Source organism: Mustela erminea, chromosome 7, assembly GCF_009829155.1.
Source record: "Mustela erminea isolate mMusErm1 chromosome 7, mMusErm1.Pri, whole genome shotgun sequence".
Taxonomy (NCBI): domain Eukaryota; kingdom Metazoa; phylum Chordata; class Mammalia; order Carnivora; family Mustelidae; genus Mustela; species Mustela erminea.
This window is the reverse complement of record NC_045620.1, coordinates 89,101,199-89,157,982: the sequence shown is the minus strand read 5'-3', so window position 1 is coordinate 89,157,982 and position 56,784 is coordinate 89,101,199. Positions and strand designations below refer to the sequence as shown.

Sequence of the window (56,784 nt, the reverse complement as noted above, 5' to 3'; positions counted from 1 at the left end):
CTAATTTTCACAAGGGTGCTGCTTGCGTTAGAGGTGGACCTGCCTTTGAGCCACAAGGGAGAAGAGAGTGCCCAGGGCTCCCTGGCCTTAGGCTCACTAAGGAAACTGTCCAGTGGAGAGTCCCCAGGACCTTTCTCTCGCCAGCCATCTCTTCCTGAATAGGACATGTTTTCCTTGCCAGCAGTCTCTCAGGGCTCTGCAGCCCCTTTAGGGAGATCCTACTCCATGTCCCTTTGGGCTGAGCCTGAGTGGGGCTGTGCAGTGAACAGAAGAGTAGAATTTTCACAGGCTGCAGGTTGAGGTAAGGGCTGAGATTCCAGCTGTGTTTTGGGGAGAGAGTTGAGTTGGGCTAATCATATATCCCAACTTCAGGCAGGAACTAGAAAGAGGTGGTGTTCCCGCCTCTTCTTTTCCGATCTACAGCCTCAGTGATAGACACAAGCACAAATAAGAGTCAGGCAGAGTCTGAGACACAGAGTGGATGGAGACTCAGACAAAACACTCTGGGGAGGACTAAACACCCCCTGAGGGCTAGGTGGACCAGGGGGCTTCAGGGAGGGAGCAGCCCATCCTTCCACAAAGCAGAGAGGTTAGGCTGCTAGGACACAGCAAAGCCCTTGGGTTCCATGGGGCTGGAGTCTTCGGATCTTAGCAAATGATTTGGACTGAGATCTGAGCAGGGGCTCTTGTAGGACCCCGTGTGGACCCTCAGCACCTTGGCTTCTCCCTGGCTCCCTGAGCAGGTTTTCTTTTCTTTTCTTTCTTTCTCTTTCTTTCTTTCTTTCTTTCTTTCTTTCTTTCTTTCTTTCTTTCTTTCTTTCTTTCTTTCTTTCTTTCTTTCTTTCTTTCTTTCTTTCTTTCTTTCTTTCTTTCTTTCTTTCTTTCTTTCTTTCTTTCTTTCTTTCTTTCTTTCTTTCATTCTTTCTTTCTTTCTTTCTTTCTTTCTTTCTTTCTTTCTTTCTTTCTTTCTTTCTTTCTTTCTTTCTTTCTTTCTTTCTTTCTTTCTTTCTTTCTTTCTTTCTTTCTTTCTTTCTTTCTTTCTTTCTTTCTTTCTTTCTTTCTTTCTTTCTTTCTTTCTTTCTTTCTTTCTTTCTTTCTTTCTTTCTTTCTTTCTTTCTTTCTTTCTTTCTTTCTTTCTTTCTTTCTTTCTTTCTTTCTTTCTTTCTTTCTTTCTTTCTCTTTCTCTTTCTTTCTTTCTTTCTTTCTTTCTTTCTTTCTTTCTTTCTTTCTTTCTTTCTTTCTTTCTTTCTTTCTTTCTTTCTTTCTTTCTTCTTTCTTTCTTTCTTTCTTTCTTTCTTTCTTTCTTTCTTTCTTTCTTTCTTTCTTTCTTCTTTCTTTCTTTCTTTCTTTCTTTCTTTCTTCTTTCTTTCTTTCTTTCTTTCTTTCTTTCTTTCTTTCTTTCTTTCTTTCTTTCTTTCTTTCTTTCTTTCTTTCTTTCTTTCTTTCTTTCTTTCTTTCTTTCTTTCTTTCTTTCTTTCTTTCTTTCTTTCTTTCTTTCTTTCTTTCTTTCTTTCTTTCTTTCTTTCTTTCTTTCTTTCTTTCTTTCTTTCTTTCTTTCTTTCTTTCTTTCTTTCTTTCTTTCTTTCTTTCTTTCTTTCTTTCTTTCTTTCTTTCTTTCTTTCTTTCTTTCTTTCTTTCTTTCTTTCTTTCTTTCCTTCTCTTTCTTTCTTTCTTTCTTTCTTTCTTTCTTTCTTTCTTTCTTTCTTTCTTTCTTTCTTTCTTTCTTTCTTTCTTTCTTTCTTTTTTTCTTTCTTTCACCAGGGCCGGTGCTGTGCATGGTAATACCAAGTTGACTGACCCACACTATGTACCCAGGGGAGCTCACCGAGTCAGGCCATGTGGTGGGTCGGGGTGGGGGTTCCTGGGGGAGGACAGAGATGCACAGACAGGCAACAGTGTTGTACGAAGAAAAGCGCTGATAAGGGTTAACATTTATTACGCACTTACTTGTGTGCTTGCGAGCTCCATAATGACCCAGTGAAGTGGGGTCTACTACCCCCATTTAATAGGTAGGAAAGCCAGGGCTCAGGCCAGATAAGGTGCCTAAAATCAGAGTAAACGGTGAGGCTGAAAGTCTTTCAGTCTCAGGCTGAAGCCTGTTTCCTCAGCCACTGCACCTCTCAACCCCTTGCCACACCACGCTGACGGTGGGGGGGAGCATGTAAGCGCTCGCTCCGGGGTGGCGGGGACGGCGGGGGTCGCGCCAGCATGCTCTCTACTGCCACGTCCTATCCTTCCGCTAATTTTACCCGGAGAAGCTGGGCGCTTCTCTTCTCTTCCTCGCCGTCCCCAGCGAGGTGCCAGCCCACCCTCCAGCCACGACGTCTTCCGCTCCCGTCTACAAGCAGGGAGGCGTCCTCGTGTCGCCCCCTGCTGGTTGCGAGCTTAAGAGACTAGGGGGTTTCGCCCCGCGCCGACCACCCTGCGCATGCGCGCTGGGCGAGGGCGCAGGCCCTCCTGGTTCTCCCAGCCTCCCTGAGCCGGGTGCAAAACCCGGTGAAGTCGGCGGGAACGCCTGGAACAGAGGCCAGGAGCGGGTCTCATTTCTCTGGTTTATCTGTCTGCGCTAAGTGCTGGAGTCCGCTCTCCCTAAACCCCGGCACCTCGTCAGGGGGTGGCAAGGGGGCGGGACCTTACCACCCGGAGCCCAGAGAGCTGCGCGGCGGCCCAAGAGCATCCTGTATTGGTTTCTGAAGCCCTTCCTGAGTTCTGAGGGTACCAGGATGATGAAAACACCCACCTTGTGGTAGTGAACAATGACAACCCCCACCCCAGGCCGCCCTGTGGCCTGACATCACCATCCTTCTCCCTTCAGCGTCGTCATTTTCAGTGTCTGGTAGAGGAAACAGATACAGGAGCAAATAGCACAGATACAGGAGCAAATAGCACAGACTGATGATATGAGAATAACTGTGAGTATAAAGAACAAGTCTGGTACCAGTTATGAGAATAACTGTGAGTATAAAGAACAAGTCTGGTACCAGGAGGGTCAGGGGTCACCATAAAGTTACACTTGAACAAGCACGGTAGACTCTGTAAGAGCCCACCGGGTGGAACTTTCTTGTGCAGAAGGGCCCAGGAGGACAGATGGGGGTGGGGCAGTTCTGATGTGTGCATTTGTGTCTGCTTTGTTCCAGGCCTCACCTGGCTCTTTCCTGAGCTTCCTGTCACACATCTTGGGCAGGTGGCTGGAGATTAGATCCTTCAAGACCATGGGGCAACAGTTCTTAATTGTGTTTGCCAACTTAACAAGAGGACAACTGCTGTCTTTAGTTGAACAGGTAACATATGGCAACAAAAATACTGAAAATGTTGGGGAAGTTGGGTCCTCGGAAAGATCAGGAGGACAGGATTTTTCTAGCCTGCTCTTCTGTCCTGTGAGAAGGCCTTCCCTGACTGAGTACTCTTCTCCAGGAAAACAATCACAGAAGAGAGTCAGAGGCTGTTGCTGTCATCTCTAAATCTGGTCACTTTGGACTGTTGGTTTCTGTGGCTCCATTTTGTCGTGTATGTAAAGTTGAAGGAAATGGTCTATGGCCATTAATTCATTGACCTGTCAGCACGTGAGATCCTGGTGCTCCTCACGTCACTGCCCTGGATGTGGTGGACCAGTGTTCAGGACAGTGGCTGGGGGCCATTCAGAAGGGCAAATATGTGGCTTCTGTGCATGAGAATCATCTAAAGTGAGCCTGGAGGATGCCACTGGGAATTTGTGGGTGTTTTGAATACTGGGCCTGTTTCAGCAAAGTAATATTCCTCGAGGCCAAATGAATGAGCAGAGGAGATGTGATAGATATACAAATAATGAAATTGTGTGGTAGAAAGCCATCAGGACCTATAAAGGCTGTTGCCAATGTGGGCTGAGTTCAGAGAGGAGAGGACCTTCTTGCCGTGGTGCTCAGAGAAGGCTTAATGAAGGAAGTGGCATTTTTTGGTGGGCTGTAAAAACGGGGAGGATTTCAACATGGACAGTGTTGTAGCCACCTAGACATTAGGCTGGGAGAGGACCCTGGAATCTGATGATAAGACACTGTGTGTGTATGTGTGTCTGTGTGTATTTGAGATACTTATTAACTTAAAAAGCCGCAAAGAGATGAAAGTGTCTGTTTAATTTGGGGCAGAATATTATTTTAATTTTGATTTGGCCTGTCCCTACTCTTTTGCTTTTGGGAAAACATCATGTCCTCCCTCACTCTGTGAAAATGACCCATTAAGCTTGGTTAGGTGTCATTAGGGTACTATTTGGACAGAGAACAGATCTTGTTGGGGTAACTGGGAAAGTCACTGGGAGCTGACTGGCCTCCTGCATTTATTCTCTACTTTTCCTCTTCTACACTCCCAGGGCCAGGGGGTCACCCAAGAGACCACCCATTCCATGGGATCCGAAGTAGAAAAGTGGGGTAAGAGCACACAGGTGTGATTACCTGTGGTTCTGGTGCTCATCTCAGGCTCATCTTCTCCCTTCCATTTATGCTCACATGGCTGACAAGGACCAGAGTTTGAACTTCGGTTCTTTCCCTGAACTGTATGTGAGCAATACAGTAGTTGAAATAACACAACAGATGGATAAATAATAGAATGGGCACAATTAATATTACAAGATCAGATGTCTTACAGAAGGAAGCAGTGAAGAATAAATAATTAGGAAATTTTGAATTGAAGTTAAGAGGTATAGCAGTAGAAGTACAAATGCCAGAGTCCAGATAACAGAAGTCATAGAAAGAGAGAAAATTAAATATGCAGAAGAGGTATTCTGAACAAAAGATTCACAACAGCTGTGTTTTGGTTTCGACAAGGAAAGAAAACTTCATTATTATTATAGAAACCTAATAGAAACGGAAGAGAAAAGGAAGCTACACTTAGATGAAGGTAATAGTAGGCAATAAATGAGAATAAGGCAAAGTTACATCAAATTGGGTACTTATTGAGAGGCTAAGGGATGTTATTTGTGAGTCTCATGCTGTATGAATAACCTTGAAATCCTAGTTTTAAAAATATATTATGTGGCCTCCAGGTCAAAACTGTCCCTTCTGTTCTGGATGCCAAGAGCTACAATCATGCCTCATGTCCCCTCCTGCTCCAGGCTGGTCTGCCCCCCACCCCCCACTCCTCGTGGAATCTGGGGGAGGAGGCAAGCGCACATGGCCCAGGCTCCTTAAAAATATAAAAACATGAAAACATGGAAATGCAGCTTGCTCCAAACTGCACATAGGCAAACAAACGTTTGACTTCAAACCCTGTTGTATGCCCGATAAATCTGGTCCTTATGTGTATGGTCATTTGGAAGTCTCCAGCTCCTCCCAGACCTCTATCCATTTCATTGCCTTGAAAATATGTCTCCTGGACTGGTCAGATGCCCCAGAGAAGTTCCTCCCAGTTTCATGCTAGGAGGGAAAGGCGAAGTTGACAGCAGGTTGGGAGCCAGTGGGAGAAGAGGGCTGGGTATGAGAGTGCAGGTCTTAGCATTTAGTAAGCGAACCCAACTTCCCCTGGTCCCTCTGATTACCTCTGAAGGAAGTTGGAATTTTCATAAAAGAATTTTACCAAAGATTGAGGGAGAAAAGTAGTAACAACGAAAAGACACAGACACACACATGCACAAAGAAGGAAAGCAAGTAAGCAAGCATTCTCTAAAAATAGCCAGGTTCTAAGGATCAGATTTCTGACCCTATCCGAACAGACTCACCTTTAAGACCACTGGGTTCTTTCCTGGTTCACAGCCTCTTTGCCAGGATTACCATGCCCCAGCCCAGAGCTGAGCAGAGAAGGCTGCTCCATCATCTCGGTTCTGATGGGTTGACTGTGGCTGCCTGGGGCACTTTGCTAAGAAATTCTCTCTCTCTTTAGCCTTTTATTATGTATTTATTATTTATTATGTATTTTATTATGTATTAAGCAAATACGTAAGCAGAGAGACTGGTATAATGACTGCCATATACCAATTACCCAGCTTCAACAACTGACTGATCTTATTTGATCTCCACCCCTATTGTTCTCCCTCAAATTGTCTTAAAGCATATCTCACATATGATATCATTTTGCTACAAAAACTCCAGTATGTCTTTCTAAGAAGTAAGAACTCTCAAAAAAAAAAAAAAGGAAATAAGAACTCTTTAGAATAACCACAATAATGCAATAATGATAGCTATAAATTAGTACTAATTCTTACATTGCCAAATATCTAGTCATTGTCTATATTTTCTATATTATCTCCTATGTCTTTTTACAAGTAGCTTATTTCAGTCAGTATCTCCCCAAAAAGAAAAACCCATATATATTGTATCTGTCTGACACACTCTTTTGAGCATTTATTTATTTATTTATTTGACAGAGAGAGAGAGAGAGACAGTGAGAGGGGAAAATAAGCAGGGACAGAGGGAGAGGGAGAAGCAGGCTTCCTGCTGATCAGGGAGCCCAAGGCGAGGCGCTCCATCCCAGGATCCCGGGATCATGACCTGAGCTGAAGGCAGATGCTTAATAACTGAGCCACCCAGATGCCCCTCTTTTAGACTTTTAAAATCTGTAACTGTTCAACTTTGTGTGTGCATGCACACACATGTAAAAACTAGACAATAAATCCTTCAAATTTTTGATGCTGGCTTTTGCTGGCCCCTCTGGTGTCTTTAACCATGTTGCTCTGTTCTCTGGCAGTTTGATTTGGAGGATTTATCAGATTCAGGTTTGATTTTTCTTTTTTTTTTTTTTCCGGTTTTGGACAATAGAGTAGTACTTGGAGGCACTTGCCGTCCAGGTGTCTTTCTTTTTTGGTGGAGGTCTTCTTGCCCTTGGCAAGAACAGCTTTGGTGGAGCAGGCAAACATGGAGTCTCCCTGCTGCCTGTCTCCCTTTTTGCAGGGGCTCTTCTCCCAACAGGGACCTGGCATTTCTAAATGTTCTAGACTGTTGGGACTGATCCCATCAGGGCTTATTGTATTGAACAATCACAGCTGGTGGGAGAGAGGCCACCTCCATTCTGGCTGGTTTCTGAAGGCCAAGACTGTTCATGTCTGCTCTTTGGGGATAAGACCATTCCATAAAGCCATCACCTGTCTCTGTTCAAAGAATCCCCCTACTTTATGCATTTACAGAAGCCTCATGGGTCCTGGCCTGGGAATGAGGGATAGGGACGGGATTACTAGTATTGCTTGCTACATTTATTAAGGGGGTCTGGAATTCTTGGAAGATCAGGATTCCATTATAACTATCATGCCATCCTACAAAATTTTAAGGAGGACCAGATTCACACACATTGGGAAAACAGTATTCTAAGTGGTAGCCTTGAGTAATTCTGTGTCCTGGCAAAGGTAATGGCGCCATCTATGGGCCTCTGATGGAGAAAGCATGGTGGAATTGTGATAAGGAGAGGCAGAGGCAGGACAGTAGGGAATAGGATTCCACACTCTTCCTACTAATTTTTTTTAGTATTATGTTCAGTTATCCAACATATAGTACATCACTAGTACTTGATGTAGTGTTCAACATATTGATTAATGAAGTGTGATCTCTACAGATCTTTGTTTAATGACCAGACGCGTGGCCAGTACTCTCCCAGACACTCAAGGACAACCTCAGCAGCTCTCTGGAGTTGAGCATCTGTGCAGCTCTCTCTTCTTGGGAGCTCTGTGCTGTGCTCTGTAGTGGCCTCCGTCTTCTTGGACTCTCAGTTCTGTCCCGTCAACTGAGGGAGTATGCTGGGCTCTGCCTGTTCTTTCCTTGTACACTGTGGAAGCTCTCAAGATACAGCAGGGGCAACTGTAGGGCTCCCCTCACTTGTTTCCTACATCTCAGGGTTCCCGTCTTTTATTGCCTATTGTCCAGTGTCTTTTTTTTTTTTAAGATTTTATTTATCTATTAGTGAGGGAGAAAAAGAGTGTGTGCAAGCGCACAAGTAGGGAGAGAAAGAAGCAGGCTCCCCACAGAGCAGGAAGCTCAATGCAGAGCTTGATCCCAGGACCCCGGGATCATGACCTGAGCTGAAGGCAGATGCTTAACTGACTGAGCTACCCAGGCATCCTGATGATGTCCAGTGTCTTACAGATCATGGTTTCTTGAATGTTGTTTCTTCTTCCACTGTTATTCCTTCTTGGCCAGAAGTAGAAGTCTTCATTTAGTCACTTTAGTTTTGAACTAGCTCAACCCAAGTTCCTGGTTGGCTTTTAAGACACCACTAGCGGAGTCTCCGGGCATCTCGGGAGACTGGGGCCCAACCTCTGCTCTCAGCGTTCACATAGTAAAGATATCATCCCTCCCCACAATAGGTAGGTGTGGTTGGTGTCCCAGATGTGTGACATGTCTGGTTCTGTGGTCCCAGGTTACACACTGAGTGCCAGTCCTGGCAGGAAACAATCTTTTCGCTTTGTGGGGCATCTTTTTAGTCTTGGTCAGTGGTCCCTGTGACACAGCTTTCTGGATACAGTTGCTTCCTGGTTGGTTTGTTTCTCCTCCTCCTCCTCCTCCTCCTCCTCCTCCTCCTCCTTCTCCTCCTCCTCCTCCTTCTTCTTAAGTAAGCTCTATGCCCATGTGGGGCTCGAATCTATGATCCCAAGATCAAGAGTTGTACACTCTCCCAACCAAGCCAGCCAGGTGTCCTACTTCTTGGTTTCTTTGTCCTCCATTAAGACATGTTTGCCCCAGGGGTTCAGATATTGCTGTCAGAAAACAACAGATCCTTGGCTCCATGGCCCTTAGCTGAAAAATTCCTCACTACTGTTCCAGCTTAGAAGGACTCAAGACCTGAGCAGCATCAGGACGGTGGATCCCAGGGGACACCTGGAGGCCAGGCTCAGCCACAGTTGGTGCACACCTGCTGGGTCCCCAGTTCAGTCACCACCCAGCACCCTACCTGTGAGGGGCTGTTGAGCTGCACAGTGTTTTAAAAAGAAAATCGTAAGTTGAGTGTAATCATGAAGAAGCAATTAGGCAAAACCAGAACTGGGGACATTCTACAAGCAACTGGTCTGGACTCTCCAAAATGTCAGTGTCATGAATGATAAAAAGAGGTGTGTGTGTGTGTGTGTGTGTGTGTGTGTGTGTGTGTGTATGCAAACGTGTGAGGATGAGGCAGTGAGCCTGGTCCAGGTTATAGGAAACTCCAGGACCATGACAATCAAATGCAATGATGCACAAACTTTAGTTGGATCCTAGAGTCAGGACCTTCTCCCCATCCCCAGGTATAAGGGACTTATTTTTTAGACATTTATATATAGTTTAGATATTGCAGCCACATTAAATTCCTTGAGTGTGGTAATGATTATGGAGGAGAATATCCTTGTTTTTAGAATAAATGCAGAAATATCAAATAATGCTACCGTGCTGCAATTCACTTTCAAATGATTCAGCAAGAGGAAGTTTGTATATGTACATACATATATATACATACATACATTTGCAAGTGCAAAGGACCTGGGGAAGAAACAAGCTTGGAATATTTCCAAATGTGAAGAAAGTCAGTGAGAAGGAGTGGTGGGAGATAGGAACATGGAGGTAGACAGATACCAGATCCTGAAGTGTTTTGTTGAAGATGATAGATATTTAGTTTTCTTTCCAGGGTAATGAGAATCCTTTGAAGCAAGGGACTGCCTAATCCCATTATGCATCTCATTTCTTCCCATACCTGGGAAATGTCCCAAGGTACCTGGAGCTACTATATCCATGGGAAGAGTTTTTGTTCTTTGTAGACAGATAGCTACCCCCCACCCCCACCCCATTTCTGCAGTGGCTAAACACTGGGCATGGTTCTCACTTCAGGGAAAGTACTCAGAAACCAGGGGATTCCCTTGTCAAGTCACACACTCCCAAGAAGGTAATTGGAAGCCCCAGCCAGGAAAGGGAGCTGTGCCCTCATCAGGGAGTTGTGGTCGTGGGGGACAGCCAGGCCTCCTGTGGCCAGGGAAGAGGAACAGTTCCTTCTGGAATTTACAGACAGAACTTAAAACAAACAATAGCACACTTTTGGTGGAAATGGACAAATAAATGCTCAGAATGGAGGACCCCCAAGAGGGCTGGGCACTCATTCCTTCTATTTTATGCTGGGTCTTTGAATCTTTTCCCCTCTCTGGGTCTCCCTGATAGCATTTAACAGTACCCCTGTCCTTCTGTCGCCAACCTACAGCTGCATCTCCTCCTCTCCTTCCTGGAGTGCAAGGTTGGAGAAAATCCACGTAACTGGATAGATTGGGGCACAGGAAGAAAACATTACTTATCTCTTAGTGGTATGCTAGAATTAGCCCTTACAGGCTGTGAAGAGCCTATCATATGCATCTTTTCTCAACTCTGCTTTCAGTGACACCGTGTTGGTTACTTAATAGCCATGGTGGAAATGTTTACACAATGACAATTGGCAAATATTACAAATCGGGGTTTCTCCTCTAGATCTAGAGAGCCAGTTGTTAAACGTCTTTGAGCATACTACTGCATATTTCATTTGTTTAAAATTTTCTTCTACCTCCCCCCACCCCCCATATTAAAGTTTCCCAGGACTTTCCTCCTGGACTAAAGGACTTAATCTTGAGAGTAGGTTTAACCTTAAGCGTGCTCGCTGGTGAAAAAGATCTTAGAAACTATAGCAGAAAGCACATAACTGTTTCCCACATAACTGTAGGGAAACAGACCTATTTATTTATTTATTTTTTTTTTAGAGATTTTTATTTATTTATTTGACAGACAGAGAGGCAGGAAGAGAGAGAGGAAAGGAAGCAGGCTGTCTGCTGAGCAGAGAGCCTGATGTGAGACTCAATCCCAGGATAGGACTCGATCCCAGAACCCTGGGATCATAACCTGAGCCAAAGGCAGAGGCTTTAACCCACTGAGCCACCCAGGTGCCACGAAACAGACCTATTTAAAGTGAGTTCTGGGCGCCTGGGTGGCTCAGTGGGTTAAGCCGCTGCCTTCGGCTCAGGTCATGATCTCAGGGTCCTGGGATCGAGTCCCGCATCGGGCTCTCTGCTCAGCAGGGAGCCTGCTTCCTTCTCTCTCTCTCTCTGCCTGCCTCTCAGTATACTTGTAATTTCTCTCTGTCAAATAAATAAATAAAATCTTTAAAAAAAAATTTATAAAAAAAAAAATAAAGTGAGTTCTGATGAACAGGTGTATTGAGAAAATCTACAAAGAACACCAAATTTACTCTCCTTGCCAGTGAGAAGACTTGTTGAACAGGTGTAATCCTGTTCTGTTTTCATATAACAAAGGAATCTTTTAGGATGTCTGGAGTTCGGAGGTTGTTAAGTGCTGTGAATGTAACCTTTAATTCTTGAAAGCCTGTAATTCTGATTGCTTGTCACTCAACAAGTCAGTGTCCTGATAACAATATTTACATTGATATATTTTTTCCTGAAGGTATAACTTGCGAGGTTTGGAATTAGTCCAGAAAAGGAACGTTGTCATTTCCCTTGCCAACCTCCATGCATGGTAGATTCCTTTTTCAAAGGATCTGAGAGCCTTTGAAATGTACAAGGCCACTGTATGAATACATCCTCTCAGGGCTGTCTGTCTATTTCCTTATCCCCAGGGAGCTTCTTCTTCCATTCTTCTTTACTGCTATTCTAAATCTGCATTCTTCTTTTCAGTTTCCCAGTGCAACTCTAGAGGATCATCTCCTCCTGCTTCATCAGACAATCAGGCAAGAGCGAGAGGGAAATAGTCACAGAGAGGCTTACAGGCAGATTTCTGAGAAAAATGGTGGGGTGGGAGCTGACCAGCTAACCAAACCACTTCCGCCTAATGGAATGAAAAGAACGAGATGAGGAAATGTAGCAAAGACCTCACTAGCAGCGCTGAAGCTAGGAAGGCCAAAAATTTTGAAAAGTGTCCTTTAGACATAAAATTTGGACTCTAAAATTGAAATGATATTGTATAATCCAATATGGTTCTTTCTGGAGAGTGATTGTGGGGCAGAAGGGGGCCCACAGATGACACCAATCCCATTACCAGATCCTGTTAATTCTGCCCCTAAATATATCTGGGATCTCCCCTATATCTCTATGTAGTTGTAGTTTTAATGGGTTGTTTTGTGTACCCAGGAAAGTTATTCATGTGGATTATTTTGTCCGTATGATTATTGAACTCTCTTATCAATTCAAATTACTATTCCAGACGGTTCTTTCAGATTCTTAGGGAAAACATCATTTCACCTACAAATAATAATAGCCTTGTCTTCTTCCCTTGAAAAGAAAAATCCTGGGACCTGCCTGAAGGAAACTCAAAAATGTAGACTGACAGATATAACAGAAGCAGATACCATATCCCTCTAGATGTGAAGACTACTTTAAGGATGTCAGGTCTTCCTAAATTATTTTACAGCTTTACTAAAATTACTAAATTTACTAAAATTAACCTTTGCATAAAATTGCATTGGACTTTGTTTTTGTATCTCACCAAAAGGTAATTTGAAAGAACAAGAATGGCTAAGAAAATTTTATTTCAAAAATGGTTAACAAGGGGGAATCTGCTGTGTTTTCAGATTTGGTAAAGCAATTATTAGTCATTCTAAGGTTAATAAAGCTACATAGAGAGGCCTTTGACAGACCTGAGAAGAAAATAATTAATGCCAGAGAAAACTATGTGAAATTAAGGGGGAAGGTACATATTATTCAACAGACTGGGGCTGATATTCTATGGATAGTTTCTTTGGAAGGGGGTGATGACTCTTTGTGTGATTCAGCTGGGGAAGTGGCAAGACCTCATAGAGCAAACAAACTGGAACTTAGAAATTGGAGGGAACTGCAGTCTCTCTCTGAATCTTCCTTTTTTTGGCTCCAGGACAGTGTTTCTCAGAGTGAGAAGTGTCATCAATTAAGTGTAAAAGAAAAATGGCAATGGAAACCCTGTTATAAACAATGTTAAACAGATTTTCTTAACACAGAACTTCTCAGAACCTTTAATATGCTCGCAGCTACCATGACTCTTCAAGAAAGGCATACAGCATGGACTGTTTACCAAACTTATTTAACCTCTGAACCCATTTTGAGCATACTTCTGGACTAGTCTTCCATTTAACACACTGCAGGGAAAACTGGATCAATCTTAATAGGAAGGAGACCTGTCTGTGGGTGTATCAGTTAGGGTTCTTGATCAAAACAACAAGCCCGCGTCTGCATAGTTTAAGCATATAAGAAGTTTATTGAGAAGGTAACCACTTGTTCTCAGACTCAGTGTGAAGGCTTGGAAAATGGGGCAGGACCAAGGAAAGGAGGACATCAGAGAAGACTCCCTTCAAGAATTCCCTTGAATTCCCTTGAAGACTCGGGTATCTTTGAGGTAGTGTATTATTGTCTTGGTCATGCAGATGGTGACATCTGATTGCTTGTGCCTGAGTACTATTTGAGGGAGCTTGAAAGAAGTAATGTCTGATCCTTTTTGTCTTCTCAGAGTTGTGGTCCTATTTACCACTGATTTTGAGATTTTTCATTATTAAGAAGGGTACTGCCATCCTGGACAAAGAGACAAGTATCTCTACAGCCCAGTACGCGTATACACACTCTCCCTCATCCTGGCACTTCCCCAAGCTGCTCTTGCCTGACCTAGTGCAGCTGTAAGCTGTCCAGACACATCTTCTTTCCAAGAGTGGACAGCCCACTGTCTTCTGAGTTACTGCAGCCAGCTCCAAGTCCAGCATCACTGAGTGATCGTGTTGTTCTCTTTAGTTCTGTCATGACCCTATCTCGGTATCCAATGATAAGTGAGAGGAAAAAGAAAGAAAAATGAAATTAAATAAAAAAGATACATGACACAGCAAGAAGGAAATACAGGTATAGTGGCTTTAGACCTTGTTTCTGCTAAGTTCACAAGGCCATGTGACCACCTTCCATAACCATTTATTCTGTTTTCCTTTGCTCTTCAGTCAGCATGCCGACTGCCTGTGTTCTTGACTTGGAGGGATGAGTGTGACTTTTGTTTCTGAGCTGTCTTATTCCTCTGTTGGTCAGCCCATTTGTTAAGGATGCCAAACTTGACAGGTTGACCTAGAAGATGCCCCAGGGTATCTATTGCTTGAGTTCCAGTCAAAATCCTCCCTGCCCCCTGTATTAGACATCTATGGCTGACTAACAAATTACCCCCAAACTCAGTGGTTTTAACAACAGACACTCTTTACCTCAGTGTGTGTGGGCTAGGAATCTAGGTGTGGCTTATCTGGGCACCTCTGCCTCAGTGTCTCTCATGAGATTACGTTCAGGCTGTTGGGCACCAGCGACTGTGGTCTCATCTGAAGACATGACGAGTGGGGGAGGGTCATTCTTTCAAGATCCTCAGGGCATGACTACCAGGAGGCAGAGATCATTAGGGACCATCTTAGAGGATGCCACCACATCCCATTTGTGTGTCAGCGAACCTTCTTCCCTTGACTGTCAGACCAACCATTCTACATGGTAGACATGGAGATATATTTCCCAGATCCCCCTTCAAAGAAGAGCTTGTTGCCTGAACTGGTTGTTGGGGCTGTGAGCAGATGGTCTCCAGCTGTCAGCTCCTTCAGGGCTGTACTTCTGTGGGTGGCCTACACTCAACGAATGATTAATGCAGGGTTCATCAGGTAGGGACATTTTAGTCTAACATGGGACAAGTCTGGTGAGTCATTGATGCTCTGGAGCTCCTCATGGAGCTGACTCAGGTTTGTTGGTCCTGTACTGAAGTTCCACAGTTTTGCTTCTCTCTCTGCCTAATTTTGCCTTTGCCCACTCCCTTCTGCAGATATTGCTCCATCATAGAAAATCCTATACACCAAATGCCATCTCAGTGTCTGCTTTTAGAAAATCAAGTCTGAGACATTGCCAAAAGTATGATTTTTTTTCTTAAACCTGTTTTTCCAGTGGCATGAGGTGTTGAAATAGCCTGATAGCAGCCACAGCTCCTAAGTCAGGGGAACCATTGTTGTGTTCTCTGGTAGAAATATCTCTCCTCTGGGTACCCCCAGTCAGCAGATCTAGACTTTCAGAAAGGAAGTAAGACCATTGAGGATGGGTCATTTTATGTCAAGGTGAGAGATACTACCTAATTATACTCCTTAGTATAAATACTCTAGATCCATGTACTTTGGGGGAAGAAACAGCCCTATTTTATTATTATTTTTTAAAGCTTTTATTTATTTGACACAGAGAGAGAAAGACTGTGAGAGAGGGAACACAAGCAGGGGGAGTGGGAGAGGGAAAAATAGGCTTCCCGCCGAGCAGGGAGCCCGATGTGGGGCTCAATCCCAGGACCCTGGGCTGAAGGCAGACACTTAATAACTGAGCTACCCAGGTGCCCTGAGATAGTCGTATTTTATTTTATTTTAAAGATTTTATTTATTTATTTGAGGTAGAGCAAGATTGAGAGAGACAGAGGGAACACAAGCAGGGGGAGTAGCAGGCAGAAGGAGAAGCAGGTTATCTACTGAGCAGGGAGCCCAACACGGGGCTCAAGCCCAAGACTCTGGGATCATGACCTGAGCCGAAGGCAGATGTTCAACCAACTGAGCCACCCAGGCACCCCCAAACAGCCCTATTTTAAAGCAGATCCTATATGCTGTTGAGTACCTCCAGTGTTTCAAGGCATTGTCTCCTAGCTGGGACTGCAACAGACTCTTCAGGGCCCAAGTCTGTCGTTCTACAAGGCCAGCTCTGACAATGTCTTCCGTTCACATGCTCTGAGTGCTCCTTGTCCTTTTCTTGCATGTCACTTAACACAGCATGTGATATACTTATTTGGGCTATATTTATTGTAAGCTCCTATGTTTATTGCTGACCACCCAGTGCAGTCTGACACCCAGAAGGTGACTTTTGCTGAATGCCTTTGGTGAGAGTTTTGGGGCATGTTCTTGATTCTCTGTGAATACATTTGTGTTTTATGTGAGTGATTGCCAGGTCTGTGGGTTACTGTTTTTCAAGGCCCAGAGCAATGAAGCTGTAGAGTCTTGAGGTTTGGGTTTCTTGGCCACAACATGGCTCTCTCCTTTTTTCCCTTTCCAGTTCAAGATCATTAACTCTGGACAAGTGCTGCCTGGCATTTTCATCCACCAGTCATCTGACAGAGCAAATCTTGTTATGCAGCACTAAGGTGTTTCCATAGAAAGTTGTCTCATTGCTCTTGAACTTACACAGGTGACATATGCTCCCCTAAATAACTCATCCACGCAGCACTGTATGGAAGAGCCAAGATCCCATGCCAGAACTCAGGTTTTCCCACTAGATTGAAGGTTTTCAACCTTGACTACATGTAGGACTCACTCAAGGGTTATTAAAGATGTTGATGCCTAAGCTCCAACCCACACCAAATAAGTCAGAAATGGGGGGGGGCGTGGCCTTGGCTCTTTTTTTTACAAACGTGTTCCAGGAGTTGAGGACCCCTGTACTGGGTCCTAGACACGTAACTCTCATGCTCTACCACCCCACCCAGGGAAGGGAGCTCTGTGAGCATATAGTTTTTATGTGGTTGAAAGTCAGATATATTAGGAGAAAAGTTTATTTGCAGGAAATGAAAGCATGGACCTATATTTCTTTCTTTCTTTCTTTTAAAGATTTTTTATTTATTTAATTGACATACAGAGATCAGAAGTAGGCAGAGAGGCAGGCAGAGAGAGAGAAGAAGGGAAGCAAGCTCCCTGCTGAGTAGAGAGCCCAATTCTGGGCTCGATCTCAGGACCCTGGGATCATGACCTGAGCCGAAGGCAGACACTTTAACCCACTGAGCCACCCAGGTGCTCCTGGACCTAAATTTCTGTACTGTGTTTGATTTGATTTGATTTTTTAAAAAGATTGTTTATTTGAGAGAGAAAGAGAGAGTGGGAATGGAGGGGCAGAAGGAGAGAATCTTCAAACAGACTCCCCAGTCAGCACAGAGCCTGACACGGGGCTCGATCCCAGGACCCATGAGATCATGGCCTGAGCAAGAGTCAGATGCTCAACCGACTGAGACACTCAGGTGCCACTCCCTGTACTGTGTTTTAAATAGGAGCAGTCTGGGAGAATGTCATATTTTACACCATTTAAAACTGCAGGTTTTTTGATTGTTGCTTTAGGCTTAATCATGGATACACTTTATTTTCCTTGCAAGAACACAGGTGGAATGCCAAGAATTATTCAGAGAGAACTGCATTCTGCTGCAGGACAGGAACCATGACTGTTTCGTTCAAGGTGGAGCTCCCAACAGCTAGGAGTCGAGACCGGCACCCAGCAAGTACTTGATAAATTTCACTGGGTGGGTAAACAGATGCTGGGGTGACTGGATGCAAGGCAATACCATGAATTCCTGTGGGGATGTCCCCGTAGAGGAACATCCTGGAGACAGGATGGGAGACACTCATCCTAAGGGTCCTGGATGAAAGCCGCAGCCGGTAGGAAACAGGACCGTCTCTAGGGAGCAGCAGGAGGCAAAGGAAGTTTAAGGTTCCAGGTAGGAAGACAGCCAGTTAAAGGGCCAGCTGGAGATCTTAAGTTGGGGAAAGAAGTTCGTACAAGGGAAGCTGGGAGAATCACCTAAAAGCATAAAATGGTGGCTGAGAGCAGTTATCTCATCACTTGTTACAAAGTAGCAAAATTGAAATACTTGGAAAGAGAAACCTATTCCTAAAGTTGAAGAAGAAAGTTGGAGGGAACCATACACAGCATCAGGGCATAAAGTGAACGGTGTTACGATTTGTTAGAGCGTAGGTATATATTGGGATTTTAGCAATAATCGCGCCTCGGATAAACCTCATTGGCTACGATACTGCCACTGCGCAAAGCTTATATATTGGGATTTTAAAACTTATTGGCTTAGTGGCTTTCGTTTGCAGAGGTCAGAAAGCCCTTTTGTGACATTGGAGATGTTGTTGTGGGATTTGGGGTTTTCGGAGGTCCTGTTCTTTTTCGTGGGTTTAGGTAAAGATTTACGTAGCACGTGCGTCACGGAAGTCGCATCAAGACAGAACTGGACAGTGGCTGGGTTTCACTCACTCTGGGCATTGGGAACCTGACTCCAGTTGCCAAGCAGGATCCCTGTGCTCAAGGACAAAGTGATGATTATACAAGAACTCTTTGGCTTGGATGGTTCAGAGCAGCTTCCTCTGCCTGAAACACAGCGATCCTTCCACAGAGCCAGGCTACTCACTCATATCCACAGCACCCTGCACATGGTGTCGCCAGATATAATGGTATATTCACTGACGTCTGGCCTGTGGTCATTGTTTCAGAGAAACCTGCCCCTACCTAATGTTCCAAAAAAGAGGAACCTCTTCCCAAGGTCAAGGAAGGCCTGGAGAGGCCCCCTGCAGGGTCCTTGGTCCTTTTCAGTCTTGGGAGAGTCTTGGGAGATGTACATGTTTTCAACAAGAAGAACACTCTTTCTGTGGGCAGGGTCTCTGGCTGTCTTTCTCCTCACACCTGGTGCACAGTGGGAGTCCCAGAGGAATGTAAGGATGAGTGGTCCCACCTAGCACCGCTTTCCTATTGGTTTCTCTGCCCTTGCCCCTGTTGCCAGAGCACATACCCAAAGGGTAGCCTAGGAGCCTTTGATTATCTGGGGTCTGCTGGTCAAACCTGGCATCCCATGATACACAAGGGTCCCCTCTGAGGCTGTGAACAAGCCTGACCAGCTGTCACAGTGTCTTCTTTCTCACATCATAGCCATTTCCCCCTCTCTGTGCTCCTCTTCTTTTCCCCACCCCTCTCTAATGTGTTGTCCACTCTAGTTTCCTCCATGCCTTCACTGGAGGGAACTGGATTCCTCTCCTTGGAGATGACTCTTGGTCCTGCTGGGGCATTTCAAGCAACCCACGTCTCTTCTCCACTCCTACTGATTGTGTCCATGGTCCACCCCAAGCAGAAAGAGAGTCCTGACCAGAGAAGGGGAAAAGTGGACAAATGGTCTCCTCCCACCGCCGTTCTACAAAGAAGGTCTTAGAGTCCCAGGGGCACGGCGAGTGGGAAAACAGAGATGACCATGAACTTCCCTTCCTGTCGTCATAGCAGTGATTTCTGGTCACTCTAAGTCTGGCCTAAAGTTCCTCCTCTGTTTGGAAGAGCTGGGCTTGCCCGAGTGTCCAAGAGAATCTCCCATTTTCCTGGGAGGAAAGTATGGTTGAGGCGCCTGCCTCCTTCTCTTTTTCCTTCCCAGGGTCTCAGCTCAGGGGCCAGAAAGGCCCCCAGAGGGATGCACGGGAGATGAGCTCAGTCAGTGCCTGCGGAAAGATGAGCACGGCCATAGGAAAAGAGCTTGTGACTCACTCCTTCCCTGCCAAGTGGGAAATGAAACTCCTCATGGCTGGGACTTTTACATCCACCATCTCTAAAACCCCAGTGGGCCCACAGCCCGGGATTTCGGTTGCTTCTTGCTTAGCTTCCTCATGCTGGATCAGCTGAATATCTATGTGAGGCACCTGTTTCCATTACTCAGAGTAGATGCCGCCCAAGCCCAGGACTTCTTATGCAGTGGGCTCCATCCTGGTGAGGCTTCTGGACCTCTTCTGGGACCAGTGAGAGGGCATAGAGGCATTTCATCAGTACCTCATGCTACAAACCAGCAGAGGTCTGGGAAAAGTCAGCTCTTTGACAGGGAAGAGGCCACACACTCCAGGTAATATTGTGTGGCGGCTTTTGTCCCTCCCATGCCTTAGAAGGGGACCAGGACCCCCAATGCCCCTTCTACCAGAGTCTTGAGTAACTTGGCTTCTTCTCTACCCCAGGCCCTAGACTATGACAGGTTGTGAATGTCAGGCCAGGAGCCAGGAGCAGAAGGTCTGAGATGACTCTGGAGTTTGACTGGGTACCAACCACGAAAGCCCAGAATCAGAACATTCTAATCCTTTCTGAACACTGGTAGAACCAAAGTTCTCCAACCAAATGAGCAGCCTGAAGAGAGTGGGTATAGTCATAAGCGTTTAGAGACAAGCAGTCAGTTAGGGTGAGGCCTTCAGTTTGGGGGATGAACCAACGTCAGAGTTTAGAAGAGGTAGCAGTCCTGGAAGCTACAGACAGAAAGTGGGTAGGGAAGAGATGAGGTAGGACAAAAGGAACACCACCCCTATGGCCCAGTTTCTTTCCCACCACGTGGGAAAAGGATTGTGTAGCTGGGCGTCTGTCCTCATCCCGTGAGAGGAGCAGCTCCAGTGTGAAGCCCAGTCTGCCTGGAGAGAGCAGCAAGGGGCCCATAAGTATAGCGGGCTGAGTAGGGAGGTAGGATCCTCTCAGATATCAAAGCAGCAGAAGCCTCTGCAGGAGTGGGTGGCTGTTTCCTTGGCCTTCCTCATTTATTTCCAGCCCTTGTCCCTGACACCACCCTGTCATCCAGATCCATTGGCTCAGATTCATTAAGGCTGGGCCAGCTTTCTTGTCCCGTGGTCAGAAGTGTCATGCATTTTGGAGTAAGGTATAAATCACAGTTGTCTCGTGTCTTTGCTGTGGAAATGAATGGGAACAGTTAGAAAGAAGTGGTAGCTTCTAGAAGACAGATCCCAATCCACAGACTAGAGGTTTCAGGGTTGCGAAATGATCGGCCACCAGTGGATGGATCAGATCCATCCACTGATCTCCCATCTGTTCAGCCAGCCAGCCAGCCAGGCAGCCAGCCATCTAATCTGGACCTCGTCCCTTCCTTTTCTCCTTCTCTCCCTCTCTCCTCTTCACTCTTTTGTCTTCTCTTTCCTCTCTTCTAAGTAATATTGGCTTAGAGTCTGTGATGTGCCAGGCTTCTCAGCTGTGGCAGACTTCTTCAAAGAGGAGAAGCTTCCCAGGAGAGATCTTAGTCCCTCCCTGAGCCCCGCATCAGCTCCTCTGCCCTGAGCTTCTCCCACGTATGAAGGCGCAGTTCCTGGCCTGATGGGGCTAAGCCTCCCCACTTTGAGAAGCTCACAAGTGCAGGAAGGCAGGGAGCAGAACCCCCATCTTACACTTACATGTTGCATCTCCAAGCCCCACTTTATAAAGCGATGCTCTGTCATGTGGGAGACCTTAGTATCAGCAAGTATATGATTCCAGTGATCTCCCTGTCGGTCTCCTTGCTTCCGGGCTTCCCACATCCTGTTCGATGTTCCTCACCACTCTCAGAGTGAACATTCTTCAGTTGCCCTGTCCTTGTCTCTCCCCTGCCTGAAAGCCTTCACTGGCTCCATGTCATCCATAAGTCAAAATTCAAGCTGCTTATTATGACCCCAGTTGTCTCTCTTGCCCTATGCCCTCTCACGCCTGTCACACACTTTACATTCCAGCACCACCAAATGGCCCTCTGTGCTGTCTTATGCACCCTTACTTTTGAATATGCTAATCCTTCTCCCTGGAACTTTTTACCATTATTCCATCTCTGCACTTGCTTGAATGGTGCATGTGCCCTTCACACTCTATTGTAATTGATTTGCTCTGGTCTGTCTTTCCTACCAGATTGTGAGCTGCTGGAGTACGGACTATGAGTTAGTCATCTTTGTGGCCCAGTCCTTGTACAGTGTCTGGTCCCTAGGAGGCACTCGATGTGTATTTATGGTATGAATGCCTGTGTGGATTGATAAGGGTTGAAAGGAGTCTTATAAGAGATCTGGAGTAGTGCTGGGACAGTAGAGTTAAAATGTCTGTTTAACAGGCCTGTGGAGAAGACAAATGGCCTCTTCCTGAGAGCTCGGAACTTTGCAGAGAGGGCTGAGGCCAGACAAGGTGTCTAAACCCGGAATGGGGAACTTTGGGATGATAAGACCACCTCCTCTGGTACTCACTTCCCGTTTTTTTCTGGATAAAAGGTTCTCAGGGAGCCAGCCGGCTGGAAGCACCTGTGCTGCAGGGGTGAGCGTGCGGGATGAAGACTGCTGAGAGTGAGATCCCAGATGCGCACTTCACCGTGGATAAGCAGAACATCTCCCTCTGGCCCCGAGGCAAGCACCAGCCTCTGCTCAGAATCTGCTTGCTGTGGTGTGTTCCGCTGTTGGCAGGTCCTTAAACAAATGTTCTCTTCTTCTTCTGACAGATCCTCCTCCCAAGACGGACCCGGGCATGGTTTTGAGGAAGCCTCTCATGGTCCGGGCTGCAGTCATCACCCTGATACTGGGCTTTGTGGCCTCCATCCTGCTGCAGGCCACTCTCTGTAAGTCCTGGGTTTTATCTCCATCATTAGCTCCCTAAACATCCAGACCCTGTCGTTCCTGCTGTCCAATTGTGTCTCCCACCTCTGGCTTTTCCAGTTGTCTCATTTCTCCTCTTTCTAGGTACAGCCACGGGGTTCCCTGTCCCCAGGAAGATGAGCTGCTGCTCTCTCCTTCCCGATTCTGGGGAGATTTTCCTGATTGGGATCAGCCCTTGCATGCTTGGGCTCAAGGATGTTCTCTTTTGTCCCCAGGAAACATTCACCCATTTCTTTATCCCCTGTCATCCCCACCCCTGGAGCTGTGTCCCTTTTATTTGGAGCCTTGTGGGCAGCTGTTAGCAGTGAGCAGAATGTTTCCTGACTCCACAAAAGAAGGAATTCCAGCTGTATCCTCAGCCCCAACTGACTAGTTGGAGAAGTTGCCAATGAGCGGACAGATCTCCTGGTTCACCATCCCGACCAGGATCCCTTCATGCTCTCTTTGCTCTTCTTCCCCTCTCTACCAAGGGCTCATCGAAGGAGACTTCCTCCTTGTTCACCAGATGCGTGACTTATCTCTCCTTGTCTTCTGCTTTGTCCAGCCCCTCCTGTTCTCCACTAGCAGAGCCTTCTCCCTCCCACCAGGGGTCCAGAAAGCAGGGGGAGGGAACATCCGTCTTCTCCCTTCAAGGCTTTGGGACATATTTGGTCTCAGACATGAAGCTTCTGAGCAGAGTTTCCTCTTGGCTTGTCATCAGTCTCCTACCTGGCACCCAAGCCTGTGATCTGAGCAGAGTGTGACAGTGGATGGGACGAGGGAAGGGGAGAAATGGTTTCACAATTCCTTCTTTCCATATTCTCTGGAGAAGTCACTTTCAGGTCAGAAGTCTGTATTGTTGGCTCCCATCTTGGCCACAAGGGGCCTGTGGGCAGATGTGGGATGGGTGCTGCCCTAGCTGATGCCACTACAGGGGCCTCCAAAAGGAGAGAGCTGGGAAGCAAGTGATGGAGCACCTGGGGATGCAGCAAGGGGGTAACTAGGGCATCGTTTGTGCCCTGAACACACAGAGAAAATTTAGGACTGGGTGCTAATCTCCACTTCAGCTTGCCTGTGAGGTCCTCCAGTGGTCTGTATTTTATTAATCTTTGCATTATCTGCATCTGCAAGAGTTCCTGGCCAGCGCTAGTTTCCCATCGCATGTGTGTTGAATGAATATGTCACAAATGAATGGGGGGGGTGAGCAACAGGTCTTAGGGAGCTTGAGCCTCTCTCCTCTTTTCCCCTGACAACACTCCCAGGCCCTGGGAATGCCCTCGGCTGACCTCTTGACTTTCTCAAATCCAGATCCCTGGTTTATGCGCACAATATCAGATGTAAAGACCAATGCCCAGTTGCTGAAAGGCAGTGTGGACAACATCAGCACTCTGGGTTCTGAGATTAAGAGGAACAGAGGCAGTGTGGAGGCAACCAGCCTTCAGGTCCGGATGGTAAATGCCAGCCTGGCTCATGTGCGTTCTCAGATCGGGAAGTTGGAAGCTGGTGTGAGGGATGCCGCTGCCCAGATCCAGATGCTAACAAGAAGATGGGAGGAGGTCAATGACTTAAATGCCCAGATTCCAGCACTAAAAAGAGATCTGGGTAAAGCCAGCTCTTTAAATGCAAAGATCCAGGGACTCCAGAGCCATTTGGACGACATCAGCAAGTTGCTCAGGCGGCAAAGTAAGTGACTCAGAAAAGGACATGGCAAGCTGACCAGTGGCCCGTGGGGCCTTGCCAGCCACAGGGATGAGGCCGTCAGGCTGGTGTGTGCGGAAGGAAGGGGAAGAGGAGCCGGGCAGGCATGGTTGGACAGTTAAGAAGCAAGGGCTCAGCTGTGGGCTTGGAGGACTTAGGGGCTGGAGAGAAGGGACCAGGCACCAGCATGGGCTCTCACACCAAGGCACAGAATATTAAGGCATTAGGGAGTCTCTGTTTTGGCCCAAACCCATCTATTTATCTGTTGAGTTCCTCCCCCAAAGCTGGGGAGCTCAGCCCCTTGTGATGGTCAACAGAGAATTGCTTCCCTCTTCTGGGAGAGACAGATTCTTGATCAATATCTCTAACTCTCCCCTCTCTGAGCCCAGACACTCTACCACTCTCAGCCAGACCTTCAGTAGGTGGGACAGTGTCCCTGAGCCCTTACACAAGAATCCCCAGCCTCCAGAGCCCAGCCCTACCCACTGCTGTCTCTGAGATCCCACTCAAGAGCTACCTACAGGCAGCACCCAAAGGAAACAGGAACCCCAGTGTTCATCTTTTACCCTTGTTCTCCAGATGACATTCTGCAGATGGTTTCTCAAGGCTGGAAGTACTTCAAGGAGAACTTTTATTACTTTTCTCAAGTCCCAAAGACCTGGTACAGTGCCCAGCAGTTCTGTATGTCCAGGGATTCACAGCTGACCTCAGTGGCCTCAGAGAGTGAACAGGTGAGTGAGTATTGTTCTTTTGTTCTGACGGGCTTTTGGAAGGGGGTGTATTAACAGCTGTATCAGGCAGGATGGGCAAGAGTATGCTGCAGTGACAAAAGTCCCCGAATATTGGTGACCTAACAGTGGAGGATGACTTCTCTTTTACACTGCCTGTCCAGCAATGGCCTGCAAGGGGTTCTGTCCACTGTGGTTACTCAAGGACCGATGCCAAAAGAGACTTCATTTCAGCGTGTGTTTCCACAATTGCTGAAGCAGGGAGAGAGAACGTGGCAAATTTTATGTTGGCCCTTAAGCTTCTGCCTGGAAATAACAGATATCACTTCTGCTCATATTTCATTGGCCAAAGCAAATGAAGATATAGTCCCAGCTTCAGAGAGGGCTGGGAGGTACGATCTTTCCATGGGCCCAGAAAACAAAGGCATTAATAACATTAACGTAACCCAGGAGGTCTCCTACCTGGTCAGCAGAATACTGAATGAGTCCCTTTCATTTGGGAGGTGGGCTGCTAGAGCAGGTAACAGTGTGTGTTCTGGAGTCTGGTCAAGAGCCCCAACCCTGTCCCTAACTAGTCCTAGAGCCCTGGGTAGGTTACTTAACTTCATCAACTCAGCCTGCTTATCCATGAAACGTACATGAGAATAGTCCCTGCTTCAGAGAAGAGCTGAGCAGACGCATGTTAAATGCTTACTACATTTAGTTGTCATGATCTGGGCCCTTCTCCTGGGGGCCCTACTCTGGGGTTCAGCTGAGTTTTTCTTGTGCTCCAGCATCTGCTTCCTGAGGGGCCAAAAGGCCTAAGTCCTGAGTCTGTAAGTTGTGGGGCAAAGGTAAATCAGAATTTGCAAGATGGACTCTGGATAGGGAAGGGGCTTGAGAGAGGTCAGTGTGTGCTTTCATGGAGGACAGGTGAAGGACACCCAGAGGGACAGATGTTCCAGCTGTGAGTCGTGGTAGTGTCTCACTCCTTCTCCTTCCCTACAGGAGTTTCTGTACAAGATGGCAGGTGGACTTTTCTACTGGATTGGCCTGACCAAAGCTGGGACTGAAGGGGACTGGTACTGGGTGGATAATACTCCATTTGACAAGGTCCAGAGTGCACGGTAAGTCCCAGAGCCTCCTTCCCAGCCCGACTTTCCCGGGTCAGGGCCAGGGCACAAAGGATGGGGTGACTACAGAGTTTGTGGTTCTTCCTTGTTCTCCTCCACTCATTGCCTGTGGGCTTGGGGACAAATCCGTGGCCTCTCCATGGCTTCTGGGATTTGGCAGCATGGCCTTCCACCAGCCTCAGCAGGGCCCCTGTTCTAAGTCTCGGGCTTTGCCGTGCAGGTTTGTGTAGGGCCTTGAGAGCTGTGGGCTGGCTTGGCTCTATCCCCTTCCTCTCAGGCACGGGTACAAAAACGTGATGATCACCCAGGGTCATAGCTGGGGTTGAAGCCACTCATTTCTTCATTGGAAACAACGTTTTGCTTTGTTTTTTTTTTCCTTTGGTAGGTTCTGGATTCCAGGTGAGCCCAACAATTATGGGAACAATGAACACTGTGCCAATATAAAGATGTCCTCACTTCAGTCATGGAATGATGCCTCCTGTGACAATAAGCTCCTTTTCATCTGTAAACGGCCCTACATCACATCAGAACCATGACAGGATTGGTCCCAAGCTCACACACTGAGCTCCAATGCTTGTCGAACTCGAGAACATGCCCCTCTTTCTTCCAATTCCAGTGTGACTTTGCACCTTCATTTTTCTAGCTTCAAAATTATCTCAGAGGCATCCTGGAGTTCATCTGCTTTGGCTGGGAATTCTCTGACCCCATAGAGGCAGCTGGCATGGAAAGGAGACCTTGGAAAGGGAGAGGAGAGCAGAGAGGATTTAGAAGTTCCACCTGTCTCAGTAAGGTGATCAGGACCTTGGGGTTCCCTGTCCCTTCAGAGAAGCCTCAATTTTATCACAAGGAGGTCGCTTCAGACCACACAAACAACCCTGATACCGATGTTTAGGGCTTTTTCAGTTCATCCCACACAATTCCCAGTTGCCTGCCTAGCGGACCGTGTTCTTCTCAGTGGGAAGAGCTCTGCACTTGGTGACCCTGTCCGGGCCATGACCCCACTGCCCTCTGCCATCCACACTTCCTGTCACTTGAGCACCTTCTTCTCAGAGATGGGGGCATCTGGTTCCGGTCAGGGGCTGATGTGGAAACAAGTTTCCTTTAGAGCTGGATCAGTATCCACGCTCCTATGGCTCCGCCTCACTCTGCAAACTCCGTGCTCCAGCTCTGTCTCTGCAGTCCTCCGCCCAGCCCCTCTGCCTCACCTCCTGCACATCCTCTCTGGGCTGCATTTCCTCCCTGCCCTTTAGATATAGAGGAGGTGGTCCTCTGTCCCTAGAGAGTTCACCTGCAAACTGTATTGGAACGCACTACTGCCGGGTAAAGCATGTTTTACCTATACGGCATATTTTATTCCTGGATGTGCAGGTGAAAGTGCCAACAAGGCCATCTGCTCCACTGGACATGAAGTTCTGGGGGTAGCCCCACGAAGCAGCTGGGGGCTCAAAAATAACAAGAGGGTAGAGAAGACCTGGCCCTGGAAATGCCACAAAATATAAGCAGTACTTACCCCTGGTTTTTATTGAAATAAAGGAGAGTGAGCTCTGCAGTGTCACAACCCTCTCGGTGGCCTTTCCTCACTGATGTTCACTGGACAATCTGCTGTTGCCTGGCTTTATTCCTGAGGGGGAGACTTGGCCATGTTTCCCACTCTTCACTCAGATCCCCATTCATAGGTATCAAGTCCAAACACTGATCTGGTGGCCAAGGCGGGCATCCAGGCAGAGGCTGAACCCGCTGGGAGGAGAGTAGACGGGGAGCAGGGAGGATGTGGTGTGAGCACAGGGGTGGGCTCAGCAGAGCGCCCTCCTCTCCTTAGGTCCTCCTCTGGGCCCTCAGTAGGGTTCTGGGGACAGGACATCTTCCTTTAATGACTGTGACCAGCAGGTGGTGTTCTGGGTGCAAAGGGTTCAGGCTTAGGGCAGGGGCATGAGGAGGAAGCTTGAAGAAATATGGGACAAAGGGGATTTTTAAAAAAAACAACTATTTATTTATTTATTTAACAGACAGAAAGATCACAAGTAGGCAGAGAAGCAGGCAGAGAGAGAGAGGAGGAAGCAGGCTCCCTGCTGAGCAGAGAGCCAGATGTGGGCCTTGACCCCAGGACACTGAGACCATGACCTGAGCTGACAGCAGAGGCTTAACCCACTGCGCCACCCAGGCGCCCCAAATGGGATTTTCAAACTATGGCAATGGGTAAGGGATGGTCAGGCAGCGGCTGTGTTCATGCAGGAGCATTTGTGGGCCAGTTCCAGAGACTGCTGAGGTCTGAGGGCGCGGGCTTGTCAGGGCAGAGAAGATGGACGAGCCAGTGTGGCTGCTGTAGGCAAGAAAGAATTCTACATCGTCATTAAAAAATATTTTGTTGGACGGTTGGATGGCTTAGTCAGTTAAGCATCTGCCTTTGGCTCGGGTCATGATCCCAAAGTCTTGGGATCGAGTCCCACATCAAGCTCCTTGCTCAGCCGGGAGCCTGCTTCTCCCTCTGCCTCTGCCTGCCACTCCCCCTGCTTGTGCTCTCTCTCTCTCTGTCAAATAAATAAATAAAATCTTTAAAAAAGAGAGAGAGAGATTTTATTGTTCCTGCTCTTTGAATTCCAAGCAGAAAATTAGGGAAGAATTTTATTTTTTCCCAGTGTTGGCTCTCCGGTCCTAGCACGAGCTGGTACAGAAATTAAATACAAGCTGCTTCTAGGAAGCTCTCCCACTGGGTTTCCAAGTATTGTGTTGCTCTCCATTTCACTCTCCCACTTGCCATGTTAGTCCTGACATCTGGGCTGCCACATTGAGTAGCGTGTGGCCCTGCTCCCCATTCCGCCTGCCTCCCGAGGTGGCACTTGTCACCGGGACAGCTGATTCAGAAGCTTGTACTGTAAGGTCTACAGTTTCATGGGCTGCTGTGACATCTTTGAGCCAGTTCTCATCAGAGAGTCACCCTACCTCGCTAATCCCTCTATCCACTGCACCAGCTGCATCCCACCCAACTTGAAACCTGCTGGGTTCCACGAACCCACCTGCCCGCCAACTCAGGAATCTATTCCAACACGCCGATCACGTCCTCTTGCAGAATCAGGGCCACTGTATCTTCTGGTTACTGTAGTGCTTGCCTACCACAGTCCTTGCCGGTTCCCTCTGCTCACGGGTATAACCGCCGTGGGGGTCGAGGACACCTGCATCGTATGTGGTGTCTCCTCCTCCAGACTGTGATATGTGACTAAGAAACGACTGTCAGTCTCATCTGTTCAGTGTTAGATGCTATCTGTTTGGTCAGCTTGCACTATTTAGGGCACAAGATCCTTCCCTCACTGCTACGGACTGAAGGGTTGTGTCCCCTCAAAACCTGGACATTGAAATTCAAACCTGCAGCACGATGGTGTTAGGAGGTGGGGACTTTAGGAAGGAATTAGGTCCCAAGGGTAGAGCCCTCACGTTGGGATTCATGCTCTTATGAAAATAGACAGGAGATCTTGCCTCTCTCTCTCTGCCAGGTGAGTTTACAATGAGAAGACGTCAGTCTGCAAACCAGAAGGCTCTCAGCAGGAACTGGACCTGCCAGCACCTTGACCTTGGACTGCTCAGCCTCTAGAACAGTGAGAAGCAAGTGTTCCTTGTGTAAGCCTCTTCGTCTATAGTATTCTTGATACCGTAGCTTGAATTGACTGCGTTCACCCCACCACTGGGGTGAACAGGCAGCATTCAGAATGAGGTTGGTCCTGGTGTGAAGACGTGAGCAGGACCTTCTGACCGGTTCTCTGGGAAAGAATTTGGGGTAGAAACACCCTGGGGATGAGGCTGCTAACAGGGAAGTCTAGCTGGAAGGCCCTGACTTAAAGAAGGGCTGCTAGGGCCATCATGGAGCACCTGCAGAAACGAGGGACAGGCAGAAACTATGGGGTAGAAAGGCAGAGCACCTGGCATATCTGGCAGGGAAAAGAGAACGGTGCAGGGGAGAGAGTAGCTGAGCTGCAGAGGGGAGGGCAGCAGAATGAAGGCCCAAGGATTCTGGCTGCGGGGCTTCCTGGTGCCACCTTAGATCCAGACCAGCCTTCCAGACCCTCCTGGATCCTGTGCATGTGGATGTAATGAGAAGACTAGCCCCGCCCTTCCACCCCATTGTCATTTTTCCAAACAGAAGGAGCCTGAGTCAGTGAAGATATACTTTTACTGGGAGTCTATGCCTTGGGTCAGGGTCCTGTGGTCTTGGCTCACTTAATCCCCACATTCAGGGCCCACTTCTCTAGTGAGGTCCCTTCATGGGTACCTGCCCTTCTGCATGCTGGAGTGAGGGCCTTCCCCCCCACCCCAGTCCCAGACTCCTTGTGTTTTGTTATGTCCTTCCATATGGGAGAAGGGGTGAGCAAGTTCCCTGGGGCCTCTATTCTAATAAAGTGTGAATCGCATTTATGAGGACTCCACTCTAATCCCTAATCCCTCATGACCTAATCCCTCTAAAAGACCCTACTTCCTAATACCATCCAGTTGGGGGGTTAGTACTTCAACATACAAATGTGGAGGGAGACACGAACATTCAGACAATAGCAATCACTGTGTGTAGCCCACACTTTAGAATTGGGGAGTTACACCTTAGTTTCTTGAAGATGGAATAGCCACACAAATTATTTGCAATTTTTCTGTGTGGGAGATTTATCTATTTATTTATTCAGACATTTATTTTATCAGGATGGATTCATGGGTTTTATACTTTGGGTTATAGTCCAATACAACTTTATTTTCTTACTTAAATGGTTCCAGTTTGGGCCAGTAGGCACTCTTTTATGTAGCTCCTGTGTCTTTTTTGGCAAAAATAAACACTATTTTTATTGTTATTATTTTTTATTGTTATTATATCTCTTTACTTCCAGACACAAGATACTCTGGGTGCCTTTTTTATATGTCCTGCCCTGGTCCTAGAATCAGCCATTTCTCCAAAGAGCCCTGGTTTCCTTTTTTCGGATAATGATATTGGAAACCAAGATCTGGGTGCTGTGTGTGTGGCCACTGCAGCTGGGGTATTTGCTTCTCCTTGGCTGAGGGAGCAAGGGAATGTGTATGTGGATACCTAATTTTTTTTTTTTTTTAAAGATCATTATACATGCAATATGGTGACAAGACTTGCGGGGGGCAAGACTAGAGGCAGGGAGAACAGTTAGAAGGTTAACTGAATTGAAGCTGGGTGAGCGGGAGCCCCGGGGCCTGTGAAGGGAGGGATCACTGTTACTATTGTTGGATTTGCTATGGGATGCCACATTGGGACACTTCGTGCAGCTGGATGTCCACATCTTGCCCCAAAGCTGCCTCTCTCCAGCCCTACCCTCTGACCGCATTGGCTTAGCACCAAGGGCCAGGCAGATGTTCCCCAGGAGCGACCTGGGTAGCTCCTTGCCTACAACCTCCTGGTTTTTGCAGCTTCAGAGGGATGTGGTCCCTTTCCCAATAGTTCCAACAAAAATCCAGCATTGACTGACATGCTCATCCCTAAAGCTATAATGGAAATCAGGGAGATGGGTTATGCTGACCAAGCCACACACTCATTCCTGGGCCTGGGAATTGGGTATGGGCTTAGCCTCCCCGTTACCAGATAGACTGAGCAGGAGGGAAGGGTTATTCTCAAGATAAAGACCTGCAGAGATGCCGAAAGACAGCAGAGTGTCAGCTCTCAGCTGCTGAGGGCCCCAGCTTGCAGGCTTCAGGTCTCCCCTTTTCCTCAAAACTGCTGGATCTGGCTACTCCCTGGAAGGCAGCTGACCACCCTGTGTTGTTAAGGGTCAAAATGGGTGACTGAAAGGCTTCTGTAGGTGCCTGGCTGGATTAGTCAGTAAAGCCTCTGCCTTCAGCTCATGTCATGATCCCAGGGTCCTGGATCAAGTCCCACATCAGGCTCTCTGCTCAGTGGGGAGTCCTTCTCCCTCTCCCTCTGCCCCTCCCCTGGCTTATGCTCTCTCTTGCTCACTCTCTCTCAAATAGATAATAAAAAGAAAGAGAAACGCTTCTGCAGCTAGGTGTCTGCACCTCTAGAAGTGTGACCCTGTGCTCTTTAGTAGGTCAGGAAAAATCAATGTATAAGAGGTCCCAGTGGATGAGCAGTTCTGGTATTAACGTATAAAATATCCATATGATTTATTCTGGCCAGAGAACAGAGAAACCTCCCAGCAAGGATGTAGCAGCAGCCTCCTGGTGTTTCCTGCTGGCAGATGGTGTTCTTACAGGAGAAATTAGAGCTGGGAGCCTGGGGTGGGACAGGAATGGGGACAGGGAAGAAGGGGAAGGGACTGGGCTGGTCACGCCTGAGACAACCACATCTGCAGGACTATGCCATCTCTTGGCCCAGACTCTACCCTTCCAGTTCTGCTTTTGAGGCTCCCTCAGCTGTCAGCCTCCAGGAAGAATCAGCTCCTGAGTGGGCCTGGCCTGGGCCCTTCCTGACTGTGGGGAAATGGAAACGAAAGCGGTCTCTTGCTTTACTTCTGCCACCCCTGGGTCTCTTCTGGGCCTCTGGGGAAGGACCTCAAGCAACTCTCCTTTCACACAGAGGTGAAGGGGTTTGCTAGACACTCCTGGGGTCTTTGGCAGAGCTGTTGACTGGTCCAGAAATGGGTGCCTCCAGATTCCTCCTGTGTCCTTTCCTCCCAGGTCAGATTGCAGTGGAGAGGAGGTAATAGGCCTCCATGGATGCTCTACCTACATATACACACACGTGCACACACGCACGCACGCACACACACATGCATGCGTGCGCACATGTATGCACACACATACACATGCACGCATGCACACATGCACAAACACATGCACGCACACATGCACGCACGTACACACACACATACGCGTGCACATGCATGCACACATACACATGCACACACGCACACATGCAAGCACACATGCACGCACGCATGCACGCATGTGCACACACACGGCCTCATGAACTGTGTGTAGGCAACCACCCCTTTCCTCACCCTGCACACCCACTGTGCGCTCCGCTAACCGCTGGCCAAGTTGACAGTGGCCTCCGTGACACAAGCTCTTCTTGGGCAGAAGCTGCTCTCCCAACCCCACCTTGGGACAAGGCACTCGCAGCAAGGCACTCGCAGGACAGTGTCTCCGTCACTTCAGTGGTGCTGCAGGCTTCTTAGCAGTCGGAGGGCCTGTGGGAGGCTGACTCCGGGATTTGGGAAAAAGCTGTCAGAACAGGAGAAGTGGGAAACTAGAAACTAAGATTGAAACTGGGAAGAAACCACGCAAGAAGGATGGCACAAGCCATTTGCAAGGCAGTAACTGACATCTTGCCAGTGGGTCGCTGGTGAGATAGGGGACAAATATATAATTAGATTTTTATGAGTTAAAGGAAATGTGATCCGTTTTGATAAGATTATAACCATCTGAAGTACTGGAGAACCAAGGAACCATTAACTTTGAACTGACTTAGGGAGAATGGATTCTGGTCATGAACTGGCCAGCCAGTGGGAGTATTGATTCTGCTCAGCGGTTTACCCCCTTGGGGGCTGGGGACTTTGGGCTCACGTGGCTCCACCAGGATGCCTCAGTTCCCTGTCTTCTAAGTCCGGGCTCACAAACAGCAGGAACGCCCTGAAGCAGGGATGTCACAGGGTCTCACTGCAAAGCAGCACATTGGCGTATCCGTCAGTTTCTGTTCAGTTAGTCTCAAACCTGATCAACTCAAGGGAGCGTGGATGAAATCAGCTAGAGGTGCGAAATTGGATCAAGTTGGGTCCTGCTTGCTGTTTTCTGACACCAACCAATTCTCTGACATCAACTGGGTATCCTACACTTGAAGTTAGTCCTAACAATGACTTTGGAGTTAGCACAGACCGCACAGGTTAAGGGCTCCAATCTCACAAAATGGCCTCTACTTCAGATGCCGCCTGCAAGTGGGGTCTCCAGGCAATTTCTGCACAGCCCACTGCAAATCGGGGGGCTCCCATGACCCCCCTTTGCTTTGAAAATTCACTAGAATGACTCACAGAACCCAGGAACACACCACGCGTTCTATTATAGTTTACGGTAAAGGATACAAATGAACAGCCAGAGGAAGAAATACCTAGGGTGAGGTCAAGAGTCCAGAAGAGTTCAGAGCAATGGAAACTCTGTTCCTGTGCAGTTGGGATGTGACACTCTCCAGGCAGGTGGATATATTCAGCAACCAGGAAACTCCTTGAAAACTGCTTGAATCTTTCTCATAATCCCATCTCCAGGCCCCCTCTCCTACCTGGAAGTCCTGGGTGGGGGGTTGGTTTTTCTGAGATCTGCTCCCATCCTGAAACGATCTAGAGGCCTACGCTGAATCACCTCATTATCATAAACTCAGGTATGCTCAAAAGGGTCTTTTTGTGAATAATAAAAGGTAGTCCTGTCACTTAGGAAATTCCAAGGAACTGTGACAAAGACCAAATACACTTTTTAGTCTAGAACAGACCCTTTCCTTTCCCTGCCAGTTGTGTGGTCCTAAGTGGTCAAGAGTCACCTGAGCCCTTCCAGATACCTCCTACACTGACCCAGCTCGCTCCTTACCTGACCTCCTGTTACTTGAGGGGCTCTGGGGCTAGGTTTAAGGGTCAGCCACAGGTCACAAGGATGTTTTTCTATAAAGCTGAGAAGGATCCCCGCGACCCCCTCCAGAGTGGCTCTGGAGGCTAGCTTTGGGGACTCTTCTGGAGAGTGGAGGTTGGGGTCAGGGCTTGAGGGGAGGGCCAGTGCTGATGCCAGGGAAGAGAGGAAGAGGGTAGGGCAGACTGGCGCCTGGGAGCCTGGAAGGACAGGACCCTGCTGAGGTGCTTCTGCAGAGTCAGCAGGAGAGGGAGTTCCTACTCAGGGCCATATAAGTCCCAAGGAACTCAGCTTTACTTCCCAGTACGCAGCCTGCAAGGGGCCTGTGGCAGGGAGCAGTGGTGGAGAGTAAAGGAAGAGATGAATGGTGATGGGGTCCACTTCTTTACAGACAACCAGAAGGTCTCCCTGCGCCTCCGAGGTGAGAAAACTGAGGCATCACCCCATCTTCCTCAGGGACTGGCTCTCTGGTCTCGCAGCCCTTGCCGTTCTTGTCAGTCCTGCCTGGCAGGCCAGAGCTCAGCTCCTCCCTGTCTCAGCTTCCAGAATAAATAGGCAAGAGCTGAAGGTGAGTTAGGTGAGGACAGAGAGACTGGGGCACACCCCAGTCTCTGCAGGAGACCTCCCCAGACCCCTTCCCTTGGAGATGGCAACTGACAAGGGAAAGGTAAACTTTGAATTCGGAGGGACCTGGTTTCTGGTCCCCTCTCTGCATGTTGGGCTGCCCCACCCCCAGGCCTCAGGGGTTCTAGGCTGGTGTTTCTCTGCCTTAGAACGGATTCTGCTGTACACTGTTCATCCGTAATCACACCCCCAGACTCAATAGGTGTAGCTCTTCTTAGGACACCCAGGCAGGGCTTTCTGACCCCAGCAGAGGAGAACTCCAACACTGACAGTCAGTCCCGTGGGAGAGGCAGTGGTCCAAAAGGGCTGTGAGTCCTGCTCTGGTCAGGGTTCAAGAGCAAGCCTGGCCCTGGGACCCAGAGGTCAGGTTCCTGCCTTGTCCCTTCCCATCTCCCTCCTTTCTTCTTTCACGCAAACTACATGTTTGCTGCCCTCCTCCATGCTGGGGTCCATGCCCTGCACCCCTCCTTCAGGTTCTGTGGTCTTCTCTTTGCCTTTGAGTTGCTACCACACCACCAGTTAGTGCAGGTGAACACTTCCAAGTGCTTTATTTCCCATCTCCATGCTAAGCATGGCCAGTGTTCTCATACCCCTCAGATAGTCCAGGAGACTGAGCCCGGGGCCGGCCTCATCCAGCCTGTATAGGACACACCTCCTGTACACTGGCTTCTCCCTTGCAGGGCTGGACTCTGTGGCAGCGGCTCCTGAAGCACCCAGGAGGCCAAGGCTTGTTCAGACCATCCTGGCAGTTATGGCTGTGACTCTTGTCTTCTCTCTGGTGGCTCTCTTTATTGTGGGTAAGCTCCTAGGTGACCTGAACGCCACTGACTCTCTCTGTCTTCCTGTATAAAGGTCCCACAGAAGCTAGCTGCCTACCCTCTGCTTCCAGAAGAGTCATTCTACCTCTTGCCCCAGGCTTGAACCAGATCTTATCTGAGACTCAACCAAGGCCCCCGTCCAAGGGGAGACTCCCAAGAGCTGAGGCCCATGAAGGGAAGTCTGAAGTGGGGGGCATCTCCCTCCTTCTAGAACCCTGACCGAGGGTGGGGCAGCCTGTTCTCCCAGCCTTAGTGCAGAGAGTATGCTGACCCAGGAATGGGTGTCTCAGTTCTACAGAAGCCAAGACCTCCACTGGAGTCCTATGCCTCCTTCCAGCAGTTTCCAACCATGATTCCTGGAGATGACAACACAACTGGACAGTTACCTGTGGAACCCCACAGTGAGTAGCCACAGGGAGGTAGGGGTGGAGTGGGGGAGCTGGGGCATTCAGATGCCCAGACCCTAGGAGGAGCCTCTCTTTTGATGCCTCCTATGCCTCTGAACGGATTCCAGTTTTCTCACAAGAAGATACGATACGATCTTTTTATTAAAAACAAACAAACAAACAAACCAAACAGCTTTATTAAGGTGCAGTTGACACATAATAAGGTACAATCTTTAAAGCGTACACTCTGATAAATTTTGACTTACGTGTATACCCGTGAAACCATCACTACAGTCAAGAAAATGAGCATATTCATCCTCCTCCTCCACAGTGTCCTTGTGCCCTCCGACATCCTTCCCTCGCCCCTCCTCTCTTCATCCCCAGGCATCCACCTGTCTACTTGCAGTAATACAGACTGGTTGTTTTTTTCTAGAGTTTTATGTGAAAAGGATCCTACGGTATGTACTCTTTTTGCTCCTTTATCAGCATGTAATTTGCAAATATTTCCTCTCAGTTAATGGCTTGTCTTTTCATTCTCCTAACAAGATTTAAATCTTAATAAAGTCTAATTTATCATTTTTTTTCCTTTTATGGATTGTACTATTGGTTTCATATTGGAAACCTATCCCAAGGTCACAAAGACATTTACCTATGTTTCCTCCTGGAAATTTTGCACTTTTTGGTTGACATTTCAGTCTATGATTAATTTTGAGTTAAGCTTTATATTAACAGTGTGAAGCATGAAGTTAATTTTTATTTTTTGTGTGGATATATAATTGTTGCAGCATCATCTGTTGAAAGATTATCATGAGTTACTTCTGTGTCTTTGTAGAAAATCAATCATCACTATATATGTAGGTCTATTTCTGGATTCTCTATTCTGTTCCATTGATGTATTTGTCTACCTTGGCAAGGCAGAATATTTGATTGAACTTCTCATATCTTCAAAGGCCACCTAGTCCCACCTGGCCTTTCCTCAGCATAGTGCCTGAGACCTCCTACATTGACCTGGGTAGAGCATGAGGAATAGGGCAGGATTCTCCCAAAAAGGGTCCCGGCCTACTTGGATTTTTCTCCCTGAAGAATTCCTGAGAGAAGGCTGGCATCGAGAGTCTTAGACCATGAATGTCTGAGGTAAGGACTTAGCTTGTGAGGTGAGCAAAAGGTGCTGTAGGACCAGCTGCAGGAGGGGTTGGTGGGAACAATCATGCAGATTGAAAGGGGCTGTGAGTTCTCTGAAAGACTGCGATGACCCGGGGCTTTCACTCAGCTCTTCCATATCCTCACACTGTTCTGTGGGAAACATTCTGCTCTGCGTAACACTGGGTGTGCCAGCCCTTCAAAAGGCCCTTTCCACTCCAGGATCCAGTATCACCTGGAGGGCCTCCACCATAGCCCCATGTGGGGACTGAACAGAGGGCCTCCTCTACAGGTACCTGTTTTGTTTAGTTTCTGGAATTTGTGATCCGAGAACTATGTTTGCCATCTATTCCACTTTTAGGAGTTGAATCAAGAGGCTTCGTGCTTGGTGTACAAATACAGTGAGTGGAAGACTAAACGCCGGCTTTATGCATACCTAGTTTCTTTGTCAATTTCACCATTTAATGGTGAAATGTCAGTGGAGTTAAACTTCAGCAGCTCTCAATGATTTCATCAGTTACCTTCAAGTTCAATTACAAGGGCAAAATAATCCAAGTCTGACCAGCACGACTCTTAGTGGTAGCTAGTTTATAGTAGGCAAGTATTTCAGTCCTTTCATTGCTCAGTTCATGGGGCACAGCTAAGTACACCTTTATCTTATTTTTTGGCCCACAGTCTGAGGTGACCCATTCCCAGGGCTCTGGTGAGCAGGAGGAGTGCTCCTCCTTGAGGAGCACCCAGGGCTGCGCTTTAGACATACCCCTTAGAAGACATGAGAACACTATGGTTGGCCCATATTATGAATGCTTGCCTATGTAATGGGCCTCTGTGGCTGCCTTGTCAATTTCCTCCCTCCAGATCCCCACCACTCTGACTGGGTGGCATGGTTGCAAGAGACGATCCAGATGTTTAAAAGCCATGAAGAGAATTCCAGCACCTGGGGCACAGAGATCCAGATGTTGTCTTGCAGAGTGGACAGTGTCAGATCTCAGATCCAGGTGCTCCGTGGTCACCTGGAAAATGCCAGTGCTGACATTCAGAGGGTAAAGGACGTTCTAGAGGACACCAGTACCTTGAGTTTCCAAACCCAGATGTTGAGGAGCTCCGTGGAGGGGGCCGGTGCGGATCTCCGGAAGCTGAAAGGAGATCTGGAAAAGGCAAACGCTTCAAATTTCCAGACTCACAGTTTCTTAAAGAGCAGTTTAGAAAACGCCAGCCTCGGGCTCCACATGCTGAGCAGAGGCTTAGGAAATGCCAATGCTGAAATTGCAATATTGAAAGCAGGGCTGAAAATGGCAAATGCCCAGGCCCAGTGGGCGAACAGCAGTCTAAAGAATGCTAATGCTCAGATCCAAGTTCTGAGCGGCCAACTGGCTGGTGTCCAGGAGTTAAGGGCCCAGAGTCAGGTTTTAAGAAGCAGTTTGGAAGGAGCCAGTGCTGAGCTCCAGAGGGTCAAAGGAAGCCTACAAAATGCCAGTGCTTTAAACTCCCAGACGCAGACTTTTCTAAGAGGCGGTTTAGACAACACCAGCGCTGAGATCCAGTTACTAAAAGGTCATTCCAAATGGGCTGGGGAAGAGATTCGCTTGTTAAAAAGAGATATGGAAACTGTTACTGCCCAGACCCAAGTAACCAGCAACAGTCTAAAGCAGACAGATGCTCAGATCCAGTTATTAAAAACAGAGCTTGAAAATGCCAGTGCCCTAGATCCCAAGATTGAGGTACTAGGTGTGTATTTGAAAAATGCCAGCAGAGAGATACAGACCCTAAAACAAGAGATGAAGACTGCTGCAGCCTTAGGTTCCAAGATCCAGAGGCTGGAGAGCAGTCTGCGGAAGGCCAGCGCTGATATCCGGCAGTTAAAAGTGGATTTAGAGAACACCAAAACACTAACTACGAAAATCCAGGAGGAGCAGAGCCGTCTGGAGGCAGTCCGTGTGGCCCTTGGCTCCCAGGAGCAGCTACAGAGGACCCAGAGTAAGTGGGATGGGAGAGCTTGGCCTGGGAGGTACAGTCTTCTGGACGGGCAGAGTCTTCTGTCCCTTCAGCCTTTTGCTTACTTTAAAAACATTTTTAAAAAAGATTTTATTTATTTATTTGACAGGGAGAGAGAGAAGGATTGAGAGGGACCACAAGCAGGAGGAGTGGCAAGCAGAGGGATAAGCAGGCTCCCCATTGACAGGGAGCCTGATGCGGGACTCGATCCCAGGCCCCCAGGATCATGACCTGAGCCGAAGGCAGACGCTTAACTGAGTTGAGACACCCAGATGCCCCTGCCTTTTGCTTACTACAACATGCATCCCCCTGGGAAGGAGGGTGAGAGCTGGAGAAGGGCTGAAGCCCCCCAAATAGGCTTGATGTGCCTAGGCAGCAGTGGAGGTGACATAAGGCAGCTGTCCTGCTCTTAAGTGGCTTGTCATCTGGTCAGAGTGACAAAACAACACATGAGAAACGAACGATATATGGAAGGCAGGTGGGGAGGCGTAAGAGGTGCTATGTGAGAGGGAGATCTAGGAACTGGGGTGGAGAGGAACAAAAAGAAGGGAGAGAAGGACTTGCTGAGGTCAGTGTCCTCTGGTATATAAAAGGGATCTTCTGAGTGGGGGAGGAACCTTCTGGAGGAGAAAGGATCAAAAGATGCTCTGTAGAGAAGAGGGCCCTTGAACTGAGTCCTAAAGGACTAGTAGGTGTTTACCAAACAAGTAGGGCACGAGGATGGCAGGTTCGTAGGCATGAAGATGTGAAGTCATGAGGCTCAGGAAACTTCAGACAGTTCTGTCTGACTGGACTATGGCCAAGAGGGCAAGTGATGAGGTATAGGCTGAGAGGCTAATGGGCAGGGACCACTATGGTAGCTTTCAAACTGTTTTGAATGTAAACCTGAAATTCATTTTATTTTATTTTATTTTATTTTTTTTAAAGATTTTATTTATTTATTTGACAGAGAGAGATCACAAGTAGGCAGAGAGGCAGGCAGAGAGAGAGGAGGAAGCAGGCTCCCTGCTGAGCAGAGAGCCCGATGTGGGACTCGATCCCAGGACTCTGAGATCATGACCTGAGCCGAAGGCAGCGGCTTAACCCACTGAGCCACCCAGGCGCCCCTGAAATTCATTTTATATTGTGGCCTGGTATAATTATGTGTCTCTCTCTCACACACACACACACACACAGACACACACACACTTCAAAAGCCAAAAGTTTTACCACACAAATGTACTCTGATATTTTATAATCTGTTCTTAAAAAAAAATACCCTGATACTTCCCACGAATGGGTTAATGATTGCACTTTGAAAGTCACTATGCTAGGAAGCTAGGCAGAACTGGAGAGACACCACATGGATGTGGAAGGCCTCTGAGTTTGGGTTTTATCCTTTGGGAGATGAGGGTGTATTGGAGGGCTTCAAGAAGGCTGATCAGATGGGTCTCCATACTGAGAGGGAAAAAAAGAAGGGAGAAGAGCAGTGAGACTTGGGCAGGCTGAGCCTGCGATGCCTTGGGGGGCTGTCATCTGCAGGCCATCTGGAGTGTAGGGGATAGGCCCTGGCTCCAGACGCAGCTGTGGGAGTCCTGGGTACATTGGATTCAGGTTGTGGCGGTGGGAGTGGGGTGGCGGGAGGTTGTATGAGATAAAATGCTTCGTGGGAAGGAAGCTGAGGGCAGAAACAGGAAGTCAACTTTCAGGCGGCAAGAGGGGAAAGAGGTGTTTTTGAAGAAGACTACTAGGGACGGCAGTCTTAGAGGCAGAAGGAGAACTAGGAGATAGGCAGCTGGGGAAGTCAGGAAGGAGGGAGTTTCAAGAAGGAAGTGGCTAGTTCTGGTGAGTCCCTAAGAGGTCACATAAAATAACCAATAAGCACCCACTGACTCTGGGCAATTTATAAGTCACTGGGAATGAAGTTCCAGTGGAGAGTAGTGTGTGGCCTGGAGGCCAGACCACCCTTGGTAGGATGTGAAGGAGAGATCAGGTGCACAAGCCATTCAAGGACCTTGGCTGAGGAGTGAAGGAGAACAATGAGGCTGAGGTGGGGGGACGGCGTGGTGGAGGGAGGGATTAAAAAATGCGTGTCACTGGTAGTTACATTATAAAACGTCCATATTGATTATAGACAATGTGCAGATATTGAAAAAGAAAATTATGAGAAAATAACCACTTGTATTTCCATGAATATTTCTACAGTTTTGAAAAGATTAATTTATCTGAGAGAGAGGCAGAGGGAGGGAGAGAAAAAGCACGAGCAGGGAGAGGGGCCGAGGAACAGAGAGAGAGAATCCCAAGCAGACTGCCCTGAGCACAGAGCCTGACATGGGGCTCCATCCCACGGCCCTGAGATCATGACCTGAACCTAAGCCAAGAGTTGGGCACTTAACCGACTTAGCCACCCAGGCACCCCTCTACATTTTCTCTATGAGCCCACTGCTCGCATTTTGGTGAACTTCCTCAAGAGGGTTTTTCTAGATTAAGAGAATAGGCTTGATCTGAGGGTGGGAAAAAGGAACCAGCGAAGAGGGAGGTGGTGGGAGGAGAGAGAGACAGAGAAGCAGAATGAAATGAGCCGCTGGGGGACTGACCTTGAAGGGCTGGGAAGATTAAGTACTTGAACTTCTGAGGCTGAGAGGGTGAGGTGGGGCAGTAGGTGTTCACCCAGGTTTGCAGATGCGGGAACAGGAGACTGAGGGAGCTGATCTAGGTGTCTCTTCCTAGGTAGAGGAGGTCTCTTGCTAAGGGTGCTAAGGGTGAAAGGGGGGCGGTTTGCTCATTTGGTTAAGCGTCTGCCTTTGGCTCAGGTCATGGTCTCAGGGTCCTGCATTGGGTTCCCTGCTCAGCAGCGAGTTTGCTTCTCCCTCTCCCTCTTTCCCTCCCCCTTGCTCCTGTCTTCTCTTTCTAAATAAATAAATAAAATCTTAAAAAAAAAAAAAATGAGACTCCTGGTGTGGGTCTGTCAGAAGCCTGGATGTCTGACCTTCTTAATGCCTCTGCAGTGCCCCCTGCTGTCCTCCTAGTGCCTTCCCATGTCCACCTACTGCTTTAGCAGAGACCCGTGTTTCTTTGCTGTCTGTCACATTGGGCTCACCCTAGGAGCTTTACTTATACTGATGACTGGGACCCACCTCCAGAACTATGGCTTTTTTCGGGGGGGGGCAGTGAGGAGGGTCTGGGATGCAGTGTGGACATAGAATTTTTTAAAAAGCTTCCTAGGTGGTTCTAATGGGCAGTCAGGACTGAGAGCCATTAGCTTAACTTTTTCTTAAAGAGCCAAATAGTAGATATTTTGGGCTTCTGGGTAAACAGCCTCTGTTGCAGCATCTCTCCTGCTGTAGCAATAAAGCAGCCAAAGATGGATGCAAATTGAAGGGTGTTGACTGTGTTCCAATAAAACTTTATTTATAAAAAGAGGTTGCTTGCCGGTTGCAGGTTGCAGTTTGCCAATCCTCAGTTTAGACTACTGGTTCTTCAGCTTTGGAACGCAGCAGGATCACCTGGAGGGTTTGTTAAAACACCAACTGTTAAGACACAGTTTCAGATTCAGCCAGTCTGGGATGAGTTTGAGAATGTGCATTTCTACTTAATTCCCAGGTGATGCTGATAATCTGGGACCACATTCTGAAAACCACTGGCTTCCACACTCAGCATCGTTACTGAGATATTTGCAATGATATTCTGATTGGTGTCTCTGGCCTGGTTAGGATCACCTTCTTCTCGCTCAGTCCCCACACCATTACCAGGTTGCTATTAGCACAGTGCAAATCTGGAGCACGCTACTATACTTCCTAAAACCTTTCAGGGCTCCCCAATGCTCAGAGAGGAAAAAAACCTCCAAATTCCTGCACATGAGATGGACGATAAGAGTGCTGGTGAAGCTGTCCAAGTGCGTCTCCCCTCCCTTATGCGCTGACCATCCCAAGTGCTTGGACAGGTCAGGCCATGCCATGCTGTTTCACACCTTCACCCTTTTGGTGTCTAATTTTTCCTCCTGCCTGGGATGCTCTTCTTGGCACAGACCACCTGGCAAACTCTTTCTCAGTGTTTTAAGACTTAGCTCAAATGACAGCTCACCTGGAGTGTCCTTCCTGAGTGCCACGTGCAGCCCAGGTGACAGAGACCACCCCCTCTTTTTATGGCTCTGTTCTAACATGTGCATGGTCTTCCATGAAAGTTTTTCAATGCCTTTCTTACACCTCTGTCTCATTTGTTAGACTGTAAGCTCCCTGAGGGTGTGATCATGTCTTACTGATCTTTGTTTAATAGTCCCTGGTTCACAGAAGTCAAATACCATTGAGATGTGGATGTTGAACAAAAGAATGAATGAATGAATAAGCAAGTCTATTGTGGCACCATTTCAAACAGCTGTGGTGCAGATGATATTAAAAAGCAGGGTGTGATTGTGGGAAGGAATGGGAGAGCTGAGAGCACCAGAGGCTTGTCCTCACAGAATGAGATTTTAGAGCTTGAAATGAGAAGGTCAGGTAGATCAGGTCCCAAGGATGGTCCTGGGTGTGGACAGCAGCTGACGTCGAAGGAGATGGAGGGGAGGAAGTGAGTTGTACTGTGGGATGGCTGCAAAGTCTCTCAGGGAGATGGTGGGAACCAAGGTCAGCAGACTGTCCGGTGGGAGCCGTGAGTGGCAAGAGAGGGTCGTGGAGCCAGAAAGCAGGAGTCTGGAAAGAAAGGCTCGTCTGGGTAGCAAAACTCTCTGAGGGTCCCTGGAGGGATACACCCAGGTGTCCTGAGTGGCTTCCTGGTGAACTGAGTTTCAGGTTGGGGGTACAGCCTCCCAGGCCTTGCCCTTGGAGTACTGAGCATTGAGTGTGGCATGGGCTTGCAACCCTCGGTGGCCTGTCCCAGGAGAGGTCAGGAAGGGCAGCCCTTGGGCATCTGCAACCAGCCCCTGGTTCTCTCTCGTCCCCAACCTTTGCTCCAGATCAACTTCTTCAGCTGATCCTGCAGGGCTGGCATGTCTACGGCGGGAGTGTGTATTACTTTTCTTACGTCAAGAAGTCCTGGCATGAGGCTGAACAGTTCTGTGTGTCCCAGGGAGCCCACCTGGCCTCGGTGACTTCTGAGGAGGAGCAGGTCAGAGTGAAGCCTTGGGGTGATGTTCATGGGCTTGGCATGGGATATGGACCCAGGACCAGGACCGAGACCTCTGCCCACACCCAGGACCACCCAGACTTTGGCGCCTTGGCCTTCCTCCTCTTGCAGCGGGACAGGGCAGAGGCCTTTGGTCTCTTAGGTCAGTCAGGGAACAGATGTTTGAGTTCCCATAAGCATCTTGCTCTGCAGGTAGAAGCACTGACAGCAAACCTTGATGATGTCCTCCACGAATGAGCGAGACACCCAGAGGCCCACAGCTGTCAGCAGTGAGGAAGGGCAAAGGGAGGTTAGCATTGGGTGACTGCCCTTAAAGTATTGGGAGTATAACTTCCCTCCCCAACCCCTCACTTTCCCTTTAGCTGCTACTCTAGTTGTCAATCCTCATATTAACATCAGTGAATCCAAGGGCCGTGGAAGGCCCACAAAGGCTTTCCCTTTCTCGGGAAAGCCAGACGTAGAAATCTGAGGACCGCCAAAGGCACTATAGACCCCAGTGGCCCATCTGCTGAAGGTCCTTACCAGAATTTACCAGGGTTATTGTCAAAGGACCATAATGGGTTTGGTCCATTTCAACTCATGGAACTGCTCATTCTTTGTGGTTCTCCTGAGACTGGTCTTGTATGTCTGTCAAAAGACATGCTTTTAAAATTTTTTAAAAATAAAATACATCTCTTTAATAAACTATGGCCAGGCTGTCTTCATCTCAGTGAAGCCACATTCATCAAGTCAACATGGGAGAAGCTGGGCTTTCTCTGAGGGGACCGTGGTCCTGCCCTCAATCCTGGACGAACCATGCAAGGCACAGAGGAGTGGGCTTTATGACCCAGGACCAGGGAGAGGACAGCCTAGCCTCCTTTTCCACATGGCTGGGAGAACCAGCTCCTCACACAGGCTCCAACAACACTTCCTTTTCTCTGCAGGCATTTCTGGTAAAGTTCACGAGTACCTCTCACCACTGGATTGGCCTCACTGACAGCGGCAAGGAGGGCTCCTGGCGCTGGGTGGATGGGACACCATTCAATGCCGCCCAGAGCAGAGCGTGAGTCCAGCCGGCACTGTCTGGTGCTATCCCAGGAACACGGGGCAGGCCTGGCTGGAGAGACTCTTTGTCCTTGTCTTGTGTGTGGATTCCTGCCTGGTGAGTGCTAGTGTTGTGTGTGTGATATACGTGTATGATGTGGGAGTGGTATGTGTATAGAGTGGATGTACAATTGTGTATGTGATGTATGTGTGATAGGTGTGTACAAATGATGTGTGTGATGTGTGTGGGCATGTTGTGGTCCTTGTGTAGGCCCCTCTACAGGACCTATCAGAGCAGGATATGTCCTGATGTTGGCAGGGAGACTACGAGTGGGTCTTCCTGTGCTATTGTTCTTCTTCTTTTTTTTTTTTTTTTTGCCTATACTTTTTAAGATTTTATTTATTCATTTGAGAGAGAGAGAGAGAGAACACATTATAGTGGAGGGATAGAGGGAGAGGGAGAAGCATGGAGCCCAATGCAGGGCTGGAACCTGGGACCCAGAGATCATGACCTGAGCTGAAGGCAGACGGTTAACCATCCGAACCACCCAGGCACCCCTGTTTTTTGCCTGTCCTATACCCTTTTTAGGCCCTGCCTTCATTAGAAGGTCTCTGAATGTGAATTATGGGGTGGGGGTTTATAGCATCAGATACCCTTCCTGTCCCTTGATCCTCAGTAAATAAAGACAGTCAGCAGAGCCACACTTAGGGCACCCTTGAGCCCAGCTCTCCTCCAGGAGATAAGGGAATCATGGCGTTTCAGCTCCTTATGCCATAGTGGGGGGAAGGGACACTTTCTTCATCTGGCAGAATAAAGCCCTCTTGTTTCTAGGTTTTGGGGCAGATACCAGCCAGACAACTGGCAGTCCTGGGATGGGCAGACTGAAGACTGTGTTCATATTGAGCAGAAGTGGAATGACATTCGCTGTGACACCCCCTATAACTGGGTCTGTAAGAAGCCCATCAGCCAACATGTGGCCTGAGACATGCCAGATCTGAGGGGGTCACCGTCGCTGCCAACTCTGGACCCTCCCCACCTGATGCCTGTGAACCTCTGAACCCAGCTTATTCTCTAGGTCTTTTTATTTGGCCTTTTGTGTTTCCTGCTCTGTCCTTCCGTTTAACCCCTGAAATGTGTTTATATCACATAACCTGGTGGGATCAAGGGTTCCTCAAGGCCAAAGGCTTGCTGTGCTTCTGTATCCCCATCAGCAACCAGCATGGGCCTGTGAGACAGCAGGTCCCCAATAAATACTGACTGCGTGCTCGGAAGTTTTCTACTTGTCTCTGTGATAGCCATCACCCTCTTCTCTCCCTGAACTGGTTCTTCTTCCTCAATGTCCCTTCTGTCCTGAAATAAACATATCTTTGTTAAAGGGCTTTATAGCTATGAACATTTAGTTAGTCACTGAGAAACAGCAGGGGTTTAACACAAACTACAGGGATATCATACAGGGGGTACAAATTCCCAAGAAGTGATAGTGATCCTAGATACTCCTTGCAGTTCCTTTGTTGCAGATGGGGCGGGAGCTGGGTTTTGCCAGGCCTTTAAACCACTCCCCAGACTTCTTCCTGTCGTATGGCTAGCCCCATCTCATTTCCCAACTGTTAACTTTTGATGCCATATCCCTGGCTTTAGCCTCTTCTTGTGGTCCCATCCCCTCTTCCAGGGACTGGGTTTTCTGCCAGCTCAGTTTAGAATGAGAATTGGCTTCTTAGCTTTTTATCAACCTTAGAAACTCCTCTACTGCAGAACTGAAATCACATTTTACTGTATTTCTTCTAGTACTTTTACATTTTTTTAAAATTTACATATATTACTGGATTTTATTTCCTTATGGTTTATTCCTTGGTATTTTTGCATCTATAGCAATATAGATATATAGGGATGGACTCATTTTCTTTTTATGTATTTCTAGTCTTTGTTTTATGGTTTTCCTAGCTTATGCAAAAAAGGGTAGGAGCCAATATTAATATGTCCCACTTTTGGGAAATTTACTGAGATTATCTCTCAGTAAAAAAGTGTCTGCTCACTTCTTATAAATGTTCCACAGGCATATTTATTAGATTAGGCTTGTGATTTTCATTTTTCAGATGTTCTTTATCCTCATTTATATTTTGTCTACACAACTAGTCAGTTTCGTTAGGGGGATTTGTGTTAACTCTCCCATGTAGGACATTTACCTACATTTATCATCCTGTCATGTCATATTTCTAATAGATTTTGATTTATATATTTCAGTGTTACTTTAATGTCTAAAGATTCATAACCATGAAGTCTCCTGGAAGACTTCAACTTTTTATCAATATTCATGCAACCCAGAATTATTTGCTGTGCCTCTACCATGTACTAGGCACTCTTCCAAGTTTTCAGGAGGGAAGGAAACAGGGGTTCTTGGGTGGCTCAGTCAGTTGGGCATTCATCTCTTGATTTCAGCTCAGGTCATGATCTCAGGGTCGTGAGATTGAGCCCTGCATTGGGCTCGTTGCTTATCAATGAGTCTGTCTGAGATTCTCTCCTTCGCCCTCTGCCCCTCCCTTTGCTCTCTCACTCTCAAATAAATAAATAATAAAATCTTAAAAAAAAACCACTCCGAAGTGAATGAAACAGATGAAAATCTCTCTCTCCCCGACCCCGGCCAGCATTTTGGTAGTGAGGAGTGATAGTTAGGACACCCAGCCCCTTCTCACTGCCTCAAGGAGAGTCCGCTGGAGCCTGAAACCTGGGGGTGGTGACATCCTGGAGTGGCAAGCTAGCTGTTCGTTAACCAACCATGGTCTGTGGCCTAAAGGGAATGGAACAGGGGCAAATAAACATACTCACACAGCAGGGTCAATTCTCATGCCTAGACTGGATCTTTCTCTCTCCAGAGAATGTCCTGAAAGCTGCAATTTCCTCAAGAGTCAGAAAGGCAGAAGAGTTCAGTTCTCCACAGACTGAGTGGAGCCATCTGGGGAGACAGAGTGGAGCCCTCAGTTGTCCTGGGGGAAGTGATCAGCTTGTCACCCTGGAGTGCCTGCCCCACCCAGCCTCTGCCATGGGAACCCTGTATGGCTGCCACACTCGGTGACCATGGATTGCGCTGGTGACAGACGTAGGCTGTGACAGACTGCTACCACCCCATGGATGTGCTGTTGGCACCCTGATGCCTACAGCCTTTTCTCCCAGAGAGAAGGTTTCCAGGCTCTTGGCGTAGGAGGACCCAACCTGAGAGAATCTGGAGTCTACACAGCATGATTTAGGGGAAAGTCCAACTCTAGCACAGGGAGGAGAAGACATATACTTCTTGGCTGTCATGAACTGACCTTCCAGGCTTGGTTTTCTAGGGCCAGAAAACAAAATCTCAGTCAGGAGAGTAAGCACATTCTGGAAGCAGATGTCACAGTATTTTGAAGATGACATAAGTCATTAGTTCTGGAAGCAGATGTCACAGCATTTTGAAGATGACATAAGTCATTAGTTCAGGGAAAAAAAAAATCTACCTGTGTTTATAATCCGCAACTCTGAGTGTCCTCTACCAGCCAATGCCCCCGCCCTCTATACACTGCAATTCTTAGAATGCTTGCTCTCATATACCCAGATTTGGGTCTGGGCCTTGGTGCAACCCCCTCATATGCGTACTCCATGCTTATTGGAATGAGCCTTTCTCTTTGTGCTGCTCTTTCATTTAAGGGCCAGTTGTAAGTGGCTCTTCCTCTCTCTCCTGCTAGCAATTCCTACAGCTCAAAGGTAACCAAGTCCAGAGACCCCTACCACCAGTGAGAGTCCCAGGCTCCAGTGAGAGTTACAGAAGAGTGAGGAGGCCTGAGCTTCTCTGGGAGGGATGACTTATGATAGAAGGGAGTCTACTAGCTGGGCCTCAAGAAGGCTTCCTTCCACGGGACAAGCACCATGCAGCTGTGCCTCCAGTACCCCCTCTCTTCCCCAAAATAGCCTGTAGCTAGCTTCCTCTTGAATCTCCTCAAAGCTCTGCTTTTGTTGCAGTCTTATCCTATTCTTAGATCTAACAAGCAGTTCGCACTCTAGCTGATCCCAGGATTGGGATTCTAGGCCTTCTTCAAGGTAGTGCCAATGAGCCTTTCATGACATCTCTGCTACAGGGTCACCAGACCTGAGCCCTGGACGTCAGTGTCTCTTCAACCCACTCTCATTGCAGCTTCTCCACTTTTTCTCAGAACACCCTCTGCCTTGTCTGTGTATTAGCCAAGTTTCCAGACATTCTGTCTGGTTCATATATCATCATTGCTTTTGTAGTCATTGGTGATTATAGACCCAGGCTCCATGGCCAGACTATCTGGGTCCAATCCTAGCTTTCCCCCTGTCTAGCTGGGAAAAGCTGGTTACTTGACTTTCATGTCTCAGTTTCTTCTTCTGTGAAAAAGCCAGAGTGCCCCTCTCTTGAGGTTGTTGTGCAGATTAAGAAAGTTAATCCAGGCCCATGGCCGATGGAGCCTGCGATGGAGCTGGAGACTCTGGATGCGCGAATCAACAGAGCCATCAACCCCCTGAAAAAGGAGCTGAACCGGACCAGCATCAACAGCTTCTGCAAGCAGCTCAACGAGGACTTCGAGGAGCCTCCACTTGCCACCCAGCTGTTGGCTCACAAGATCCAGTCACCACAGGAGTGGGAGGCGATCCAAGCCCTGACATTTCTGGAAACATGCATGAAGAGCTGTGGCAAAAGGTTCCATGACAAGGTGGGTAAGTTCTGCTTTCTCTACGAGCTCATCAAGGTTGTGTCTCCCAAGTACCTGGGCTTGCGGATGTCGGAGAAGGTGAAGAACAAGATCTTGGAGCTCCTCTATAGCTGGATGGTCAGCCTGCCCGAGGAAGTGAAAATCGCAGAGGCCTACCAGATGCTGAAGAAGCAGGGGATTGTGAAGTCTGACCTGAAGCTACCAGATGATGCCACATTTCCTCTTCCTCCTCCACGACCCAAGAATGTGATCTTCGAAGAGGAGGAGAAATCCAAGATGCTGGCCCACTTGCTGAAGAGCTCCTACCCCGAGGACCTCTGAGCAGCCAACAAACTCATCAAGGACGTGGTGCAGGGGGACCAGAAGCAGATGGAGAAGATCTCAAAGCAGGTGAGCGCCATTGAGGAGGTCAACAACAATGTGAAGCTGCTGACCGAGATAGTGATGAGCCACAGCCAGGGCGGGGCCTCAGCCCGCAGCAGCGGGGACCTCATGAAGGAGCTGTACCAGTGCTGTGAACGGATGCAGCCAGCACTTTTCCGACTGGCCAGTGACACAGAAGACAATGGCGAGGTCTTAGCTGAGATCCTGCAGGCCAAGGACAACCTCACCCAGTACAACCTGTACAAGCAGCTGCTGAGGGGTGAACGGCGATGCGGCAGCTGGCTCCCTCCCTGGGAGCACCTTGGCCCTGCTGGACCTCTCTGGCCTGGATCTCCCTCCTACGGGCACCACCTGCCCTGCCATGCCCACCTGCTTTACTGACCTGGCCAGCCCCAAGCAGCCTAGCACCTCAGTTTCCCTGCTTGATGATGAGCTCACGTCTCTGGGACTAAGCGACCCCATACCCCCTCCAGGACCAAGCTTGGACAGTGCCAGATGGAACAGCTTCCAGTCTTCTGATGGCACGGAACCCCCAGCCCCGCCTCGGGTCCCCAACATGGACAGCCAGCCCCCTGCACAGATGTCCCTGCCAGTGAGCAGTGGTCTGGATGACCTGGATCTCCTGGGGAAGACACTCCTGCAGTAGTCACTGCCCCCAGAGCCCCAGCAAGTGTGGTGGGAGAAGTAGCAGCCAGCACCCCTGGCTCACACTTCAGGACCTGCAGAATAAAAACAACTGCAGCTCGCCTAGCTCCGGCACCCCCGGCCTCTTCCACGCTGCCTCCCCTGAGCCCCCTGGGCCTCTGCAGCAGCCCACGATGACTGAGCTCTCGCTGGCCAGCATCACTGTGCCCCTGGAGTCCATCAAACCCAGCAGCATCTTGCCACTGACGGTGTATGACCAGCATGGCTTCCAGGTCCTCTTCCACTTTGCCCAAGACTGGCTGCCTGGGCACTTAGACGTGCTGGTGTTGGTGGTTTCCATGCTGAGCACTACGCCCCAGCCCATCTGCAACATCGTTTTCCAGTCAGCTGTCCCCAAAGTGAAAGTGAAGCTGCAGCCCCCCTCAGTCACAGAAGTGCTGGCGTTTAACCCCATTGTCCACCCCTCAGCCATCACCGAGGTCCTACTCCAACCTCCAGAAGGAGAAGGTTTTGCTCTGCTACAAGCTTCTCTTCATCATGGGCAACCAGACCTACAACAAGATGTCGGATGTGGACCAGATCCCCTCACCCGAGACCTGGGGGAGCCTCTAGAACAGAGAGCTGGAGGGGAGAGAAAGGGGCAGCAGGACTGGGCACCATCTAGCCTGGGTGGGAGGCTGTGGTGTCCTAGGATACCCTTTGTTCCCATGGCGAGATCCCCTGGGCCTCTCCCCTGGAGAGGATGAGGGCTTCTCCCCTCATCCCTGTGGCCCCCCTTCTTCCTTGTCCCCCTCCCCTGCGGAGCTGAACCCAGCAGGAGGCTGGGCCTGAGTTTGCACTGCTGGGGACCTTCACCACAGTGGGGAGCCTGGAGCAGGGAGCAGCTGCAAGGTCCTAGAAGGACCTGGGGTCATGGCCGGAAGCGTGGCTGTCAGGCGGGGGCCAGGACCTCAGGCCCAGCCCTGACCCAGCCTGAGATGGGGTCATCCCCACTTGTCTCATGCCTTATGGGAAGGCCCAGCCATAACTTGGGGGGCCATGCTGGTGCGGGAACCAGCTCAGGCCTTCTCCATAGGAACTGGATGACTGGGGGGAGGGTGAAGCCTGCTCCCCCAGCTCTTTGCACTCTGTGGTGTGAGGTTTGACTCTTTGCTTTTCTTTCTCATTGGCCCTGTGGTCACCATCTCAGGAGGCCCAGCTGGGGGAGCCCCCCACGGTCCCCACTCCTCATAGGGGTTTCACTCCACCCACATGCCCCCTTTGCCGTCAGGCCTCCTGAGGGGCTATGGAGGCTGTGGCTGCTGGCCCAGAGGTTGTGGCAGAGCCAGGTGCCACAGCTGGGGCCTCCAGGGCTCCTGGCCAAGGGAGGCCCTGCCCTGGAGTTCCTCAGTGCATCTCCTTCAGTTGCCAGCCTCTGCTGGGGCCTCCCGTGGGCGCCTCCCCTCTGCCCATCCATCTGTCCACGTCCGAGTGGGGTCGGTGTGTGAGTGAGAACAGAAGTATTTATGGACATAAAAATGTCCTTTTTTCCTGGAAAAAAAAAAAGAAAGTTAATCCATAAAATGAGCTTAGAAAAGTGCATGGCACATGGATCCCATCATATAGCATTAGCTGTTATCTTTGTGCCAATGGCCTACTTGACTCCTCGCTACAATTATGAGGAAGCTTCTATCACAATCTCCGCTTTACAGCTGGCAAGATGAGGCCTAGAGAGTTTAAAGGTCTTGCCTGTGGTCCTACAAAGTCCTGTGTTGTAGCAGCTCTTCCCCTCGGACCCACAACTAACCCTCGGGCCCTGTGAGTCTCAAATCTTCATGAGGCCCCACAGTCTGCAGGGCTCCAAGCCTCCATCCATCTACTCTTTCAGGAGGCTGTCAGGCACCTTTCTGCATCTTGTCAAAGCTGGAGGCCATTGGCTGCTCCGGCATGCTGGCACTTGAGCCGGGTCCCTGACCTCTCACCAGCTTCTCAGGGACTAAGTCTGTGCGTCTGTTCCCTTCTCTGTTCTTGGTGGAGAAACACTTCTGACCCACAGTTAACTCTGCTGTTGGTATGGTCAAGACAGTAACCCCAGCTCATGCCTAGTGGGGGTGGAGGGCCAGGAACTTCAAGTGAAGTGAAGTATGAGGCATGGCAATCAGGGAGGCCCTGTTGCCCAGGGACCAGGTCAGACGGAATTGTGGGCCTGGGCCTGGTGACCCTGAGATAGAGGACATTCAGATCTTGACAAGAAACAGACCAGCAGGGTGGCCTTGGCTAGTCCCTCAACTTCTTTGGACCTGTTTTTCTCATCTGTACAATGGGAGGAAAGTCCAGTTCCCAGGAATGTGGTGAGATAAAATAACACATAGTATGCAAGAATAATATGCATTTAGATGACTATAAGTAATAACATGGAATTGCCAAATTGATTTAGACAGGAATTCCGGGCAATATAGACTTGTCTCTTTTTAGGTTTTGATCCCTTTTAAAAATGTCATTCTTTGCCTTCCCTTAGTAAAGCTGTTCTTGTTTTTTGTTTTGTTTTGTTTTAGCAGCTCTTTCGTGTTTTGACTGAGCTACAGAGATTAAGGGAACTATATTCGGGCCACGAACTGGTCATTGTGATGAGGGGCTGCCAAGGACCCAGGCAGATATGGGGAGCATTCCTCTTAGCTGGGCCCTAGAGTAGGAAACAGGAAAGACTGATGAGGTGACTCTGCTGGGGCAAAATATGGAGCAAGGGCCAGTTTGTCTAGTTTCTCTGTGTCTCAGGGTGGAGGACACAGTGAGTCAACTCCCTCATTCCCCACTTCCTCCCCCATCCCTTCCCTCCCCCTCCTCCCCTCCTCCAGAGAGCCTCCCTGCATTGTAGAGGCAGGAAGGCTGAAATTCCATTTTCCAGGACCCCTTATTCCCAGGGTTTTGGATGCCAATTAAGATGGCCTCCTTAGAAACAGGTGTGTGAGCTGGTGAGCATGGACATCAGGCAGAACTCACGTCCCTGTCCTTTTGTTTATTTTCTATGGACAAACCCAGGGATGGGGACTTGGTGTTTCTGTGCAACATTGTCCCTGGGTCCCCTTTCCCAGCAGTGGGGGAGTTGAGTGGCAGTCCCAGCAACACTGGTGCCTGCTCCCCAGACTGCAGCTTTGGTGGTATTTTCTCCAACTGAGCCCCTCCGCTTCACCAGCCCTCCCAGTGATTGCATTAGGTGCCTAAATCCCTGAATTAAATCATTTGGCATCTGGTTGGAATACCTAGAAGAGTTTTTGCTCCTGCTCTGAATCTTGACTGGAGTGAATGAACTGAGGCCTTTGATGCTCTGGGCACCAGAGATGACACAGACCTCTAATAGGATGGCTCCATTTTTGAAAATGACGCTCAGGAGCAATGCTTAAGGGGCAATGATCTGGAAGGAGCTTAAGCCCCAGGTGATCATGAGGAGCAGAGAGGCATCACTGACCTGCACCTTTCACATTGCCAGACGAGAGAAAAATTAACTTTTTTTTGTTCACTAGGCCATTGCATCTTCGGGTAATGGCAAGGTAGGGGTACCAAGTCACCATCAGGTGTGACATCTCAGTTCAGATTCGTTCATGGGGTTGCTCTCCCTTAGGACAGAGGGCTCCATATAGGAATCTAACAGACAAGATGCCAGAAAGTGAGAGTTGGAGTTAACGGAGGGGAGCAAGGATGAAGGAATAACTTCTGTTCTCACATTGGGTTTCTGCTACACACCAGTGTGCCCACTCAAGGATTTAGAATAAAAAAGAAAATGGCAATCAATAATGTCCTTTTTGATGCTGAAGGAAATTTAAATAAATGGGTAAGTGATTTCCATTTTAAGCTTTATTTCCACACCTTTGGCTCTTTTGCCTTCTGTTTGCTAGCAGACACCACCAAATAAACTTAGATCAAACAAAATCATTTTCCTTAAGTACATAAATACATACTTAAGTACATAAATATAAATATAAATATGTATGTGTGTGTGTGTGTGTGTGTATGACCCATGCTTATTGTGAAAAATGCAAGACATATGGAAGATATGAGGCACAGATCTTACCTCATTCCAAAGCCCACTGCTTGGGGAACCCCAGTTAAACATTTGGTGTGTCCTCTTCTCTTCCCTCGCTCTTCCCTTGTAGGCAGTGGCATAGGGGGAGCTGACAAGATGGGTCTGAGGAGGTGGCTGATGTGGCTAGGAAAGGGGCTATGGAATTAAGTGAGTAAATAAGTAAATACATTGAGGATAATGGGAGTCAGGTTTCTAGCTGTTAGAGAAGGGAGTTACAAATTAAGGAGAAACGTTGAGAAATCTTAGCAATTGGATTGGAATTGGAGGTATTAGTGTGAACTCACGTTTTTAAAATCTATTTACACAGAAATGTATATTTATATATATATTAAATATAGTTGTATGTGTGTGTATACATATATATTTTCTATCTGCTTAAAGGGTTTAGAAGGATTGCATCTCAAAAGGAATTAATATCTAAGCATCCAAATCTTTGTTTCTTTTTAAAAAGATTTTATTTATTTATTTGAGACAGATAGAAAGAGAGAGCAACCATGTGTGTAGGGGGGGCAGAGGAGAGGGAGAAGCCCCAAAATGGGACTTGATCCCAGGGCCCTGAGATCATGACCTGAGCGGAAGGCAGATGCTTAACCAAGTGAGCCACCCAGGTGGCCCCCAAATCTTTGTTTCTAAATTTCATTTTCCACTAAAAGAACTGACTGATTCCATGGCTGAACTGGGATAATCAAAGATGAGCATTTTGGGGACAAGTAAGAAAGCACGCAAAAAGTGTTGGGGCCATGTCAAAAGAACAGAAAAACTAACATGAAGGGGCTCCTACAGACCAAATCGGGGCCATCTGAACATTGAAATAGGGATATGAATAAATTACATCTTATTAAACAAAATAAAAAGTCATGAGTTCATGCCGACATAAATACAAAATGAATAAATAAATGGGGGAGAAGGAAAAGCTCTTCCCCACGATAGAATGTCAACAACTTGGCCATGAAATGATGGTTAATTCAGGCAGGAGTCAGCAATGGATGCTGCTAGAGGATATTGGTGATTTCCTCACAAAATATTTATCAATCAAAAGGAAAAAATAGTCCATTTATGGTGAAGGAACCTGGCAGATACCACCTTGACTGGGTGATCAAGGTTAACTTCACCAGTTGTGGGACAGGTCAGCATCATGTATATCCTGAAGGGATGTATGGAGACAGCCCAGCATCTTTTCTGTGGAGTCCCAGCCAAGAAGGAATGGCCTAGGTCTGGACAGGAGGGAACCCTGGGCAGACTCCAGTTGAGGGATGGCCTTCAGAATGAAAGACCTCTCCTCTTTGAAACTGTCAAGGTCATGAAGATGGGGCAAGACTTAGGAAATGCTTTAGTAAAAGAATAATGAAATAGGGAATATTCAGAGAGACAAAGGAGGGTAGTGGAGTAAATGTGGAAAAAAATTAACAAGTGGAGAATCTAGGTGAAGGGGCTACAGGACCTCTTACTGTTCTTGCAACTTTTATTTTTTTCACAATGAACTTTTAAAAGTTTTGTGTGTAGCCATCAGTTTTTCCAGTAAATGTATACGTGTACATTTATATATTTGCATACATGTGTATACATGTATCCGGAAGCGCAGTCCCCAACCTGAATTGACCAAAGTAGAATTTTGGGGATGGGTACCCAGGTGGGCGGATTAAGAATAACCCAATTCCCCAGGTGATTCCAGTGTGCAGCCAAATTTGAGGACCCGTTGTTGTCAGGAATCCCATGTTCACCGAAACCACCCGCGGAGCTGCTGAAACCCGGATCCCCAAGGGCTAGTCTTCCCTACAGCCCCAC

The 56,784-nt window shown here is 48.1% G+C and overlaps 4 protein-coding genes and 1 pseudogene across 6 annotated transcripts; 4 read left to right on the top strand and 1 right to left on the bottom strand.

Moving 5' to 3' along the window:
• The first annotated feature begins 2,443 nt into the window (after positions 1-2,443).
• CD207 (CD207 molecule) lies at positions 2,444-27,170 on the top strand. 3 transcript variants are annotated; one of them, XM_032352396.1, is made up of 9 exons: positions 2,444-2,912; positions 3,138-3,281; positions 17,025-17,147; positions 21,673-21,804; positions 21,897-22,013; positions 23,338-23,712; positions 24,307-24,458; positions 25,443-25,561; positions 25,953-27,170. In XM_032352396.1, exons 4-9 carry the CDS (start codon positions 21,729-21,731, stop codon positions 26,101-26,103), a joined length of 990 nt encoding a protein of 329 aa, XP_032208287.1. In that variant the 5' UTR covers positions 2,444-2,912; positions 3,138-3,281; positions 17,025-17,147; positions 21,673-21,728; the 3' UTR covers positions 26,104-27,170. The 3 variants fall into 3 exon arrangements, with proteins under 3 accessions (XP_032208287.1, XP_032208285.1, XP_032208286.1); XM_032352394.1 differs by having other exon boundaries at positions 17,025-17,168; XM_032352395.1 differs by lacking the exon at positions 17,025-17,147.
• LOC116596615 lies at positions 17,521-17,696 on the bottom strand (annotated as a pseudogene).
• A 7,249-nt stretch (positions 27,171-34,419) lies between the features above and the next one.
• Positions 34,420-46,478, top strand: CLEC4F (C-type lectin domain family 4 member F). Its single transcript, XM_032352389.1, has 7 exons — positions 34,420-34,550; positions 35,434-35,550; positions 35,862-35,972; positions 37,956-39,074; positions 44,020-44,171; positions 45,113-45,231; positions 46,045-46,478. Exons 1-7 carry the CDS (start codon positions 34,490-34,492, stop codon positions 46,193-46,195), a joined length of 1,830 nt encoding a protein of 609 aa, XP_032208280.1. The 5' UTR covers positions 34,420-34,489; the 3' UTR covers positions 46,196-46,478.
• Positions 46,479-49,485: 3,007 nt separating this feature from the next.
• LOC116595721 (ADP-ribosylation factor-binding protein GGA1-like) lies at positions 49,486-51,046 on the top strand. The gene is given in 1 exon segment (XM_032352390.1): positions 49,486-51,046. A coding segment is annotated over 1 exon segment (1,017 nt). The 5' UTR covers positions 49,486-49,658; the 3' UTR covers positions 50,676-51,046.
• LOC116595722 (ADP-ribosylation factor-binding protein GGA1-like) lies at positions 50,887-53,833 on the top strand. The gene has a single exon (XM_032352391.1). It carries the CDS (start codon positions 50,903-50,905, stop codon positions 51,683-51,685), a length of 783 nt encoding a protein of 260 aa, XP_032208282.1. The 5' UTR covers positions 50,887-50,902; the 3' UTR covers positions 51,686-53,833.
• The last annotated feature ends 2,951 nt before the right edge of the window (positions 53,834-56,784 follow it).

Bases quoted from the DNA above. Each gene is read 5' to 3' on its own strand.
- CLEC4F (XM_032352389.1), top strand. From the start codon at position 34,490: ATGAATGGTGATGGGGTCCACTTCTTTACAGACAACCAGAAGGTCTCC. The intron at 35,551-35,861 runs GTAAGCTCCTAG...TGGGTGTCTCAG, and splicing joins GGTGGCTCTCTTTATTGTGG to TTCTACAGAAGCCAAGACCT. The intron at 39,075-44,019 runs GTAAGTGGGATG...CCTTTGCTCCAG, and splicing joins GCAGCTACAGAGGACCCAGA to ATCAACTTCTTCAGCTGATC.
- CD207 (XM_032352395.1), top strand. From the start codon at position 21,729: ATGAAGACTGCTGAGAGTGAGATCCCAGATGCGCACTTCACCGTGGAT. The intron at 22,014-23,337 runs GTAAGTCCTGGG...TCTCAAATCCAG, and splicing joins CCTGCTGCAGGCCACTCTCT to ATCCCTGGTTTATGCGCACA. The intron at 25,562-25,952 runs GTAAGTCCCAGA...TTCCTTTGGTAG, and splicing joins GACAAGGTCCAGAGTGCACG to GTTCTGGATTCCAGGTGAGC.
- LOC116595722 (XM_032352391.1), top strand. From the start codon at position 50,903: ATGACCTGGATCTCCTGGGGAAGACACTCCTGCAGTAGTCACTGCCCC.